Here is a 66,530-nt window from a genome sequence, read left to right as displayed (position 1 = left end):
GAAAATATTGACCTCTTTTGTGGGAGGTCTTCTTCTGAATCAGAATCTTAGAAGACATATTCAGTTTCACCATTTTTGCTTTCTTGTTCCTCAAGTACTGATTCAAGTTCTTCTTCATCTTCGACGGAAGCTGCATCCATTAAAGACTGAAGCATATTTATCTCCTTCTTTGTCTTATGAGGACATGATTTAGCAAAGTGGCCTTGCTTTCCACAAATGAAGCATTTATTTGACTTAGTATGGGGTGTTCTTCTTTTGAAATAACGTTATTTTTTCTTCTTCCTTCCCCTTCTGAATGCTTTCTGGTGGAATGTTCTAATTGGTGGTTGCCAATGTGTCTTCTTCTTTGGCTTACATTCACAGATGCTTGGCTCTTTGCATTTGACCTTCAAGTAGGATTTATTGCATGCTCCTTTGAATTTGCCTGAATTTTTGTTGAGCTATTTGAACATTTGTTGTTGTTCACACAATTTGTCTAGAGTAGCTAGAGCCAACTGGTATATTTCTCCAATGGTACTGGTAGCCACTTCTTTATGAAGAGTCATCATCATCCGCTGTAACTCTGGCTGAAGTTCATCTGGCAAGGATGCCATGAAGACTTGTTTGAGTGGCGGGTTATTATTTCCTCCAAGAGGATAATATTTAGCAGCCATCTTCTTGTAATGTCTCCCCAAGTCTTTTCTGTTGAGTGAACAACACTTCATTTCAAAATATTCTTGAGAATTTCTTTTCTGGATAATTGTAATATCTCCCAAGAATTCTTGATGTATTATTCCCAAAAACTGAGAAGGAGTACCATTAATATGCTGGAGTCTCTCATACTCAGAAAGGTTGTTAGCCCATTCTCTGAGATTGTCAGTCATTCGATTTATGAAATCTGCAAGAACTTGTCTGCTTGAAAGATTTGGATTGGCCATGGTAGTTTCAATCCAAGCACTAAATTCATTTAACCTTTCTCTGTATCTTGCAGGTGGGATATCATTAAAGGTGAACTACTTGTTGGGTGTTTTTACTTCAAAGGATCCTGCATAAGCAGGATTAGTTGAAGTTGCTGGTTCATCCCTTTCAGAGATTACTTCCTCTTCTTCTTCTTCTACAGGGTTGACCATGGCTATTGCTGAAAGGTCTGCCTCATAGTCTTCTTCGAACCAGTCAGCAGTTTCTTCACCGGATTTAACAGTGTCATCATCAGGATCAGATTCATCAGTGATTTCCTCACTATGTGATTTATCCAGAGCAAGGGTATTAATTGACCGTCCTGGGGTAGGTGACCCTTCTTTGATGTCCTTATCTTTTGTAGGGGCATTAAATGGGGTATCTTCTCTGAAAAAAATTTCTAGTTTCCAAGGAGGACGGGGTCTGGGTTGGAGAGGTGGTTCAGACTGAAGTGGCTGTGGCTGAGGCTGGGACGAGTAATGCCGTCCTTGAGGAGAGATAGACCTTTTAGCGTTTGCTTGTCTGGCTAAATGATAGGTGGATTTGAAAATAGAGTCATAATCTGGGGTTTCGGGTGGTGAATATGTTGAGAAAAATAGAACAGGTAAATATGAGGGATATGATTTAGGATACATGGATAAGGCATCTATAGCCAGTGCTTGAGGTACAGCCGCTTTGCCTTTGTCCATCTCAATTTGTCGAAGTTAGGCCTTAACTTGATCTAGTTCTCTATTTTTCTTGTGAAATTCTGGGCCAAAGTACCTATTATCAATATAGGCCTTGAGTTCCTAATCAAGTTGAAAAGCTTGCGCAGAGAGCCGGTCTCTGAGTTCAGCAACTTGTTCTGCAACTGAACCTAGTTGTGCTGAGATATCTTCGGTTTTTTCCATGAGAACATCAAGAGTGTGATCTATTCGGAGTAATACTCTGTTTTGGCTGACTGCATTATCTGTGTGCCAATTAAGTACTTCCTCTTGAGGAGTTGTTACTTGATGTCCATGTGGATTGATTCCTTGAGGTATCACGTAAGGTCTTCTAGTGATTTTCTTTTCATCAGTCTGGGTCACTAAAGGTGGGAATTCTTTCTCATAAGATCTGAGGGTGGCAATGCATGGGATCGTATTGACTGGCTGATAAAGGTAATCCATAGAGTCTTTGCGAGACAGTCTTTTCTTTCTGAGCACTGGTGCTGCATCTGTATCATCAGGGGGCTCAGGCCTCTTATAGGAGCAAGAGGCTTGTAGTGACTTCTTCTTCTTTTTCTTGTTTCTCTGTTGCCTAGCATAATCTTCATCATCAGTATCACTCCATTGGTAAGCACAGTCACCGTCAGAATCACACATAGAGGGATCAACATCCCAAATGAAGTGGCCATTTATATGAGAAACATAAACAGATTTTTCATTCTCATAGAAATGTACAGGTGGATCATTTTTATCATGAGTTGTTTGCACCTGAACAGGAGAGATCATATTAATCCTCCTGAAGGATGGTCCTCGCAGTGAAATTTGTTTGATCATTTCAGGTCTTTGGAAGACAGTAGTTACCGTTCCATCACTATTATGAGTAATAGTTGGAGGTGTTGTAGTATGAACATCAACCTATTCCTTTGAAAAAGCTTTCTCATAATCAGTAATCCATTCCAGTGGAATGATAGAAGAAAGTTCATCAGTAGTGATCATTTTTGGAATGTTTACAATTGCTGGCCCTCTAGCATTATCTGTGAACATGAATAATGCTTTTCCAGTAGTATTTGAGACTTTGAGATCAAGAGCATGGTCTTGAACTCTGTAGAGGACTTGGTGATGTAAGGTGGCATATTCAGCATTAGAGTCTTGAATCACTCCAACCAGTTGTATTTAGATTTTCAGCCTCTGACATATCGTTGGATCTGATAATCTCATGGTAAAATTGGGAGCTATAGTAAGAATGACACTTCCATTTGAGAGTGTAGTTACTAATGCTCCGATCAAAGCATGTTGGTATTCTTTGAAAGTGGTATCTAAAAGAGCAACCTTAGCTGTCACCGGAAGGGATCTTCTTCTATGAAGGGTAAGAATAAGCCTAACTGCTCCTAGATACAAATGAGTGTAGCCTTGGTTTTGGTAATTTTAAATGAGTTCTTGTGGGATTTCTAAGGTTATATACTGTTCAGTAGTAGTAGCTTTTAAACCACATTGTTGTAGATGGGAGGACTGGATGACTTCTTTGGGAGGAGAAGAAGGATTTCTATTAATGAGATGGCGGATGAAAGTAAATGTTGATTTCTTTTGTCTTTGGTAGAAAGAATATGGACTTATAAAAGGGTATTCAGTGGCTGGGGTTTGAGAGTCTTCCGGAACATGAGTGAATTCTACCAATTGATTAATTTTATTACCAAGGATTTTCTTTAAATTAGAGGGTAATCGGTCTATGCTTAAGGAGGTAGAATGATGTATGGGTTGTGAAGAACTTGAAGAATTTGAGGAGTTCATGTTTAGACTGATTACCCTCTAGTTTAAAGAAAATTCTTGGTAATAAAATTGATCAATTGGTAGTATTAACTCATGTTCCAGAAGACTCTCAAAATATATTAGAAATAGATAACACTAATTTTGAGAATATGCATCCACACTGGGACTTTGAAAAAATGGTAGATAGGAATGACTATTTTTGGTTGAAATATCCATGGAAGCGAACATAATAAGCCAAGCCAGTTTGATGATTTTTCTATAGTTTTAATTAGTTTTTATATTCTCTATAATTTTATTAAATTTATAATTAAGTTTTTATCTTTTTTAATTAAATTTGTATATTATTTTTAATTTTATAATTAGTAGGTCTTTATTAGTATAGAAATATTAGAGTTAACAGAATATTTTTTTATAAATTAAAAATATCCATAATTAAAAACTTAATTAAATATTTGATCATATATATTTGAAAATGAATATTTTATTAATTTTAATATTTTTATATAAAAAAAATTTAATTATAAATTTAGTAAAACTATAAGAAACTAACAAAATAAGAGTAAATAGCTATTTCTGATCATGAAAAATTAAAACGTTAACTGACCATGACTAATTTAAATAAACTTTATAACCATAAAAAATTATATTCATTTGATATTTCTAATCAAATATTAGTCTATGTGACAAATCAACCTCACTCTCTCTTTGTCTCTCTCTACAACAACAACAACAAAAAATAATAATTTTTTCTCTTCAACCTATTAAGTATTAACCCTCCCTCTCTCAATTGTAACATTATCCTAAAATAGAAATATTCACTCACATACTTTCACACTATTACTATTTATCATGCATAACTCTGTTAGTGTTAACCACAAACAACATTTCTTCTTCGATTTAGGAACTAAAATGTATCACTTTACCTTCAATTTCACCATTTTTAGATTAGACACATGCTCCTCTTCTTCTTTTTTCTACTTCAACGTTCGTGCGTCAAAATGTACTGTTTTAAAGGTCAGAACTTTTACTTTTGCGACCTTCGTCAACGACTTCAACAAGGCGGTTAAAATGGGATTTTGATTGGCTTTGTTTCGTTGAGGATTGATTCAATCCGAGACATGAATGGCAATTGAAGTGGTGATGGGAACGGAGGATATGTTGGGAGTGGTGTTGATGGGAATGGAAATTGAATGAGGGAAGATGATGACTTAGGGTTTTGATTTTATAAAGAAGATGATGACTTAGGGTTTTGATTTTATAAAGAAGATGCGAATAAAGAGAGTATTTGAAGAGAAAGAAGGGATTTAGATGACATTATTAACGATGTCTTTCATAGGCTAACCGTTTGGTTAAAAATGTCAAACAGATATAATATTTTATGGTTATAAAGTTTATTTAAATTAGTCATAGTCAATATTATCAACGTCTCAATCTTTTATAATCAGAAATAACTATTTACTTATAAAATAATTAAACATTTTTAGAGCTTATTTGAAATGTTAGGAATTAAATTCACTCAAGAGTTAAATTTTTCTTACTTTAGAATAAATAAAATAAATGTTTAAATTTTTTTAAAAATTTCAATTCTCATTTTTCTTTTATTTGTAAATCAAACCAAAAGAGATATGATTTTTAAATTAACTCTTACATTTTTTAAAATTAAAATTTATTCTATTAATATATTATAATCATTCTAAATAATAAAATTGAGTTTTAAATAAAAATATTTAAAAAAAATAAAAATTTTGTTTTTAAAAAAATAAAATTATTTACAAACTTTTATACACATGCTTCCAGAGGTGCCAAAAACCTACATAAAGTGGCTGAATAAATATCTTTTCTATACACATGGTTTCTTGCTTCTTGCTTCTTACTTCTTTCTCCTATGTTTAGGGGTGTTTGCGGTGCAGTTTGGATCGATTTTGAGTCAAAAAATTATCCGATCCGAACACTAATTTTGCTTGCAGTGCGGTTTAGATTGGATGACTTTAAAAAAAATCCGATCCGATCCGATCCAATTTCAAGCGGTTTGGATTGGATTGAATTTGCGGTTTTGTAAATTAAAAAAATTAAATACATATAACAAGTCTTAACATCAAATTTTAAATAATCAACAATAACATAACAAGTCTCAACAATATTTTTAAAAGCCAACGATAACATAACAATAGAAATAAAATTATAGGTTAGTTAAAATAAATAAATAAATAATATTTTGAACATAAAATATTTATTAAATAATAATAATATTGAATAATATAAAAATGTATAATAAATTGAACATGTTATAAGTATAATTGTAAATATAATAATAAAATAATAATATTATAGTATATTGTGCAGTTTGGATTGGATTGGATCGGTTATGAAAAGTAGATCCGAAATCCGATCCGATCCAGCGGTTTGTAAAAAATAAAATCCAATTAAATCCAATTAGTGTGATTTTAATCGATTTTCAATTTAAATTAAATTAGATAAACAATTTAATTTGAATCGGTTTAGATTTGAACATCCTGCCCATATGGAAGTGACAATGACTCCATGAGTGAAGGAGGGGGAGGGGGAGGGGGGAGGGGGGAGGGGGATATAAGCTCCACTCTAAATTTATTTGTCGGTTTAAAATTTGTAACATTAATTCTATTATATTCTAAATCTCTTAATTCGATTACATCTTATTCACATAAAACAAATTTTCTTTACAAATTCAATATTTAATCTTTTCATATTTCATATCAAATATTATTTTCATATTATTAGAAATTGAAAGATTGGTGATAATAAATATTTTTGTAAAACATAAATCTACTCGTCCATCGTATAATAAGAGTGCAAATTGAATGGATACAATTGGCCCAACATTCGAACTCCTAATGCAGGTCGAGTTCGGTGGGCTAAAGAAAAAAAAAAAAAAAAAGAAATTAAAAAAAGTGGTAAGAAAAAGTAAAATAAAAAAAAAAGAAAAAGAAAAAAGAAGTTAGGAGGGAAAGAAAATGGATAGTCGGCGCCAATGTCCCCGCCGACCAATGATAAGGTCCTTTTCTTTTCCTTTCCACTTCCAATCTCTTCTCTTTTTATTCACTCTTTCCTAACTTGCTTCTCTTCAAATCTTTCTCTATTCTCTAATCTAACCTCTTCTCAATCTTTTTAATTCTTCCCAACCCTATATATCCATAGATTTTTTCACTTATTAGGGTTGTTTCTCTTCCATTTATTCTTTTTTTTTTTAAATAATTGATTTTTTTCTCCCTTCTTCTTCGGGGGCAACTATGAAAGCTGCAACCGAACAATCCACTGTGGAGGGCTTTGATAATAATAATAATAATAATAATAATAATAATAATAATAATAATAATAATGTGGAAAAGGAGAAGAAGAAAAAACGACGTTCCAATCGTCGTTCCAAACAAAACCCTACTTCCTCCTCAGGTGCACTCTTTCGCCTTTCGTTTTCTGCTTCAATCTCTTTACTTTTTATCAATTTTCACATTGAAGATAACATAGTTTCTATTCAGCGAACGAGATCTGTAGCGTATCGTCGGAATTCTTTGGTGACGGCACTGCGGCGCCTACTCCGACGGCTTCCCCAATGAAGCAGCAAGGTGACAATGCTCCTTACTGTTACGATCAGCAACACGATGATACAACTTTTGTTTCGATTCCGGCAGCGGCAGCCCCAATGCATATCAACGAGCAATCGCCGCCGCAATTCGTCGATGCGCAAACACAAGATTCATGGAATGGTTGGAACGGAGATTTGGTCCCTTCTCCCCCTCAGATAGGGTTTTGCCCCCAAAGGTGTTATTTTAGTCCACACTGGCCAATGGAAGCTGTTGAGATGGCACTTGAGGTTAGTTCGTTGCACTGGACTGAAAAATTGATCAAGATGCTACTGTTACTATGGAATTGAACTGTGCTTACTCAAATAGCTTATCTTTACTTTGCTTTTTTTTTTTTTTGGCAGAAGGGTGATGTTTTTAAAGCTTCCTTTCGAGTGAATGCTCACAACAGACTTGAGGTTTTCTATCATTCTAGTTAATTCAGTTTGAGCTTCCTGGTACTGTAATTGTAGTGATTATTAAAAACATTTGCTGCACATGTAGGCATACTGCAAAGTTGACGGATTGCCAACAGATGTACTCATTAGCGGAATTCCAGCCCAGAACAGAGCTGTAAGTCTGGGATTTTATGATGCTTTATATTTTAGATGTTTATTGTTTCTTTATGAAATCTTCTTGGGTGTTCAGCAGAATGATGGAGAATAAAACTAACACATTTATTTATTTATTAAAAAAAAAAAGAAAAAAGAAGAAAGTATTCATGTGCCCATATAAAAATTCAATAATATAAGGTAATGAGTTTGATTTTAATTTATTATTATGTATAAGCAATTTATGTTATTGTCTCTTACTATTTAACATTGAAGAATCTAAACACTGAGAATCATACTAAGCTGATGGTGGGAACAAGGATTTATGAAATACATTACATAGCATAACTATATGTAGTGTTAATTACATGGTCTTGGTGGGGCATATACTCCCAGCACATACAATCTAGGTGCATCCCTTCTTATGGACTTCTCTCTGTAATTTTGCATGTATATGATTTTCTTGTTGGCATTAGGATTAGGATGGAATTCTTTCATCTCCTTTGCTACTTATTTTTAGGGTCATTTATAAGCATGACTTTTTGATGGAGCTGGCAAGCTGCAGTGCTACTTCGTTAGTTGATACAGTAACAAAATTTGACTTACTGTGGCTTTTACATTTATCTAGAAGAGGTTAACGTTGACTGTGCTATGCAGGTGGAAGGTGACATTGTTGCTATTACAATGGATTCATTCTCATCGTGGACAAAAATGAAAGGATCTAACAGAACTTGCAACAATTATGCAACACCAGAAGATTGTAGTCTCCTCAGAGAAGCTGATGATGTGGCTGGCAATATCTATAAAGGAAAAGGCGAGTTAGATAAAGATAAAGATACCAATTATGACTCTGCTGATTGCAGAAACTGCCCTAGTCAAAACCAGGAGGATACTGAGGTCTATCCCAACCCTAATAAAAGTTGTCATTTTCCTGAAAAGAAGTATGCCTATGAAGATAGTGGTTCCCTGGGTCCAGTTTCACATTTAGATCCAGTTAGACCTGCCAATGAAAGTTTTGATGGGCAGAACAATGCTGCTTTTGAATCTTTGAATATGAGTTCTTGTAGCAAACAAATTGAAGTAATCAGTGCAGTGCAAAAGATGTGCTCCTTAGTTAATGCTTTCCCTTCCAAAAGACCAACTGCCAGGGTGGTTGCTATAATTGAGAAGTCTCCACGTCGAGAGCGCATTGTAGGTCAACTCAATGTGAAGCAGTGGATTTCTGTCAAGGGTGTAAGCAGAAAAGATGCAAAGAAAAATAAGAATCTGGTTTCTGATAATGAGTACATCCAGTTGACACCAATTGATCCAAAATTTCCTAAAATGATGCTTTTTGTTAGAGATTTGCCAGAACACATTAAGAAAAGACTACAAAGTGGTGATGTGACAACTGAAATGGATCTGATAGCAGCACAACTTTATGATTGGGGAGAAGAGAGTCTTTTTCCCAGAGCTCACATCTTGCATGTGTTTGGAAAAGGTAGCAAAGTTCAGACACATTTAGATGCAATTCTGTTTCAGAATACGATTTGTGAGTCTGAATTTTCACCTGAAGCTATGACTTGCCTACCATGTTTTCCATGGGAGGTGCCAGAAAAGGAATTGCAGAGTAGACTGGATCTTAGAAATCTGTGCATATTTACTATTGATCCTTCAACTGCCACTGATCTGGATGATGCACTGTCGATTGAGAAGTTACCTAATGGAAATTGTAGAGTAGGTGTCCACATTGCCGATGTATCATACTTTGTTTTACCAGGCACTGTCTTAGATGATGAGGCTCAGTTTAGGTCAACAACTGTCTATATGTTGCAAAAAAAGATACCAATGTTACCCGCATTATTTTCAGACAATATAGGCTCACTTAATCCTGGAGTGGATCGAGTGGCGGTTTCAATGCTCCTTGACATAAATCCTGCTGGGGATGTTGTGAACCGTTGGATTGGTCGTAGTGTTATCCAGTCTTGTTGTAAGCTTTCATACGAACTTGCTCAGGATATTATTGATGGGGCAGTTGATTTTGAAAGTTCAAACATCATAGGAGAGAGCTACCCAAAGGTGCATGGTCAATTTGGATGGCCTGACATTATTACTTCTGTGAAGAGCTTATGTGAAATTTCAAATGTTTTGAAACATAAGAGGTTCAATGATGGGGCTCTAAGGCTTGAAAATCCTAAAGTTGCTTTCCTGTTTGATGAGTATGGACTTCCTTATGACCTTATACTTTCTGAACGGAAAGAATCAAATTTTCTTGTTGAGGAATTTATGCTTTTGGCCAATACAACAGCAGCTGAAGTCATTTGTAGAGTTTATCCTGATAATGCATTATTGCGAAGGCATCCTGAACCTAATATGCGAAAACTGGGAGAGTTTGTGGCATTCTGTCAGAAGCATGGTTTAAAATTGGACACATCTTCGTCTGGCCAGTTCCATCGGTCACTAGATCTGATTAAGGAAAAGCTGAAGGATGACTCTGTGCTTTTTGATATTCTTATTTCCTATGCGACAAGACCAATGCAGTTGGCATGTTACTTCTGTAGTGGTCAGTTAAAGGAAAGGAAGCATGAGTGGGGTCATTATGCATTAGCTGTTCCTTTTTACACTCACTTTACATCACCACTGCGGCGGTATCCTGATATTGTTGTTCATAGGACACTACTTGCTGCTTTGGAGGCTGAGGAATTATATCTAAAGCATCGTAAGGCATTGCTAGTTAACAAGGAAGAGGAATTGCAGCGATGTTTCACAGGCATTATCTTTGATAAGAATGCTGCAGAATCTGTGGAAGGCAGGGAAGCTCTATCAGCTGCAGCTTCGAAACATGGAGTCCCATCCACGGAAGTACTTGCAGATGTTGCTACTTATTGCAATGAGAGAAAACTAGCCAGTCGAAATGTTAAAGATGCTTGTGATAAACTTTACATGTGGCATTTCTTGAAGAAGGAGGTAAAGTTGTTGCTGAATCATCCTCCTAATTTCTGTTATTCAATTGCAATTCTAGATTTAGATTATTTGATCATTTTTATTAATATATGAAGTTTATAGTAGCTAAGAACCTGATTTATTGTGTGCTAATTTTGCAATGATTATATTCTTTTCTTTTGTGCTTTATACTGTCACTGAGTTTTTTATAGTGACATTGGATTGCTTTTATAATCCTTTTAACGCCTTCTTCTTCTCCTTTTCCCCAACAACACTATTTGTGGTCGAGAAAGGTGGCATGGTTTCAGTTTATATTTGATATTGGGATCTGACTTAATGTGGCAATGATTTCTGAATTTAGAATGCCTTGTTTTAATTATACAGATTGTCTCCTACATATTGTTAAGAAGTGCTATGGTCCTAGGCAATTTTGTTATGTCATTCATGATGTTCTAAAGATTAAAGATTTGAAGTTATATTAACTAGTAACTGATTTTTGGGGCTATAAATCTCAATTCTTTCCAAACATTTCATAAACTACTGTTATTTATGAAACTCCTGTTTGTTATATTGAGAAGCTTTTTGTTGTTTATGCTGTGTTTTATTCATAAAATTTGATTCTGAATACTTTCTTCTATATTGCAGATCTTATTGTCTGAAGCAAGGGTTCTGGGACTGGGCCCAAGATTCATGTCAATCTATATTCAGAAGCTAGCCGTAAGTAACTTGCAACTCTATTTATTTCTGCTTTGCACATAGAGAAGCATTTTGGAAGAATAATCAAATTATCACTAGAATAACTGAAGGGCTTATACTTGCTAGTTCTATTTCAATTGATTCCCGGAGTATACCCCCCACCCCACCGCACAAGAAAAAGAAAGAACTTTTATCTCTTAGCAGCCAACTGTAGCATATAATTTTCAGTTTAGTTTATATAAGTAACTTCTAATTGCATTCATCTCTAGTTTCTGTTTAGTACAGGTGCCAGTAATTTTATTTTATTTTTTTTTAACTTTTTTTTTCTTATTATTTTCCCCTAAAGTGGAATTTCTTCCATTTCATCACCAAGTAAGAGAAAGCTTAATGCATTCAGGATTTACTGCACATGATTGTTGAAGGCAGCATTTTTTTTTTTTTTTTGCATTAGTCATTGTGAACAACTGTATTGTATTACTTGAACAGTCGGGTAAATGTTCTGATGGGGAAACAATTCCCATTTCTTAGACTAGTTTATTTGAGACGATTAGAAAAAGCTGATTAATTGTTCCTATTCCGTAGGCTTATTTGGAAGCTTATAATGGGCTAGAAGAATTACATTAGCTACAAAAACATTTTGATCTAATTGCCTAACCTGAAATCTTGACATGTATGTCTCTTTTATGTTTGGACAATGAACAATAAAGGGTTAGTCTTTCGGTGACATCATGATTTCGCTTTAGATGCCAAACTTAGAATTTACATGTCTAACCTTGAGTCTTGACATGCATCTTTTGTACATGAAATGATGATGCAATGTGGTGCCTTTCTGTTGCATTTTGCTTTGATTGTCTCATATGTATTCTCATGTTCAGATTGAGCAACGCATCTATTATGATGAAGTTGAAGGGTTATCAGTGGAGTGGCTCGAAGCAACATCATCGGTGGTGCTAAGTATGTCTGCTCATAGGCGTGCATTCCGGAGGGGTAGCCATAATAAATGGAGGGCGTTTGAAGAAGTTGCTTTCGTGGTTGATCCATATGACCTGAAAGTTGCATCGGACGGTTCTGATGGATGTGAGAACAGGGATCCCAATTCGAGGACCGAAATTGACCCTGCAGTTTTCCCTCTCACGGTACATCTTCTCTCAACAATTCCGGTGGTACTCCATGCTGTTGGTGGTGATGATGGACCCCTTGAAATTGGGGTGAGGCTGTACATGAGCTCGTATTACGGGTAACTTAGTAAGGATCCTGTTTGCAAAGAACAAGAAGTTACCTGGCGTTATTACTTTGCTCCATTGTAGATAAGTAGACTTTTCCACTTCTATATGAATATGCTTAAAAGGCCTTGCACTAAAATATGGGAGAGTTTGTTGTAGCCTATGTTTCTAACAGAAGCTTGCTGGAATTGGCCATTGTTTTTGTTGGCCTCTTCCATTGTATTATTCACTTGGTTAGCGCCACAAGGTTCTATTATGCCATTATATTGAGGCTGAGGACCTAATTTATACCTTTCTCCCTTTTTTTTTTTTTTGGACTTGCTCCCTTTTATTTTTTATTTTCCTTTTTGTTCCCCTTTGGGTCAACATAATCCCATCCTAGTTTTCCTTGGTTTGACAACAGCCCAATGTTATTTTTTGGTTTGGGTTGGCAGATGTTGTAATGTTTACTTTAGTTCTAAGAATCAAGATATCTCTGCATGTTTGTTTCTGATATTGGTAACTGATGCACCTTTCAGATGGAATAGTGACATTGCATTATTTTTCAAGACTACTAGCTGGAGTGTGATTTATTTTCGTTGTTGCTGTCTTCTTTTGGTTAAATCCTCTATATGTTAGGGTTATAAATGGTTTTGTGCAAAATATATTTTACTGATTATTTTTTGTCCGAACTGTTCACTATTTATTTTCCTTTCTTTTGGGTCATGCTCTTGGTTAAAGAATTTTTTGTTTGGGGCTATGTTGAACAATTTTTAATGAAGGGATTATACTAGGGCCGGTAATATAGACACACAAAAAAAGAGGGTGGGTAACAAATTTAAGAGAAAGAGAGAAAAGAAGAAAAGGGTGGGGGAGGAAGAGACTAAAGTTTCCTGCAAAAACAAAAAAGACAAGTTTTCTTGAATTGGCTTAGTTGAGTTTTGTGACAAATGATTAATTTAGTTTATCATTTACGTAATAATTGATGCTACCTAACCCTAAATGCAGCTACCTACTACAAAATTTTGAAACGGTATGTTAATACTAGTATAGGTTAACAAAAAACTATTATTGCGTGGAGTTAATATTTATATTTTAGCATCACATTTTATATCTTCTTTTGTGGAATTAAGAATTAGTTGCAACTTGCAAGAATATATTCTTCAAATTAATTGTAGAAGTAAAATAGTACAATATAGTATTTGCTAACAAGTGTCGTTAGGTTTTAAGGCATTGCTTAAGGTGAAAATTTTTATTTGGTAGAGGCTTACATGAAGTTTCTTTTTTTGTAAAATTGATGGTTCAAAATCGTATTTTTATTTTATTTTTCTCATGATAAATGGATTATAAGTATGTTAAAATTTCAACTTTAATTTTCTTATAAAAAATTTTCCATTACGCATTTTAACTGGTGTTTTTATAACCTGATGTAAGTACCCAACATATACCAGTACCGAATAATATTTGCTCATTACTTTTATAGTATTATTACGTGCTACACAGAAAATTTGAAACGCTAACTGTGCTCTTTACATAACAACCAAGGCATGAACAATCATGATTAATTTGCAGGACCTAATTTATTTAAGAATTCACAATCAGGAATCGACAACAGAAACATCAAGCATGTGGTGATTTGTACATTAATTGTCACTGTGGGGGGCCAAGTTTCTGATTCCTCCTCTAATTTATTTGCTAGGAACCTCTTAATTAGTGAAGGCCATATATTCCCCAATAATTATGTGATTTTCTTAGCTAATTGCTATACAAATAAAATAAACAATCTTGGCTCTTTGCGAGATGCAGAGAATCTCTATAGCTTACTAGGTATATTCAGACCACATATATTAATATCAACAGAGTTGACGGAAAAAATGGGGGGAAAAAAGTTATTTGAACCTTGAAATGTGTTCACAAAAATAGGTGATTTTGAAATATACAGTTATTAAAAATTCAATGGATCTTATTATGTATTAATTACTATTTTTGCTTTATAACAATAATGTTTAGGAGACAAAAAAAATCAGCTAAAACAGTCTAAACTTACCTTATTTAATATTTATTAATGTTAAGGAACACTGAAGTAATATTTTGAGAGCTGGACGCATGCTTCACAGAGAAAGATTGAGAGAAAGAGGTGGTTGATTGGATTCTTTGGGCAATTTGACTAGAAAAGAATAATCGTGTCTTTAATAATCAAGGCTCAGGAGTGGTGGAAATCATCAACAGGTCCTTTTCGCTATCCGATGAGTGGCTTGATGGTACTCCCTTTAGTTGTTGATGGCAATGTCGAAGATGACGAGGGAGTAATAGCTTTGTATTTAAGTTGTCTTATGTTTTTTGTCTCTGTTTGCTCCACCTTGTTGTGTTGAGCACTTTTTAATTCAAAAAAAATTATCATATTTAACACTTACTAATTGTAATAATAATTAAAATTACTAAATAAGATAAAGTTTAAACAATTTTCTCTCGAATATTATAATCCTATATGCTTTCATCATCTTCAAAGTCATGCTGATGTAGATGTTCATCACTAAAGCAATAATCGCTGTCTATTCTAGTAGAGGATATGGAAACCCTAATTGTTCATTATTAGTATAAGAAAAAGTATAGATAGACAATAAAAATATTAAACAATGTGAATAATAAATATATCGGATGTTCATTTCACTAGGTGTACAGATGGTTATTCTAATATTAAATTTTAGGTGGGTAATTTGGAGGTGTGTGTTTTTATTTGATTGGTGGTTGTTCATGTTGTTCAAGAAAGTCATTGGTTACTTAGCATAAGCCTTAGTATAATACACACCTTGCTCATGTTGCATGGAATCAAACAATGTCTTGAACATGTGGCAGTTTGTCTACAATGAGGTCAAGGGAAAAATAAATGAAAACATGCATGCAATTAAAGCATATAATATTCATCACCTACGATTACTCTATTATGTGTCCATTGATTGATGGAAGAAGGGTTAGCATGTTTAGCTATAATTAGTTTATTTTTCAAGAGTGCATATTTAATTTAATACTGGACTTACCTAATTTGGCTTGACCTAACTAGCTAGGGTGACTCACTTGTTTCATGCGTGCATGATGATGGATGGAATCAAAGTTTCTAATAATATGCATTTTTGCCAGATTATTAGTTTCTAGCTAGTTGCTACCCTTTGAAATTTCAAAAGAAAATAAAATGAAGACGGAAAATGCTACCTTTTTTATAATTAAAGAAAATGGCATGTGTGTCAATCTGTTATTTTAAACTTTAACACATATTAGGTAATGTTTTATACCATTTTCCAAAAAATTATATATATTTATATTTAATTGTGTTATGTATACACTAAAATCAGCTAAGAAATGGTAAAATATCGAAAAATGTTGCACTAAGGACTTGGTTTGTAAACCCTCTCTAAAACATTAAGAGGTTTTGGAATTTTTTAGTACAAAATCAAACTCCTCACTCTTTATTAGACACACTAATTCTTCTGTTACATACTTTTTTGTATATATAGATGACATTTTGATAATTGGGGATAATGCTCAAAAACTACATCATGTTATTGTGTAATTGAATTCAAATTTTTCGCTAAAAGATTTGGGTAAGTTTAATTATTTTCTTGGATTGGAAGCTATTCATACAGATGATCATCAGATTCTGTTGACACAATAGAAATATGCTACTGATTTATTAACTAAAACTAATATGCTAACTGCTAACATAGTTCCTATTCTTATGGTTTCCTCAAACAAATTGAGTAAAGATGACTATGATCCTTTTCATGACCTTAAGTAGTACAGGTCTATTTATTGCTGGAGTACTGCAATACTTAACTTTAATATAGAGAACACACTTCACATTTAGCATTCTGTTTTCAATTTACTCTGTTGCTCTAGATTCCTTCAATATTCACCTTCTTGATCTCCAAGAATTTCAGTTCTAAGAACTTTATAATTGAGTCAGCTCGTGAACTTTCATTGAGTCAAGCTTGAACTTACGAAATAGGCTCCATTGTTAATGAGTCGAGGCGTAAGTCAAGCTTAATTTTCATGAACTGAGCTTGAGCTTGGTCTAGGTTGACTCAGCTCGACTCATTTCTAACCCTATGCGTTATCAGTGTAAAGCACTTTTATATGTACATCCAATAATTAAGTAACACCACATCATTAAAAATAACAACTATTTTTATTGACTACATGGATAGTCATATAAAAAAACAGATATGATTACACAATTGTAAAAATTTATACTGTTAATATATGAAAGTTAAACTCTTTAAAATTATTAAGAATAAATACTACTTTTATGTTAAATAGACATTGAAAATAAAAAAATACTTAATTCAACAAAAGCTGATGAATTAAGATGGATTACCCAAACGGTTTCCCCAACCCGACAGGTTAAGGACTAATCCGTCGCGGATTTGAGCTCAATTTAAGGGTCTGCCGCTGGCCAATGAGTTGTTGCATGCACAAGGCGGGGTTCGATGAATTAAGATGGATGGTAGTAGTAGTAGAAAAGCACCTTTTTCCCCTTTAGCTGGGAGAATTTAAGAATTTTTCGAGATTTGATAAAACGATGAAGGAAAGTAACAGATTTTAATGTTTACTCACATTGTTAAGAAAATATCTTATGATGAGAAAATTTGAACTTCAACTTTAACTTCAATTCGACAGCATCATCTCTTAAAATCTTAACAATGTTAATGAAAATCTTCAAAGGATTTGGATTCCTTATTTTCGTTTATCTTATTTTGTGATGTGACATTTAAGATCTATAGGTCACTTGACAATTTAAGAAATAAAATCTTGTGACTTACTATTTTATTCTTCTTTATTCATGCATTACATATATATTCACTCCTGTTTTATTATAATAGATCAATAGTAACCTAACATTTCCACAAAGAAACTCTAAATTCAAATGCTAGGTAGACAAAAAAAAAAGGATCCCGCTAGGGAGACAATAGATTATTTGTACAATGTGTACAATGGACTATTAAGTTATAAAATGAACATCCCCATACTATCTAGAATAACCATCCGAGTACTAGCGATAATAAACATCTTTCCAAAAATTTAAACTGATTTTGGAGTTCACCAAGGTTCGAACTCTTAACTTTTCAAATCTAACACTCTAATACCATGCATGATACCACTCATCCCAAAAGTTTCAGCTGATGGAAAAAGGTAACATTAATGATTATATCTCTAATACTCTCTAAATCTCCATTGTACACATTGTATAAATATTCTATTGGCTCCTCATACTTTCCCAAAAAAAAAAACAGTCAGAACTTGTCTTATTTAGCATTTATTAATTATCGTAATAATTAATGAATGCTAAATAAGACAAGTTATGATTGTTTTTGGCTGATTTTCTTTGGTTACCAAACATTTCCGTTAAATTAACTATCTCTATATTCTCAAAATCTCAAATAACTGTTAATATATATTTGAATAGATCTATAAATAAAATAAATAATTAAGAGGTTAATAATTTTTTAATATATTAAATTTGATTTTCTTTTTCTTTCAACCTCTTAATCTTAAACAATTTTCATAAAATATTACAAAAATATTTGGGAATTAAAGTCTAAAAGCCAAAGATGGCTATATCTTTTTTTTTTTACTTTTGTTAGCATTCATTAATTATTGTTAGAATAAGTACATAATATTATATTTAATAAGTGTATAATTACAGATTATTATATATAACAAATTATAAATATTAAATTAAATAGGATAATTTTAGATTATTGTATTTCTAATATTATTTAAATATTATTGGTAAAACTCTACTTTTAATTTATTTAATTTTTTTCGTGAGCAAAATTCATCTCATATTATGGTTGGAAAAAATTGATATGACATTTTAACAAACCCTAATTAGTGACACAAGTAATTTTAGTTGCCGCCCTAATTAACAATGGGATTAAGTGTTATGACTCTCAAATGGGGAACTTGCCTCAAAAAGAAGGGACTGCCTCGCTGTCTTGCCTTTGAGGAACATGTCGGCCATTTCACTAAGTAATTAATAATTAATTACTACTATTTTTTTTTTCATTTCAATTAAAATTATGTCTAACATCTTATTATATCGGTAAAATTAGAAAGATAAAAGCTATTTTGTTTAAATAATCTAATATTTATTTTATTTTATATTTATTATAGAATATATCAAATAAAATAAAAAGTAATAAATTTTAATAATTTTTAACTATTTTTTTTTGTTATTAAATATATCCGTAAAATAATATAAACTTTACTGTATGATATATAATTCGAACATATCAAGTCTACCGTTGACTTTTTAGTTCTAGTCCACTAGGTACTAGTACATTAGGAGCTATATTTATATATATATTGATTTAATTATATATAGCACTCTCTTATTATGGGTTGTGCTCAATTATTTAATGGCGTGCGCATGGCAATCTACGACAAATGGTTTTATAAACTTCTTATTCGAATAAACCAAAGAAATCAGTGTCATTTTCTGACATGATTTTGTTTTAGTATTATAGGAGTAACATATAATTTATGACTTTTCTTTGGTTCACATGTTTGCCGCCCTGAAACATGATATCTATCTTGGGAAGTTTACTGCTCATAAATTGTAATAATAATTGTTACATATATAATTATTTTATTACTTGGTGCTTGAAATTAAATGTCTTAAATATTTTTGACATTTTGCTTTGTGTAACTAAGTTTAGGGCTGCAATTCATACCGCGAGTATCTAATTCGGTTCAATCTGTTCGGATAGGGTAGACTATTCGACCCGCTGCGGGTAGAGTAGAATAGGTATGCCTGCATACCCTATCCTACCCCACCCACACTTCATATATAACACATATTTTATAAAAATTAAGTATATAGTAAAAAAAGTGAGAGTTGAACCTATAACTTTCTTTATGTAATGACTTACAATAAGTGAACAACTACTAAATTAGTTAGTTAATTTAATAATTTAAAATATTAGTTTTTTATTTTTTATGTTATTAATAGGTATAAAATTTGAAATGATTGAATTTTATATTTACTTTGAAAAAAATTGATATTTCTGCGGGTAGGGTAGGATAGGGTAGGATTTAGAACTTTAGGGTGCGGGTAAGGTTAGGGTTGAGAGATTTTCAACCCGCAGGTAGAATAGGGTAGAATTTTAATAAAATTTTCAACCCGCAAATAAAATTAGAGTAGAATTCAAATCCTACCCTACCCTACCCATTACCAGCCTAACTAAGATGTGAAATTAGATGTCTAACAAAGGCTTGGCATCATATTTTATATCAAAATTAAATGCTGGAAAACAGACTTAAAACTTTAGAAGAACTAATTAACTATATCTTAACATGTGTAAACCTTTAGAAAAATTTCAGAAGCCTCAGATATCTTCTATACTTTAGAAGAACCAATATCATATTATTTTATATTAATGTTTGGCTAAGAATTTCACTTAATTGGTAATTAATATGAGAAGTATGACAACTCCTTAGGTACGTAGAAAGGCAATGTATACCATACGAAGCCTCATTAGTGTTTAAATTAACATACATAATTCACGGGTGCTTTTTCATTGTATTTCAAGACGATGATTAGGTATATATTGCTTTTTTTTTTTAATATACAAATTTGTAGAGTTGGGTATATGGGTTGTAATCCATGGGACAAATTATTTAGACAGCAATCAGAACTATTTAAAAGAAAAGTCTAGGTGGCAACAACTTTATTAAATTCTGACCAGCATATAACCAGCAAAAGAAAAGTGAGAAATTCCACACTATTGAATGAAATTTCACACCATCAAAAATATCATTAATAGTTAGTTGATGACTACAAATTACAAAAGTTGATGACCCCTTAACACTCCTCCTATTTAAATTTGCCACTCTTTTATCTGCATTTTTAGCAATTTTTTTAATTCACACATTTAACGACTTACCGGCTAATCCATTCAAAATTAACTGTCAAATTTAACCAGATTACTAGTATAAAATGAATGTTAAAATACAAAATATATATTGAAAATGAGTTAAATAATACATGTATTTATATACAAATATATGATAGCTGACTTTGATAAAAACTTAATTACAAAATTTAATATATATAATATAAAGATCTAATTTTAAAAAATATAAAAATTTAATTAAAAAAATTCAATAAAATTATAAACACCAACAAAATAATTAAATTTTAATTAAACTCTAAATTAAGTCGAAGTAATTATTGTATCTAAGTATCTAACTAGTGGTGGCGTTATTATTAATTAATTATTGTTGGTGTGATTCACGCCATGCTCTCCCTGGCGTGGCTGATCATTATTTAAAACCGAAAATGAGAGTTTATGATAATGAAAACGCTATCAAAACTATATGTGCCCTTAGAGGTAGACACACTTAATTTATGTTTTTTCATGGGAACAACTAAAACCTATGATCATGAATTCATCATCATCCAGTGGCTATTATATTGTGAACGCGAATCTTTAAGCAGATAAATTTATTAGCGAAGGGTCATTCTAATTGAATTACACTTCTCCATTTAAAAATTAGAGCTGTAACAATCAGTATAAGATTCTTCATCTAACACATACACCTCTTCGTTCAATTAAAAACTCATGGTTTGAAGAAAAATCCCAACCATAACGGTACGGTCATCATGGGATACCCACAAAGGAAACAATGCAAAGTAATCACTCGACTTTTTTCAACCTTTTTTAATTAAGTATGGTTAGAGAATGAAATTGGTATATGCAAGGAATTCTAATATTTAAATTAGCAAGAATTTAAAATAGATTTATAAGTTAAGGTGAAAATTCAGGTGCAGTCAATTTCATATGAAGTTAATAGTTGAGAGTCGTTAGATGAAAATTTAGCTAATCAAATCATCTCACGAAATCAAACATCTATAACTAAAGAATTTTGAGTTGGATCCTTGTTGTTTTTTCAAAAAAAATTAAAAATAACATAGACAAGTAAAAAGAAGAAGAAAAGTCTATACAAAAAATTTAAATAAATCTAAAATAAATTCTTATTTAAAAAGGTATGTTAAAGATAAAATTATTTATGTATATTTTTTTTAGTTGCTTCACAGTATTTCTTAATTTGACAGACTAAAGACTAATCTGTTGCGGATCTGAGCTCCATTTAAGGATTTGTCGCTAGTTAATGAGTTGCATGCACAAAGCGAGATACAAACTCCCGACACTTGTTTAAGCAGACGAGTGAGCTGACCACTCAATTAACTCAAATTAATTCATAGATCAAAATTTAAATTTTTATGTATATCATTTTATCAAATTAAATTAAAAAAAAAATTTGATGACAAGTATAATCATCTTTGAATCCAAAGAAATTAAGCTTACAATTACAATCAATTAAAATTAAAACTAAACGCATAGCATTAGAATGGCATCCATGTTGCGTCACATTATATTAAAACAAAATTGTAAGTATATATAAGTGAGCTCGCCATATTATTTATGATATTTGTTCTAGTGGTAACTTTAGATTTAGACTATAAAAAGAAGTTGAGTATCATCGGATTTATTATCAAAAAATTAAATGAAATTTGATAATATATTTGTTATTGTTAAATTGTATGTCGGTATTTATCTGACAAAATAAATTATATCGATAACATATTATTGTCGGATTTTTTTCATCCGACAATAATTTCTGTCAGATTTAACGATAGAATATAGTTAAAAAGTAGATGAAATATGTTGAATGTTACTGTCGAAAAGTTTCCAACGGTAACATTAAGGTTATTTGATATGTCTTTGCGCCATTTTACCGTCGGATTAATTCAACGGAAATATTTTTTATTTTATTTTTTTAAATTGACTGAGCTACTACCATCGGTGTATTCCAACGATAATTCTGTCGGAAGTCTTTTTTATTTTTTACAAATTTTTTCATCCATCTGTAACGTACCCTGATAATTAATCATTGAAACAATGTTTTAAACCTGTAATGAAATATCAAACATATAAATTAAGAATACGGAATGATGGTAATTGAAATATCTAAAACGATGCTAATTATATTACGTTCTTCTCAAAGGTTGGTAAAAAAATACATATCATAGACTATATTTACATTAGCCCTATTCATATTCATCATCATCGTCCTCTCGTTCACCATCCTCCTCTTCCGATGTAGTTTTCTGATTATCGAACTCGACTTCCTCATTTTCGTTGCCATCGACCCCCCTTCTTCACGAACATCGTCGTCCTATAGTTGTAGTGTGTCGGCATGTAGAACAAGGTTAATGATGTCATCATCCATTACGACTGACCTAAGGGTGATTGGCTTACCGGTATTAACCACCGCTTTCGAAGGAGTTGGGTCATCAATCTGATAAAGTTCCTAATTCTCTGTCCTACCATCAGATTCGATGCGGTCTTATGGCTTAGTCTTAACCACAACCACCTAACTAGACTTGCATGATCCTGAATAAGGCAAATAGTACACCTGTCGTGTATTTTGAGGTAGAATAAAAGGATTGTAGTGCCTATATTTTCTAGTTACATTAACTTCAGTGATATCGTAGTCCTTGTACTTTTGTGTTCCTTGTTGAGAACTTGAGTCATACCATTCACATTTAAACACGCACACCTTGTACGTAGTGCGACAGAAATACTTTATTTCAATTATGTTGTGCAACACACCAAATCAATCAGAATGACCCTGCCTGAATCCCACGAACCCAAACTCCAGTGTTATCTATTTTCTTTCCAATTAACCACCGTAAAGAATAGAACAGATATCCGTTAACATTGTATATCAGGTAGCTAGTGCCCTTGTTCATTGGGTCTAAACTAAGTGCAACTAGTTCCGAATCTATTGTGTCAGTTAGATGCATGCTGACGTATTCTATGAACCAACGTGAAAAATTGTTCAATGAAGTATCAGGATTTACCTCTTGGAATAACTTATGTGATAGAATAGGAGTTGGAAGTTTTGATTATATTAAGAAGTTAGTATCTTACAGATTGCAGTATTTACAAAGACTTAAAAAACTCAAATGAGGTATGGTAAAATTTGGTCACAGTTAAGCAACACATGCAGGTGACCAGGTGTACGACATCGATTTCCTTCAAGGTAGACTAGTTAATTCCTTACTCATCCACTTCTTCGTGTTCCGTCCACATCCAATACCCATCCTTAAACCCGTTACGGTAGAGGTGAAGCGTTATATCCGCAAGTCCTAACCACTTAGTCAACCGCCACTTTTCACACGGACACCTAAAAATCCCTTCAGACATAAACAGTTCTATGCTAAAGACATGCGCAACAAACGCGTCAACCCCTTCAAAGAATTCAGGTTTTAAACCCTCCATCCACCGTTATTCCTATCATACATCCATAGAAGATGGTTTAGAATCATATTGACACACCCCCTAGAATTCAACGAACAACACAAATTATTATATTTTTAGAATTTTTGACAGAATATACCCTATAATTAGAATCTTTCGCCAAATACAATGATCATTTTCTGACAAACTAAACATATTCTAAAACAAATTAAACAAAATTTCAGCAGAACTTTTCCTTGATTCAGAGTAAACAACTACAGGCATAAATTAAAACAAACACGAACTCAATAACATATTAAATCCTAACCATTCTAGTGCGCAATCCCTTATAACTCCAAAATTTTCCAGCAAACAAGGGTTTTGAGAAGGCGCCTCTACGCGACCTTCTCCCACTTTTGTCCAAAAAATGCTATCCTAGAAAAAATAAGTCCAACATTAAACTTAAACAATCGATTATAGTTAGAGATAGAAAGCCTACCTAAAACATGGATGCACGGAATACGGAAGAAGCGAAATCCAATTGATCTCAGAAAAATAACACCCTCCTAATAAAAAAAAAAGCTTATTAAACTCACAAAGTGAAACTAATTAATTCAACAAACTACACAGAGTCTCGAACAATATCGATCACTCTTAATCTCACTCTATTTAACCTATTTTATCTTAATTTAATTCTTATTTATATTAAATTAATATAAAAAATTCTAATAATAGACTTTATTATCCTAATTTAATCAATAATTTCATAATAAAATACATAACAAAATCCTAATCTCACAGAAAAAATCTAAAAAAAACTAAAAATCCTAAACCAAATCCTAACCACAAACTTCATTACCCTAATTTAATCAATAATTTAGTAAAATACCTAACACAACCCTAAACTCACAAAAAATATGAAAAATCCTAAAAAAACTATACCAAATCCTAATCACAAACTTCGTTACACTAATTTAATCAATAATTTCATAAAATACTTAACAAAAAATCCTAAACCCACGTAAAAATCTTAAAAGAAATAAAAACTATACCAAATGGTGGCTGCAGGATGCTGGAGGCGTGGTGGTAATAAGAAGCGACAGTGACAAACGTCACTATCACTGATGGCAGTGACTAGAAAAATAGCGGCGACATTCCCGATGGCTCCAGCGGTGACCGATAGCTCTAACAGCGAGAACGTCTAGCGACAGCGGCAGCAAAGGCTCCAGTGGGTGGCGGTGACGCCGTCAGCTTCTCCACCGACAAGAGACCACGAGAGAAGAGAGAGAAAAGGGGAAAGAGAGAGTGAACTTACAGAAGTGAGGGAGATGGTGTTCACGTTTGAATTTTACCCCAATATTAGTATTGGATTTACCGGCAGAATGTTTTGCCGGTATATTGCAGAAATGCAGTATTTCACTAAAGCGAGTTACCATCGGTAAAATCTGACAGTAAATCCGCTGGTAAAGTTGGCGCCATTAAAATAATATTTCGCGCCACTTATCACTGACGGGTTTAGAGTCGAAACATAAAATCCGACTGTAAACAATTCCTAGAAACAAATCTACCTTGTATTCGACGTAAAAAATTACGCTAAATTCAACGGTAATTAATGCTGTTAAATTTGACGATAAATCTGACGATACTCAATATTTTTGTTATAATGTTAAAACAAGACATCGACCCATATGAGCATCTTTTCAAACCTTTCAAGCTCAGACTAATTACCCAGTTTTTATATTATACACATCAATTTGATTTATATCTTTTATATTATTAAATTTTGGTAAAATCCTAAAAGTAAAAATATTATTATCATATTTAGAATCAATTTTTTTATTCAATAATCAGTTAATTAATTTGTTTTTAATTTTTTCTTTCCCTTCTTCTTGATTAACTTTTATCCATCTACTATTTTATTAACTTATTACCGATTATAAAAATGTTAATTTTATAATAAAAATTTAGTTAACATATACTCTTAAATTTTGTTTAGTTAATTTTTTTAAATTTTAAGATTCAGACATAAATATACAAATAGACATGGATATAAAAAAAATAGTTTAATAATAGACTTGTTTAGTTATCAAGGGCTTTTTTATATAAATAAATATTTAAAAAACATTAATTCCGAAAATACGCACCGCATCAATTTATTCCACAAATACGCAGGGCCAACTCAAGGCTGGCGCCTGCGAAATGGAGTTTCAAGTCAAGACAGATGTGGTGCCCGCGAAATGGGCCTGACAGCACCAGGTTCACCTCTGGAGCGGCGCCCACGAAATAGTAGCGTAGCTATTTAGTGGCTGGCGTCCACGAAATGAGGATACAGGGGACGGTCACATGGCACTTAACATTATTTTCAATCCCATGAGTTTTTTTCTTGTGTTTTTACTAGTGTTTCTCTTTTATTCTCTTAATGAAATTTTTGTAAGATCATGGGATAGTATTCCAAAATCTTATATTGATATGATTGAATTGGCTCTGAATTTGGAGTACTTGGAAGCTGAATTTCTTTTGTATAGAACCGAGAGTTATTTTTTAACTATCAGTCAGCCAACTAGATAAGTAAAAATTAAAGGTTTGCATTTTGAATTTTTATAATAGGGAAGGAAAGAGAAAATTAAAAAAAAAATCTAATTTTAATTTAGATATATAAAATTAATTTGTTCTCAATCTTTTCTTATTAATATATCAGAAAAATTTAATTCATTATTTTGTATATATTGTGATTATTGTGTCTTTATTATTGTGAGTATTGCAATCATTCTAAGAGAAAAACATATTTAAATTTATAAATTAAAAAATTTTGCAAAACAAAAAAAAACTATCGTAAACATATGGTTAAAATTTGTTCATACAGTAAAGAGGAAAACATTCTTGACTCAATTATCAATTATTATAAAATACTACTTGAGAGTAATTAAAGTAAAAAAAATCTTAGGATAGAACTAGTATTTTTATTAAAATTTAGTCAATATTTAATTATAAAAAAATGTATAATCTCATATTATTAAATATAATTTTATATTATTAAAAATATTAATGATAATTAATTAATAATTACAAATTACAAAATATGTTTGACGTCTTAGTTAATATGAAAGTACTTAATTTAAGTTTGGTTGCAGGGCCGTAAAGAGCACGGTGAGAGGATTTCCAAGGCCATTGCTAAATATAAGTTCAGAAATATTTGAACAAATAATAAATAATGCCTTTGGTAAAAGACTGAAGCCACCATTTGATCCCTATGCTAATGACTTAAACTATTTAATTGCATCTTATGTGATTCCTTATGTTGGTCTCAATGGCTATGTTGGTGCCAACCCACTTGAGGTGCTCCACTTCGTGCGCGCCAGGCTTGGAACGAGGTATTTTGCGGACGCCAGCCACTAAATGGCTGTGCTACCATTTCGTAGGCGCCGCTTCAGAGGTAAACCTGGTGTTGTCAGGCCCATTTTACGGGCACCACACCTGTCTTTACTTGGAATTCTATTTCGCAGGCACTAGCCTTAAGTTGGTCCTGCGTATTTGTGGAATAAATTGATGCGGTGCGTATTTTCGGAATTAATGTTTTTTGAATATTTATTTATATAAAAAAGCCGTTATTAAGATACCAACTAAAAAGTACAATGCAAATACTATTTGTACAAAAAATTAGTTTTGCCCATTTTTCTTTTTTTATTTTTCTTTTTCGGCAATAGAAAATTAAGTGAAACAAACCAATTTTATCTTCCTTCTTTTTATTCAACATAAAGCAATCAATCCAAAATATAAAAGAATCAATCATCAAATCTAATTGAAGATTCAATAATATTTTTCATCAATGCAAGTATTCATATTTTTCTCTTTTGAAAATCAAATTATAATAATCAATAGTTTAGAATTCTAATTTTTTTTCCTTTTCATAAAATCAGAAACCCGAATTTCATAAATCCAATAGCTTAGAAATATATCTTTTTATACGGAGAGAGAGAAAAAGAAAGAGAAAAGATACATGAAGAGAAAAACTGGGCTTCATGAATTTCATCATGATGGAGTTCTAATCGTTCTAACTGAAGCCATGGAAAGAGTAGCTTACGTGCTTGCAATGTCAAAGAAAAATGAGGAATAGAATAGGCACTAGAAAGAGTAAGACTAAAGAGGAAAAGTGAGAGAAATTAAGTTAAAATTAAGAAGGTTAAAATTAGAAATGTGAAAAAAAAAATATAGACAAAATTCGATCCGATTTTAATTCAATTTATTTTAGGTCGAGCCAAGATAGGGTTGATTTTTTTGGTTATGGAAGAGGTGAAGGTGTTGTGCTGGATTATGGATGATGGAGGTGCTACACCAATTTGTGGGGCAGTTTTTTGCTCAGATTTGGTGTTAAGAAATCGGACCATTCGAATTCTTTGTTTTTAAGTTTTTGGAAGCGAATCGGAGGGTCCGTTTTGCATGGAAGGAGGATCTAAAATTCACATAAAATAAATCGGACCCTGCGATTTCTCCATAATCAAAATTTTTTTTGACGATTTACATGAAATCGGATGGTCCGTTTTTTCTGTTAATTTGCTTTTTGAATTAAGTTCAAGAAATCGTTAGGTCCTAGTTGTGCCTGACACCACACCAATGTTAAGCACCACTCCTCCCCATATTCAAGTCCAACACCAGCTTTACCTCCATAATCAAATTAAAAAGCGTCAAGATAGATTCGGTGTCCTTTTAGAGCAAAGTTTGAGTCTAACTAAATTCGTCTTCGACCTGTTCTATAAATATTTCTAGACAAAATTGTTATAAAAGTTCGTTAGTATTTATGTTCAGCTTTTCGGGTCTAAAATTTTTTAAAAAACATTAAATACATGTTTTTTGTGTCAGGTTGTCTAAAAAATTTTGTATCTCAATAACTAAATAATGAATATATATGTGTCACCATATTTATATTTCTAATAGATATAGACATAAAATAAATACTATTTTAAGACATATGATAAAGTTATCAATTAAAATAGTTTTTATTTAAATTTTCAATGGTTTATTGTGTATATATTAAAATAAATTATTTAAAAAATTTATTACTAACAATTTTAATTTATATTTTAAAGCACATATTAACTAAATTTTTATAATAATTTAATTTTATATATATAATGTTGTTTAAATTAATCAACAAAATAGTCAGTATTTGTAAAGAAAATTCAAACAAATCATTAATTTTGACAGAGGTCTATACTATTTTAAATTTTATTTAGAGAGAAAACACACATCCCTAAAATGAAACAGTATCTCCACATGGACCAATAAATTACGAGCAGACATTCCAAGCATGACGACAAAGGACCAAAGAGAATCTTCATCCAATCATATGTTGCCAGGTATTGCAGTGACGATTGAAATGAGGTGGCATGCAACCCAGTGGCCGGTGTTACGATCCCATTAACCAATGAGATTTATTAAGATACATATTAAAATCATTAATCTTATAAAATTATATAAAATTAAAATTTTAATATATTTTAAGATATATATTAACTAAATCCATCCACAAAATCAATCCTATAGCCATAGCACAGTGACCAGTGGCATCGGATTAGCCTAACCTGTTTTTTAAACATTTCATTTTGAGAATATCTAGAATTTTAGAAATAATGTGTGTATAAATTTTACAAATATATATGATTATATTTTATAATTTTATTATCTTTATCATTTATGCATGTCTTTTTCGTAATGCATTATCGTATGTGGTTAAAGCTAATTAAGGTAATTAAACTTTTGAACAAAACGGAGCTTTCATTTTGATGATTTCTATGCGATATTTTAGAAGAATGCATATTTATCAATGAAATTCACCAGACTATAACATTTTTCCTTTTTTTTTTCTCCTGGATTTTGCATTCAATTGCTCCTTGATTTTCAAAATTATGCTTGTTCTCACCCACTTTTGAAATAGTTTATCATGCCCTAGTCTAAAAACACTGTATATATAGATTATAGATATACACATTGAGAACAGTTTCCTTGTTAATGATCGGCACATGCAAGAACAGTAGAGCCATTAAGGGTTTCTTTTCTTTGTTTAAAATATGAATTTGAAGTCTATATCTTCAAATATTTCATCTAAAATTACTCTTTGCATGCATCTTTGTATATATTTGTTGCCACGATATTATTTGATAAATCAAAGTCTAATTTATCTTCAAAGTCTAATTAAATACACTATAAGATAGGAGTGCTTAACCACACAACCACTTGATATTTGTATCATACCGCCACCCTAAATAGGGATGCCAATTGAGTATAAGACTAGTATAAAATATGTAACTTAGTTATTAGTAAGAAAAAAAAAAAAAAAAAAAACTACTATGTTATTTTTTTATTCTGTTAGATTCTGTTACTAGTTGAGTTGGCTATCCTACTATGGTCTTGCATAAACAATTTAATTAAATTCTTTTTGAAAAAATAGTTTAAACAAAAAATGACTATATTAAAAGTAGTTTATAAATAAATTATTTTGTATTTGAATTTTTAGTTCTAAAAGTACTTATTTTATAAAAATATAGTAAAAAGTAGTAGTATTATGAGATAAGTCTTTTTTTAACTTCTCTATAAGCTCTTAAATACTAGGGCTGGCAAACCCTACCCGCGGATTGAAAATTTTATTAAAACTCTACCCTATCCTACCCACGGGTTGAGAATCTCTTAACCATAACCCTACCCGCACCCTAAAATTCTAAACCCTACCCTACCCTACCCTACCTGCAGAAATATCAAATTTTTTCGAAGTAAATATAAAATTCAATCATTTAGAATTTTATACATATTAATAACATAAAAAATAAAAAATTAATGCTCTAAATTACTAAATTAACTAACTAGTTTAGTGGTTGTTCACTTATTGTAAGTCATTATATAAGGGAAGTTGTGGGTTTAACTCTCACTTCCTTCACTATATACCTAATTTTTAAAAAATATGTCTTATATATAAGGTCCGGGTAGGGTAGGGTAGGGTACACCCTAAATCCGTACCCTACCCTACCCGCAGAAATATCCGGACCGTATTCTACCCTACCCAAACGGGTTGGACCGAGTTGGGTACCCGCGAGTAGGGTATGAATTGCCAGCCCTATAAATAGCTTCTTAAAAAGTCGTAATTTAGTTTTAAAAATTGCACTAGACATTAATACTACTACTTTTCATAAGTTAAAAGCTAAAAAAAAAAGTTACTTTTTGAAACTTCCCAAACCACCCTATATATAGTTATCAATTCATATCAACCAATTTAATGATTCAATTACTCAATAATACAAAGTGTACTTTCATTTGTTATTTTAACTTTGCTTTCTGCTATAGTAAACTTACTTCTGCTTGTTCTTGTTTGCAAGAATTTTCGTCATCAATTCTTGATTTCTGGTACCTAACAAGATAAATAAGGCAGAGCATAAAAGAGTGAGAAAAAATAAAGACAAGAATGGCCGATAATGAGGCTAAGAAAAAAAGCAAAGTGAAATTGTTATCCCTAACCCTAATAAATTTCTTTTGAGTTCACATAGCACATGATTGCTACAAAAGACTGAAGAGATGTTTGCATGTGTTACGGTTTATTTTAATTGAGTATAAATTCAATTTGTATTTGATTTTCCCAAAATCAAATAATTATATAAAATTTATCTTTCTCCTTATAAAAGTTTCTTTGTATAGTGATTTTTTCAATAATTTTTTTTAAAATAATTATTAATGTATCTGATAGGATAGCCTGGCTTGTAATTCTATTAGTTTGTTAAAGTTTAAACTTTTGTGCCTTCATCATGGCTTCCTCAACCATTATTGTTGTATATCGCTAGTCAGCTTAAGCACAAGCCTTGAACATAAATATAGTTAATAACTATTATTTTTACCCGTGATGGGAATATAAATCTTTAAAATTATGTTGATTTTATCGTAACATTATAGATTATGACACAAAAGATTTATAATATTAAATTATTTTTATAAAAAGGTTGTAGGGACAAAAATTTTCATTACCTAAGAAGATCAGAGTTTTCGTAGATTAAAAAAATTAAATAATAATATTTTTAGTTATTATTTTCATGTGAAAATTTAATTTTTTACTAATAATTAATTTTAACTAACATTCATTATCTAAAATTTAAAAGAATTTAATGTGTATACTTTTACATTTGATTATGTGTTAATTCTATTTCACAAATAAAAATAAATAATTTTTATATTTTCTATTTAAAAATAAAAATAATATTATGTGTTAATTTTATTTCACAAATAAAAATAAATAATTTATTTATACTAATATCTAATTATATATAATTAGATATTAGTATAAATAAATTATATTAATAGTTATAAATTAACTCAAAATTAATTTTTTTTAAACAATTGAATCTTGATTCACTACAAGAAAATAGAGTTATTTTAACACTTTATTTTTTAACACTATAATTAAATGTCAAAATTAATATATATTTTTGACAAATATCATAAATGTCAAATTTTCTATGTTTTCTTGACGAATAATTTGACCGTAGAAAATTACTCATCAATTTTGACACTCGTTTGTTTTCAATTTACTCCACTATTTTTCTTCTTCTTTGGCTCTGTTAATTTTGACATCACACTGCTCTCAGTTTAGGATTATACTACTCATTCTTTATCTTCAAAATCTCAAGTTATTCTTTAATTTCAAGATCTCATCTCATTCTTTGTTAAAATTTTTTGTTGAGAATATTTTATAGTCAATAAGTGTCAAAATAAATAGTATTTTTGACAATTAATATGTATCACAGAAAATATGTTCTCAAAATTTTCTAACAAATTATTTTTGACAGTCAATATTTATCAAAATAAGATTTAATTTTTTTTCACAATCACTTATATGTTAAAAATACTATTTTTGACAAAACTTTTATTAACATATTTTCATAGTTAAAATAGTGTCAAAATTTATTTTTTTGACAAATTTTAAATTTTTTTTACACATTATAACCCTCAAAAATAATCTATATTGTTGTAGTGATTCTAACTTTTAATAACAACATTAGTATTTTCTCCAAATTATATGTAATAAATATTTGAAAAAAGAGAAATAAAAATATAGATTAGAAAGATAAATAGTAAAAATTTAAAACTAAACAAAAAATTCATATAATAATAATATTTTAATTTGAATGATATTATTTTGTTAATTTTATTTTTTATAGAACAAAAAGGTAGAGAAAAATAGAAAATGAGAGAAAAGAGAGAAAGATAAATAAGAAGAATGAGAGATGGAGCTTGTTAATTTTGAAAAGAAAAAATTTATTTAAATTGTAATAAAAAAATATCTAATGACACATTTTGGTTTGTTAAATTACTAATATAAAATATAAATTATAAATTATATATAGAGTGGAAAGGGTAGAGAAAAATAAAAAAAAAAAAGGAGAAAGGTAGATAAGAGAAGGTAAGAAGGGAGTTTATTAATTTTAGAGGAAAATATTTCCTCTCAATTTTAATAAAAGAATGTCATGTAACACATTTTGATTATTAAATTAACTAGTAATATATAATATATCATATAGTTATATTTTTATTTTAATTTTAATTTTAATATTTTAATTTTAATTTTAATTTTATTTAAATGCAATTAGAGAATGTCATGATACATATTTTGATGGTCAAATTTATAATTAGTCATTGATCGATAATGATATATAATAAAGATATAGTGGGTAAAATGAAAGAGATAGAGAAAGAGAGAAAGGAGAAAAAAATTCTTTAATTTTGAAAAAAAAAATTGATTTGTAATATATATATATATATATATATATATATATATATATATATATATGTTCATACCCTGACCCAACGAATAAGGCCCAGGATCCAAGTAAAAAGGCCCAACCCAAAGGGTTGAGCCTCACCCAACATCAAATCAGCCACTACAAAGTCGGTTCGCGCCACGACTTGCTCTAAGGAAGTCGGGAACGAGGGTTAGCTGGTAGATAAGCACTCATTTGAATGAGTAACTGCCCCTAGAATCTCTCTAACCACTTCCACGAGCCATATCTTAACTTTCCTAAGATAAAGGGACAGTTAACACCCTAGAAAAGTGGCACTACTCCAACGGTGGTTATGGGTTCACCACTATAAATACACTGACACTTCTCAGGTATCTCTAAGTCCCAATACTCTCTAGATCTGCTAACACTCTTGCTGACTTAGGCATCGGAGTGTCTTTGCAGGTACCACCCCCCATTCATTCATACTCACAAGTCGGACGGAGGCTCCCAAGGCGCGGACTCTCTCAAAGGCTTCCTCCCTCAGACGATTGGGCCAACCGACGCCATCCAGCCCATTAATCTCCGGTTACCTACCGTAACATTGGCGCCGTTGCCGGGGACCCGAGAGATCAACCAGTGATGGTGGACAGATCCCCTGAAGAAGGACATGTGGAAACAGATTCTGAACAAGAGAATCTGGACATTGGAAAAAACAACGCAGACATGGCCTTCCATCAGGGCACCAGCGACCACCATAGAGAGGGTACCTCCGGAGTAAAAACCCCGAAGGTAAATTCCTCAGAAGGGCGTGAATCAGAGAAAGATGGACAATCCCATGCAACTGAACTCATGGGATTAGTTCACGTCCACCAAAACCGCCTGGAACAGTTAGAGCAGGAACGGGAGCGACAAAGGGAGATCGAAAAGAACCTAAAAGAGGAGATGGAACGACGAAAAGAGTTAGAAAGAAAACTCTTGAAGTTGGAATCCTCCCTCAAAGCTCGAAACTCCCGTGACGAGCGAGAAGAAACACCCCTAGGAGGAGAAGATCCCTTTAGCGAGGACATAATGAGGGCAAAAGTTCCAAGGAACTTCAAAAGCCCCGATATGGACCCCTATGATGGAACCACAGATCCGAAACATCACCTAAGCAATTTCAAAAGTCGGATGTATCTGGCTGATGCTTCTGATGCAACACGCTGCAAAGCCTTCCCGACTACTCTGTCGAAAGCAGCGATGAAGTGGTTCGAGGGCCTCCCCCCAAGGTCAATCACCAGTTTTGAAGACCTCTCAAGGAAGTTCTTAATGAAGTTCTCTATCCAGAAAGACAAAGTGAAACATGCGCCAAGCCTCCTGGGAATAAAACAGGAGGTCGGAGAATCCCTACGAGCCTATATGGAAAGGTTCAACAAAGCATGTTTGGAGATTCAAGACCTGCCCACCGAAGCAGTAATAATGGGATTAGTCAATGGGCTTAGAGAATGTCCCTTCTCACAGTCCATATCCAAAAGACACCCTATCTCCTTGAGTGATGTATAAGAAATAGCTGAAAAGTACATCAACATGGAAGAAAATGCTAAGCTGAGAGACCTGAGTTGGTGAACAGGACACCCTCCCTCAACAAAGGAGAGGGAGAGGGAAGCCAAGAAGAAGGAAGAACTCGGTCTCGATAGACCAAGGAAATATCACTCTTATACTCCTCTAAAAGTCTCTATAGTAGACGTATACAGAGAGATTTGCAATACTGAGAGGCTGCCACCCCCCAGACCCATTAAAAATAAAAAAGGGGGGAACCGCAGCGACTACTGTGAGTACCATAAAGTATATGGTCACTCCACAAGCGACTGTTACGACCTTAAAAATGTGATAGAAAAGCTGGCTAGAGAGGGTCGGCTTGACAAATATCTCATAGAGAGGTCGGATGGTCATGGAAAAAGGAAGCGAGATGACGCGGAAAGAAGAGACCCGCCACCACAAACCCCCGAGAGACATATACATATGATCTCAGGAGGATTTGCAGGAGGGGGCCTCACCAAATCCTCTCGCAAGAGGCATCTCAAGAGAGTCTACCAGGTAGGAGGAGAGTCATCCGATCTCCCTACCATCTCATTCACAAAAGAAGATGGGCAAGGAATAATCCCTGGACATGATGATCCAGTGGTCATAACTATGATCCTAGCAAATGCCCATCTCCACAGAACCCTAATAGACCAAGGAAGCTCGGCGGACATCCTTTTTAAGCCCGCTTTCGACAAACTAGGGTTGGATGAGAAAGAACTAAGAGCCTACCCCGACACTTTATATGGACTAGGCGACATGCCAATAAAGCCACTGGGATTCTTGCATAGACTCTGAGTATAGACTTCATAGTCATCGATGTAGGGTCAGCATATAATGCTCTAATCGGCAGGGCTACCCTTAATCGACTCGGAGCAGTGGTATCCACTCCTCACCTTTGCATGAAGTTTCCGACCTCCGCGGGAATAGCGACGGTAAGGGGAGATCAGAAGTTGGCAAGGAAATGCTACAATGAAAGCCTAAACTTAAAAGGAAAAGGCAAAGAAGTACATACAATCGAGCTCGGTGGTGCAAGGGCTAGAGAAGAGTTGCGACCACAGTCGGGAGGAAAAACCGAGGAAATACAGGTCGGCGAAGAGGAGGGAAAAAATATTCACATAGGGGCCAACCTAGGGAAAACTCTAAAACAAGGGTTGATTAAGCTCCTAAGAGATAACTCCGATCTCTTCGCCTGGAAAGCCTCCGACATGCCTGGGATAGACCCCAGGATCATGTCTCATAAGCTCTCGGTTTACCCGGGGTCCCGACCTGTACAACAAAGAAGACGCAAGCTCGGCCCCGAACGAGCCCTGATAGTAGAAGAGCAAGTACGAGCGCTCCTAGAAGCCGGCTTCATCAGAGAAGTCAAGTACCCAACATGGCTAGCCAATGTAGTGCTAGTCAAAAAGCAAAATGGTAAATGGAGAATGTGTGTCGACTATACCGACTTAAATAAGGCTTGTCCCAAGGATCCTTATCCACTGCCAAGTATTAACACCCTGGTAGACTCCAGCTCGGGGTATCAATACTTGTCATTCATGAATGCATACTCGGGGTACAACCAAATCCCGATGTATGAGCCAGACCAGGAGAAAATATCATTCATCACACCTAGAGCTAATTTCTGCTACGTGGTCATGCCATTTGGATTGAAAAATGCAGGGGCCACATACCAGAGGTTGATGAATAAGGTGTTCGCTTCTCACCTTTGGAGCCTTATGGAAGTATACGTCGACGACATGCTGGTAAAGACCAAGAAAGAAGTCGACCTCTTGGCCGACCTCTCGCAAGTCTTCGACACCATAAGGTTACACGGGATGAGACTAAATCCCGCAAAGTGTGCCTTCGCAGTAGAAGCAGGAAAATTCCTAGGATTTATGCTAACACAAAGAGGGATCGAAGCTAATCCCGACAAGTGTAGAGCTATCCTAGAAATGAAAAGCCCGACCTGTTTAAGAGAGGTCCAGCAGCTGAATGGCCGACTTGCAGCCCTCTCCAGATTCTTGGCAGGATCAGCACTAAAATCCCTTCCACTGTTCTCCTTATTGAAGAAGGGATGTCAATTCGAATAGACTCCGGAATGCGAGGAGGCGTTCCAGGAGTTCAAGAGATTTTTGAGCCAACCTCCTATTCTGATCCGACCTATAGCTGGGGAAGACCTCGTTCTATACTTATCTGTAGCAGACAAGGCCATCTCGTCGGCCCTGATAAGAGAAGACGAGGTCGGACAGCACCCAGTATATTTCATCAGTAAAGTTCTACAAGGCCCTGAGCTAAGGTACCACAAACTAGAGAAGTTTGCCTACTCCTTAGTAGTAGCCTCACGAAGGCTACGGCCTTACTTCCAAGCTCACACAATAAGAGTTCGCACGAACCAACCCATGAAGCAAATCCTCCAAAAGACGGATGTTGCAGGGAGAATGGTTCAATGGGCAATAGAGCTCTCCGAGTTCGACTTGAAATATGAAACTCGGACAGCAATCAAAGCCCAATGCCTCACCGACTTCATAGCAGAATACGCGGGAGATCAAGAGGAAAATCCAACTACATGGGAACTTTATGTAGATGGATCCTCAAACAAAACAGGAAGCGGTGCAGGTATAATACTGGCCGACGAAAGGGGAACTCAAATAGAGATATCCCTCAAATTTGAATTCTCAGCTTCAAATAATCAGGTAGAATATGAAGCCCTGATTGCAGGATTGAAGCTGGCGGAAGAAGTCGGTGCTACAAAAGTGATGATATACAACGACTCACAAGTGGTGACCTCCCAGATAAGTGGAGAGTATCAGGCAAAGGACCCAAATATGAAAAGGTAATTAGAAAAAACTCTGGAACATCTTGGACGCTTTGCAGAAACCGAGGTCAAACACATAACTCGGGATCTAAATATCAGAGCAGACGCCCTATCCAAGTTAGCAAGTACCAAGCCAGGAGGGAATAACAGAAGCCTGATCCAGGAAACTCTCCAGAAGCCCTCCGTAGTAAAAGAAAGGGACAAACAAGAGGTCCTTGAGGTAGTCGGATTAAACCTCGGATGGATGAACCCCTTGGTCGAATACATGAAATTCGACATCCTCCCCAAAGAGGAAAAAGAGGCTAAGAAAATCCGTAGGGAAGCACAATACTACACTTTGGTGAGAAATATCCTCTACAGAAGGGGAATATCAACACCATTATTAAAGTGTGTACCGACCTCAAAAACCACCGAAGTGTTGGAAGAAGTCCACAGTGGGATCTGCGGAAATCATCTCGGAGCAAAATCATTAGCCAGGAAAGTGATCCGAGCTGGATTCTACTGGCCGACCTTGCAGAAAGATGCCACGGAATTTGTGAAAAAGTGTCAACCATGCCAGATGCATGCAAATTTCCACGTAGCTCCCCTGGAGGAGCTCATCAGCATCACTTCTCCATGGCCCTTTGCAAAATGGGGAATGGATTTGCTAGGTCCTTTTCCCCAGGCGCCAGGACAAGTCAAATACCTGATCGTGGGAATAGACTATTTCACAAAGTGGATAGAAGCAGAACCATTGGCCACCATCACCGCACAAAGAAGTTGGAGGTTCCTCTACAAAAATATCATCACAAGGTATGTGATACCTCATTCCATTACTACAGATAATGGAACCCAATTCACCGACTCTACCTTTAGAAGCCTAGTAGCCAGTATGAAGATCAAACACCAGTTCACTTCGGTGGAACACCCGCAAGCCAATGGGCAAGCCGAGGCGGCCAATAAAGTCATACTGGCAGGGCTAAAGAAAAGATTACAAGATGCAAAAGGAGCCTGGGCTGAAGAGCTCCCACAAGTGCTATGGGCCTACAGGACGACCCCCCCAATCCGCCACTGGAGAAACACCCTTCCGACTAGTTTATGGGGTAGAAGCCATGATCCCAATAGAAGTCAACGAGCAAAGCCCAAGAGTGATTCTCCATGACGAGATCGGAAATATACAGGGACACAAAGAGGAGCTCGACTTGCTCCCCGAAGTCCGAGAAGAAGCCCAGATAAGAGAAGCCGCGTTGAAGCAAAGGATGGCTACAAGATACAACAAAAAAGTCATCCGAAGAACATTCACCCTAAGCGACTTGGTCTTGATCAGAAATGACATTGGAGTCAACAAATCAGGAGAAGGAAAGCTCACTGCAAATTGGAAGGGACCATACAAAATCAGTGAGGTCTTAGGAAAAGGCTGTTATAAAGTGACCGACCTGGACGGCACCGAGTTACCAAGGTCGTGGCATGCTTATAATATGAAAAGGTACTATAGCTAAAAGCGAACTCTACTCCCTGATGTACTCTTTTCCCAACTTCACGATTTTTTTCCAAAACCAAAGGGTTTTTTCTGGAGAAGGGTTTTTAACGAGGCATCATAGTAGGGGCTTAGGGAAATAGATTGCCAAAAACCCTTAGTAGCAATGAAGTACCTCCCCAATTAATAAAGATCTTTTTTCCATCTTACAAATATCTCTTATAAATTCCTTTTTGTTGTTTTCTCTTCCTTTCGACGAAACGCACCGACTTAAGCTCGACAAAACGTGAAAATCCCATGAACCGACCTAGATGGTCGTCAGGATAAAACGACGAGGTACAAGTCGGTGTAAAGAGGTTATATAAGTTGATCATGATAAACTCGGAAACATCCCGACTCATAAGTCGGAATGGGAAACCGAGTAAAACAAAAATGAATCACGAAAGTAGCCTAAGTCATAAAAGCTCAATGAAACGAAATTGAGTACTAGGAATAACCAAATAGAGATAGAAAAAAACCCAAGAAAAGGATTAAAAGGCTATCCTAGAGACCCTTAAAACAAAAAGGGTCAGAAAAGCAGACAAGCCAAAGAAAAGTTTTTTTTCAGAAAAGATCAAGGGGAATTCGAAAAAATCGCAAAAGCATGCACGCATCAGGTAACTTAAACCCTTATCCAAAAAAGGGGTACTTATTTCTTAACTTAAACCCTCATTAAAAAAGGGCATTATAAAGTGTTTTGTTTACGGCCTTAAAAGGCCAAAAAATTGTTCAAACACTAATAAAAACAAATAAAGAGTTTAAAAAAGAGGGGACCCACAGGCCGGGCCCCCAAAATAGCCAACAAATTACTTTTCAGGAAGAAGAGTAGACGAATCACCACCACCAGAGTCAGGAAGAACGCCGCCAGGACCAGGAAGAGAGACGTCCATAGGAGACGAAGAGAAAGTCGGAGGAACTGTAGAAGAACTCGGAGCATCCTTAGGGCGAGGAGGGGACTCTATAATTCTCTGCCCCCGAGTCTTCAATTCTGACTCGGAAATAATCTCGGGGACAGGGGGATCCACAATAGCTCCATCAATGACAACTTTGTCAGGATCTAAAGGGAAAAGGTCCAGGCCAGGAGCAATGACTCCGACCTGCTCCCTAAAGATCCTCCAAGCCTCCTCAGCCCCATCAGCAATAGAGTCCTCCAACTCGGTATAGGCCCTCTGAGAATTCAACAGCTCGTTTTTCACAGACACAAGATCGTTGAATAAACTTTGGTAGCTGTCCTGTGCTGTCTTCCTCAAGCCCACCTCCATGTTGCACTGGGCTTGCAATTTCCTCTCCTTCTCCCGGAGGCTATCCCTCTCCTCCTTCAACTTGGCGACTTCCTCCTTCAACTCCCTCTCCTGCTCTTGATACAAAAGAAGCCTTCCTTCCAGCTCCTCGACCCTCGAGGTCATCCCTAAAGAGCTGAGAGGAGCCTTCTCAAAAATATCTAAGAGTTTGCCACAAATCCCCGCCGCCTTGAGGCTCTCCTCAACCAGAGTGGTAAGGTGGCGCCGAACAGAAACATCATCCATGCTTATACGAGCATGGAGATAAATGTTCTTTCGGACGAATGCAAGAGCATCCGCCTTAACCTCACCAGAAGAGCCAGACTCTAAAGTCTTGCGCTTCCTCTTCTCTGGCTCAGGAGAAGATCGGGCGGAGGGGGGCGGCTGAGAGAAAGCTGAAGAAGAAATCATAATGGGCTGAGAGGGAGTCCCAACGTTTCGAGGAGGAGGAGGAGGAGAAATAACCGCCCTGGCGCCACCAGTCCTGGCGCGAGACCTTGCTTTAGCCTCCTGGACTCTCTGGTAAGATTCCTGAGCATTCTTCTTCGCCATCTCTACAAAATAAAAGAAGTAACTAAAAATCAAATCGGCATAAGAAATTAACAAGTCGGAAGAAAATTAAAAGAAAACAAAAGCTACCTAGTTGTGCTTGGATAAAAGTTGGAGACCCCTGGAGGAATTTCTTAGTATCCAGGTATGGGGCCCTCCCCCACACTTCTCGGAGGAACCCCACAACGGCCGCCTCCACCTCGTCTAGGTCATCCAGACCATATTTCTCATAGGGGGAGGCCTCCAACCAGTACAGGGGAAAGCGGGGATAAGAAGTATCATCCAGGAAAAAGGGGTGGTGACCCTCTACAGCTTGCACTTTGAAAAAATAATTTTTAAAGTCATGGAAGGATTCGTCAAAAAGGGTGAAAACCCTCCGGCCCTGTATGGCGCGGAAAGACACCCATTGTTGCTTATTGTTTAACCTACTAAAGGGTTTGGTCATATGAAAAAGATAGAAAAATATCTTCAGAGAAGTCGGGAACTCCAAAACTTGGTTAATAAATTGATAAATTTTCAAAAAACCCCAAGAGTTGGGGTGAAGCTGGGTAGGGGCAACTCGGCAGTGGTGCAAAACAGATATCTCAAAGTTTGAAAAAGGAAGAAAAACACCCAAGCGGGTGATCATACACTCATACATAAAGAAAAAATGAGGGGCCGCTTCATTAACCCTCCCAAAGCAAACCCGGTCTTCAGGACCCGGGACTACCAATTCATACTTCGGCTCGTCCTCCTTAGAAGTACAAATTCTGTGGTGAGTACGAAGGTTGGTGATAAACTCAGTATCGACCGAGGGTTCCTCCCCTAGGACCGTGACATCAACCCACTGAGAAAAGATATCTACGGAAGCCATTTCTTTTTCTTAAAAAGGAAACAAAAAACCTACAAGAGAAAAAGAAAAGAAAAATAAAAAACACGGTCTCTAAAGGAGGAAATACGGAACTGAAGTCTACAAACCAACCTATCTACAAAGTAAAGGCATGCGAATAGAAAAGCATGTTACAAAAAAGAACTAACCTTTATCCGAAAATGCGGGTGGAGAAAACGAAAGCCTTCGAAGATACAGAAACGCAGCACGAACAAATGAAAGGAAAATTTGAAAAATCGCAGAAACGAAACAATGAAAGAGAGGGAAAGTATTTATAAGTGCGTTAGGGGCACAATGGTAAAAACGGGGCAGTCATTAATGAAAATGCATCGTTACCAAGACCATCAATCCCTACGCACATCCCTAACGGACACGACGCTTGATTAGACGTAACTGTCAGAACCAAAAGGTCATAAAAAGTCACGTCGGTTTCGGAACATCACATCGGTCCCCCAATAAGTCGGTCGCAATCCCGAGTAGTATACTCGAACCCAAATCTTAAAGGGAAATTGGGCTCGAGTAGGGGCACTGTTCATACCCTGGCCCAACAAATAAGGCCCAGGATCCAAGTAAAAAGGCCCAACCCAAAAGGTTGAGCCTCACCCAGCATCAAATCAGCCGCTACAAAGTCGGTTCGCGCCACGACTTGCTCTAAGGAAGTCGGAAACGAGGGTTAGCTGGTAGATAAGCACTCATTTGAATGAGTAACTGCCCCTAGAATCTCTCTAACCACTTCCACGAGCCATATCTTAACTTCCCTAAGATAAAGGGACGGTTAACACCCTAGAAAAGTAGCACTACTCCAACGGTGGTTATGGGTTCACCACTATAAATACACTGACACTTCTCAGGTATCTCTAAGTCCCAATACTCTCTAGATCTGCTAACACTCTTGCTGACTTAGGCATCGGAGTGTCTTTGCAGGTACCACCCCCATTCATTCATACTCACAAGTCGGATGGAGGCTCCCAAGGCGCGGACCCTCTCAAAGGCTTCCTCCCTCAGACGATTGGGCCAATCGACGCTATCCAGCCCATTAATCTCCGGTTACCTACCGTAACAATATATATATATATATATATATATATATATATATATATATATATATATATATATATATATATGACACATTTTTATTGTAAAATTAGTAATATAATAGATTTAAAGTTAAACACATGAAATTAAACTCTATATTAGTATAACATAGATTATTATAAATGTATTAAGACCTTCAAATCTATTATATATCTCTAATTTTATAATCAAAATGTGCCACATGTCACTTTCTTATTACAGTTGGAATCAAATTTTTTCCTCCAAAATTAAGAAATTTTCCTCTTTTCCTTACTAGTTTTACAACCAAAATGTGTCATATATCACTCTTTCATTGTAATTAAAATTAATTTTTTTCCTCCAAAATTAAAAAATTCTTCCCTCCTCCTTATTAAATTTACAATCAAAATGTGTCACATGTCACTCCCTCATTGCAATTTAAATCAAATATTTTCCTCCAAAATTAAAGAGTTCTCCACTTCTCCCTCTTCCTTTCTCTATTTCTTTCATTCCTTCGACCACTCTATTTATTTTATATATCATTATCAATATCAATAACTAATTACTAATTTGATAATCAAAATGTGCAACATAACATTCTTTAATTGTATTAAAATTAAAATTAAAATATTAAAATTGAAATTGAAATATACCTATATTAATTATCATATATTACTATCTAATTTAATAATCAAATGTGTCACATGACACTCTCTTATTAAAATTGAGAGAAAATATTTTTTTTTCAAAAGGAAAAATCTAGGGGACCAGCAATTTTATTGAATTTTGGCCAGCATGTAACCGGCAGAGAAAGGTAAGCCATTGGATGAAATCTCACACTAATCTCACACTATTAAATCATCATTGATGGCTATTTGATGGCTATTAATCACAAAAGTTGCTGGCCCCTAACATTGCTCTTTTCAAAATTAATAAACTCTCTCCCTAAATTCTCTCATCTACATCTCTGCATTGTTCTATTTCTCTCTACTATTTTTACTCTATATATAATTTATATTTTATATTAGTAATTTGACAAATCAAAATATGTCATCCGATTTTTTTTACAATTAAAAGAAAATTTTTTCTTCCAAAATTAATAAACTGTCACTCTCATTCTTCATCTTTATCTTTCTGTCTCTTTTCTCTCATTCTCCGTTTTTTCTATCTTTCTCTTCTATAGAAAATAAAATAATATAATTTAAATAAAAAATATTATTATTGTTGTTATTATATACATAATTTTTTAGTTATTTATTTAGTTTTAAATTTTTACTGCTTATCTTTCTAATTTATATTTTCATTTCTCTTCTTTTAAATATTTATTATATATAATCGGAGAGAATACTAATGTTATAATTAAAAGTTAGAATCAAGATTCAATTGCTTTAAAAAAAATTAATTTTGAGTTAATTTTATAACTATCAGTAAACTTTTTTTATACTAATATCTAATTATATTTTTATATACAAAGAGAAAATAATATTATTTTTAAATAGCAGGTATAAAAATTAATTATTTCTATTTGTGCAACAAACTTAACAGTTAACACCTAGTTAAACGTAAAAATATACACGTTAAATTGTTTTAAATTTTAGATAACGAATATTAAAATTAATTATTAATAAAAAATTAAATTTTTTCATATAAAAATAATAACTAAAAATCTTATTATTTGATTTTTTATCTATAGAATCCTTAGTTTTCTTAGCTATAGATTTTTGTCAATCTACGGCCTTTTTTTAAAAGTAATTTGATTTTATATTTCTGTAATATTATTACGGATAAAAATACTAGTTAATCAATAATACTAAAAAGACAAAAAAAATCATTAGAATTTATCTTATTTAATATTTATTAATTATTATTATAATATTTATTAATTATTATAATAATTAATAAATATTAAATAAGGTCAATTTTGTTTATTTTTATTTTTTTTTTATCAAATATTTTTGCAAAATAAATATATGTGAATCTATGTACCTTTAACCTCAAGTAGACCAAGATACCACACATATTTACAAAGAAAAAATATTAGAAAATGATCATAATTTATTAATTTGGTCATTATTTAATTATTAATTCAAATTTTTATCAACGAATTATAATTTAGATGACATAATTTTTTTATATTCATTTAGAGGTTATAAGTTCAAAAAATTAACTCAAATTCTTTAGTTTAATAATTAAATAATAACAAAAAATAATAAATTTTAATAGTCCTACTATTTTTAGTTACAAATAAACCTAGTTAATATATTTGATCTATCTAGACTATAAATATTTTTGTCAAGTGGTAATGTGTGCTCCATCACCAATATTAGACTGCAAATATGATTTGTATTATACATACTACTCATTCGAGTTTTTCTTTTTCAATACTAAATTATTCTCCTTTCTATTATTAGAAAGAAAATAAAATTTAAGTAGCCTACTTCATTCAATAATTAAAAAGAGTGAAAAAATAAAGTGTTATTTAAATTATTTTTTATTAATTTAATATTGATAATAATTAATTTTAATAAGAATACATAAAGAGTACATAAAATATTTTATTTTTTTTTGTATTCTCTTTTTATGTATTTTACTGTAATTAATTACTATCAACATTAAATTAATAAAAAAAATTGAAGTAACAACTAGCGCATACAAAAATTATAGAAAAAATATAAATAGACAACAATATTGTTGAATAATATGAACAATGAGGTTAAAAAAAATTAATCTTAAATTTAATTAATGACATGATATATTTTAATTAAATTGGACCAATTTTAAAATTTATTATTCATATTATTCGAAAAAATCATTAATTACCTATCATAACCCAAAACAATATTATAATAAAGTAAGTAGTGATCTGAATAATAAGAAGAGAATTTCATTACCAATAAGTGTCTGTGTCTCTTGCTTCAACTCTTTGCTAGTTTCCTCTTTATAAGCCAAGTCTCTGAGACTCTCTCCGTCTTAACTCACTCTAGGATACATACATAAATACTCTTTCATCTTATTACTCGCCTCTTCAACCATGGAAATAGACATGATTGACATCCATAACCTTGAATTCTCCGGCTACAGTACCACCACCACAACCACCACTCCCTCTTCCGACGAAGACCCTGCCTACACCAACTGGACCCACTGGTCCCCCCTCGTCAATTGGGAAGCCATTGCCGCCCCTCATGATGACTTCCACCACCTCATCGACTCAATCATCGACCATCACCATGCCACCACCCCCCTCCACCTCACGCCCGACGACGATGACGAAGACGACACAACCACCGCCAACACAGTCGAAGATGAATCGCCACCACTTCCAACAACACCAACCCCTACCATCGCCGGCGAAAATGAAACAAAAGGCCTGAGGCTAGTGCACCTCCTCATGGCCGCAGCAGAAGCCCTCACTGGCACCACCAAGAGCCGTGACCTGGCTCGAGTGATATTGCTTCGACTCAAAGAGTTGGTTCCTTTCAGCAACACCAGCAGCAGCACAGGGGCCACCAACATGGAAAGACTCGCGGCGCATTTTACCCAGGCACTCCAAGGTTTGCTAGATGGCGCAGGGGGTGGTGGCGCACACAATAATCACAGTAACAATAACAAACAATATAGTTACGGGTCCCACCAAACGGAAACTCTAACAGCATTCCAACTGCTTCAAGACATGTCTCCTTACGTCAAGTTCGCCCACTTCACCGCCAATCAGGCCATTCTTGAAGCCATCGCACACCACAGACGGGCCCACATCGTCGATTTCGACATCATGGAAGGTATCCAGTGGGCCTCACTCTTGCAGGCCCTGGCCTCTCATAACAAAACAGCCTCACCTGGCCCACACCTCCGCATCACTGCATTGTCCAGAACCGGCTCAGGCCGGAGATCCATTGCCACCGTACAGGAAACAGGCCGGAGGCTCACCGCCTTCGCCGCTTCCCTAGGGCAGCCCTTTTCCTTTCACCACTGCAGGATGGACCCCGACGAAACGTTTCGGCCCAACGGGCTGAAACTCGTTCGCGGAGAGGCTTTGGTGTTCAATTGCATGCTCAACCTCCCGCATTTGCCTTACAGAGCGCGCGATTCGGTTGCGTCATTCTTGAACGGCGCGAAGGATTTGAGTCCTGTGCTGGTGACGATGGCAGAAGAGGACGTTGGGCCGGTAGGAGTGGATGCTGGATTTGTGGGCCGATTCATGGACTCACTGCACCACTACTCGGCGTTTTATGATTCGCTTGAAGCCGGGTTCCCAATGGAGGGTCGGGCCCGGGCTTTGGTTGAACGGGTATTTCTTGGACCGAGAATAGCAGCGTCGTTGGGGAGGATATACCGAACAAGTGAGGGGAAGGAAGAAAGAGGGTCGTGGAGGGAATGGTTGTGTGGTATGGGGTTTAAGGGAGTACCTTTAAGCTCAGCCAATCAGAGCCAAGCGAAACTTCTAATAAATTTGTTCAAGGACGGTTACAAATTGGAACAGTTAGGTCCCAATCAGTTAGTGTTGAGTTGGGAATCACGCCGTTTGTTTTCTGCATCTGTTTGGTCTTCTTCTTCCTCCCACTCTCAGATTGAACAATTGTAGTCTTTAATTATCAGACTCACATTTTCATTTGGCTTCCCACTCACATTTTTTCTGTTTTGTGCAAATATCTATCATCATTTTTCATGTCATATTGCATGCTTGTTTATTATTTTTCATTAGTAGTAATTTTCTTTGTTTAGGGTTAGGTACTCCATCAGTAACCCTAATTATTGTTTATTTTGTTTCTCACACACGTCTATGATTACTTTCATGGATCATGGACTTGAGAGCAAATTATTTTCATGAACATTGTTACTTTGCCTATTATGGTGTATTATTGAAGTAGGGTTCCTTTTCCTTTTTTCCGCCCCTAATTGAAGAATTAATTATTGAAAATAAAACGCATGTTTCTAAAAAGAATGTGCTGGCTATTAGGGTTAGGAAAATTGATTAAAGTTGTTCAATGTGATTTATTTATATGGTTTTTTGGTATTCATGCCTAGGTGAAAACCTAGCTATATATGATTCACGTTGGAATTTGAATAAGCTTATCTGTCAGCATAGAGTAATAGGTTGATGTCAAAGAGGGTTATTATAAAGAAGACGTATACTAAAGAAGGCGTATACTATCGGAATTCTAATTGTGCCTTCTCTGGACTTCAATAGGACTCTAGTTTTTGTAGTAGCTAGGAGGAGTAGTACAGTAGTACTTAACCATTAGTATCATTTATTTTTTCGACTTTTTTTCGTTGACCTTATCACTCTTAAAACGGAAACATGCATGTATTACTTATTTAGTAGTTTTCTTTTTATGGCATTCATGAGTCATTTCTCCTTCTCACATATCTCCTTCTACTTTGCCTTCTTTTATCATCATCCTTTATTTCTTTTTTTTTCTCCACTCTTCTAATTTGTTTCACTCTGTATATGTATTAATTAATTTTAGGTAAATGTCAATATGGTAATTGACACCTTAAAAGATATGAATGTTAAATAAATAAGATTTAAAGTACGATGATAAAAATAATTATATACTAAATATATATTTAAAAAAAATTCAAAAAGATGAGATGATTGAAATGATTTTTTAAAGATTATTTTGATTAGTAATATAAACTTTTAAGTATCACTTTAGTATTTTATTCATAATTTATCAAATAAAGTAAAAATAAGTACTCATAACTTTTTAATACTAATTAAACAATAATGGATACTTTGCTAAGATATTTTGACAAACAATGCATTTTTTTTCACTATTTCACCTATTTTAGGTGTTGAGACACTTTGTCATTTGAAGTAAAAAAAAAAAAAACAAAGTGTTATAAAGATTAATTTCACCAAACTGAAGTGATTTAGTTAACATACTCAGTATTAGTTATTGGTTAGAAATTAACTTACTGTTTATTGTTTTACTTAATAATATTGCTATAAAACTAATTTATCTAAAAATTTGTCACCAAAAAAAAAATTTATCTAAAAATTTAAGTTAATAAAAAAATAGATAAATAATTATATTTTAACACACTCTCTCATATAAAAATTCTTTTTTAATTTATATAAATTTTTGTATAAATTTTTTTTTATTTATCTTGTGTTATTTTTTTTTAGAAATAATAAAAATTTAGATATTATGTCATGAAATTACTTCTCCAAAACACTTAACTGATAGAGAAAAAAAATACTATATATCTAACAATTACTATGTTGTCATTTGTCAAGCTATTAGTGTAGCTATATGCATATAAACATATTTATCTGTTCTCTATTTTGTTTTATCTTGTTTCTTATTTAAGAAATACAGGTGAAATACTATCTTATTTTATTTTAGATTAATGTGGTAACCCTTCTTGGTTCTTATAAAATATGTTGATAATTTTTTTCTCATATAACATTACTCTAAATTTGTTGCGGTATAATAAGTGTCCTTAATCATAAGTATAATTTGTTTATTAGTTAGAGAAAATCAAAAAATAAAATATAATAAAATTACTTGCGTAATTTTTTATTTAAAAGAAAAGTACTTATGAACTATGGAAGCAAGAAAGAATAATGAAATATACACGGTATATACCACCAATGTATAAAACAAAAAAGAATTCAGTGACCTCATCAAATGCCAAGCAAACTATTAAAAATAATCGAATAGTAATTGTTCTAGATAATCCAGACACGTCACTAATTACTATAGTTGATCATTTAAATATTATGTCAACTGTTAGTTATGCAGTAATATATACCATTCTAAATTATATAGTACAAGTACATACACACATTATTAGGGGAAAAAATGTTTCTTTCTTTTAATTTAAGAGTGATAAAGTAGTCATGATTGCTTGCTTCTGTTTTGTTATATTTGAAGCTTTTGGCTTTTTCACGTTCTTTGGAGTGGATCTTGGAATATATGAAATCAACACACTCTTATACGATTGAGGAACATTTTAATATTTTTCATCGTAATATACAAAGTGATTTATGTTCCCACATTATTGTCTTTATGGAAACCTGGCTAACCCTGTTAAATTGCAATTTGAATCATTTGAAGGTTTTTGTGTTGATAGGATATGTTACGATGGGTAACTGGAGATTAATGAACTGGACTCGTTAGATTGGCCCAATCATCTAGTGGGGGAAGCCTTCGAGCATGTTCATGTCTGGGAGTCTCCTTTCGACTTGTGTGTGAGAGAGAATAGGGGTGGTATCTATAAAGACACTCCGATGCTTAAGTTAGCAAGAGTCTAAACAAGTTTAGAGAATATTGAAACTTGGAGATATTTAAGGGGTGTCAGTATATTTATAGTGGTGAACCAATAACCATCGTTGGAGTATAACCGTCCCTTTATCTTAAAGAAGTTGAGATATGACTCCTAGAAGTGTGTTGAGAGATTTTAGGGTAGTTACTTATTTGAATAAGTGTTATCTGCTAGCTAACTCTCGTTCCCGACTTCCTTATGGTGGAGCCTGTGTCGAATCCGGCCTCTTGTAATGAGGTCGATTGCGTGGTGAGGCCAATCTATAAATTGGACTTTTTTATCTTATTTGGTCCTGCGCCTTAATGTTGGATCAGGGTATAAACAGGATCCATATTAATCACTTGAAGATATATATGTAAAGTAATAGGACAACCCTCTTCTACATGCTAATTTTTGAAATTTAGATATGTATAATAAATTGAATTATAGTATATATCTAGCTACCTATCAACTTGTCTTCAACTTAATATACTAGAAGTGAGATTTGTTCCTCTCTTATAAGTGTGACGAACAATTCTCTCAAGCTTTTTTTTCTCCAAAACTAATTACATATTATTAATTTATATTAAATAATTCATATATTCTCTATTTATTTACTTATTCTTTTATTTATAATTATATTCTCTATATCTATCACATCTCTTCATATTCTTTTCTCAAATAAATCAATTCATTAATTTGACAAACCTTTTCATGGTATGAACTATTCCATATTATTTTATTTTTACACACTTAAGAATTGACAAGTGAGATTATTACATTAGTGCAAAAATAATGTTGGCAGTAAAATGATATACAAATTTTAGAATAATAACCCTGTACATGACATACGAGTTATATTACACATAATATTTTCTTTTTAAAATTGATTAGTGTCACTTTTAAATCCATAATATAATTATTTTGAAATAGTACTTTAAATAATGAATTATTAAAAGTAAACAATAAATATTTTATTCCATCAATTATATTCCAACAATTAATAATTATATATATCATGTTATATTTTTATCGGTCAATTAATTATATATATTATTATCTTTTATATTTAAAAATATATAATTATATAATTAACCTATGAATTTTAATTTAAGAAATTATAAATTCTAATTTTATCTAGGTATGTCACGGGTTATTATATTTGTATTGTTGAGATAAAAAAATAGTACCAAATTAGCCGTTATTATAAAATATATGTTTAAATAAAAAATATTTAATTATTCTCTTAATCTTTATAATTTCATCGAATTTTCAATTAGTTTTTTATATTTTTTTAATTAGGTCCCTATATTCTATCAGATTTTGTAACTAAGTTTTTACCATGACAAAAATATTAAAATTAACGGAATATTATAAAAAATTCAATCAATTGTTAGGCATATTTATTTTGTTTAACGGAATATTCTGTTAATTCCTGTATTTTTGTTACGACAGAGACTTAATTATAAAATTTGATATAGTATAGGAATTCAATCAAAAAGGAAAAAAGTATAGGGACCTAATTGAAAATTTAGTGAAACTATAAGGATCGACAGAATAATTAAACTAATAAAAAATTTATATTAAAAATAAATTTAAAAATATATATTTATATATAAATACATAATAAATAATTTAATAATTAATTTTTAGTACCCAGATAGCATTATGTTTTCCAGCCCCATAGGAAGAATAGTGAGATTATTAAGCATCCGATCGTTTGGAAACTCACATATAATACATTGTACATGGACTTGATAACAGATTACTAGGGTTTAATTAAATAATTCAAACTAAAAGACAAGTTTATTATATATAATTAAGGATATGATTTATTATACATATGTTTGTCACTTTGACTTGTTCTATTAAAGATTTAGACATGTTATTAGCTATATATCGAACTACTCCAATATACGATGAATACTAACTATTGAACAAATATTTGATTGGGGAATAATTCTTTTATACTCATTTGAGTTTATTCTCTAATTTCCTAATTTTACTTTCTTTGGTTAAAAAAAGTGTTTGAACTAAAGATCACTCATTTTGAACTATTATTTCAAGAGATAAAGGAAAAATTAAAGATTAATAATTAATGAGTTTTGCTATCATGTGCCTTAGGAACGTTGGTTAAGTATACCATAACGTTTTTAATGCATTGAATATTAGCAAAACCTCTAGGTTATGTTTGTTTTCAGAGAATAGAACATGACAAGACACTGAAAATAAGATAGGACAAGATATTGATAAATAAAGACATAAAATTTTGTGTTTTTATATTTTGTTTGGTGATAAATTAGAATAAATTTTTATTTTTTTTATTAAAAAAATTTGAGATGAAAAATATAATAATAAAAAATATAATTATAAAAAATTAACAAAAATAATAAAAGAAAAAATAAAAAATAAATTATGTCTTTTGTTAATGTTTCTGTATCTTTTTTGTCAGGATAAATACAAAATACATTAATTCAATGTCTCTAAATACATTATCTCTATTCATGTCTCATTTGTTAAACATAATTTTGTATTTCTGTGTTTTTGTTTTAGTATCTTATATATCTTTGTAAACAAACGCAACCCTATAGATGATAAGTAAAGGCATGAAGGGCTAACCATTCCTAAGATTAATAATAAACCCAGGCTTAACGAATTTGATATATTTCTTTTGTTCATGAAATGGAAAGATATTTGTGTATTATGTCGTATGGGGTGGTGGACTTATGCTAATGACAAAATAGATATTTTTTAATATTTTTTTTGGTTCAGTATATCGAAGATAATTGTGTATGAAGTTGTATGCTTCTGAGTGGTGACAACGATATCTATTTTAGCAAAAATAATAAAAACTAATAATGTAAAAATATCTGCTAGAGAGACAAGAGTATGATGTATTGATGTTTGAGGAGTTTAATACTCAAAACAAAAGTGAGTAGTCATCAAAGGTTACGGCGCCAACCTCAAGCATTAACCTCACATATGATTGTAAACTAGTGTATTAACAGACAATAAAGTATTAATAACTGATTTATTTTTTATTTATTATATATGTATAAAAATAATAAAAATAAAACTAATTGTAATAGGAAAAATATATGGAACAAGACTTTGAACCAGCCAACTTAAACAACATTATTTAATAATTAATTTTTAAATTTTTAAAAAATTAAAATTTGAATAATTAGCATTAATTAAGTTTTGGGTAATTAGGGTTAAAAAAATTAATCTCTTTAAAGGTTTAAACACATTTTCAGTAACCACCCCTCTCTTTGCCTGAACCTTCCGTCACCCAGAACGCTGCTTCGCCACTACCAGATTGCGCCATGCACGTCACCGCTGGAGGGAGCTCTCGCGCGAACGCCGTATCCCCTCCACTCCACGATTCGCAGCAGCAAAGACGACCACCGCAACCCTTCTCTCCCGCGTTGGCAGCAGCGCCGCCGACCATCGCATCGACCTCTCCCTCGAGAGTTGCAGCAGTGCCGCCCGACCACCGCAGTTGATGAACCGGATGAGTGAAAAAGACGTGATCCAAGTGTAGCAGATAGAAAGTGTTCTTTGCTTAGCTAGTTGTATATAACAATTTTCTAAACGATGTAGCCTCACCCCTCTAACAAAATATAGGGTTCTTGTATTATTTATTGTCATTATGAATTCTTGATTCTACAGTGTTGCAAACTGTATGAATAAGTTGAATGAATATTATGATTCCTTTCATTGCATCTTAGCATGATGACAAATTTATCGTTACTTATGTGGGATAAACTTTTTTGATTTGTCATTCACATGGCTTCTGTTAAAGTAACATCCATTTAGTATGGAAAAAATATCCGAATACTTAACAGAAATAACATCTGTTTAGATCTTTGCAAAAACAATCAGGTATCTACACGGAGAAACATGTCGAGTAGGATTTAAAAAAAAAGGCCATGCAATTCTTAAACAAATACAGTCATCCACAACTGTAACACAAGAAAACTAGGGTAATATATGAAGAAACCTCCATTTAGTCTAAAGACGAAAGATGCTTAACAGAATAAAAAACTACTTATATCTTGGCTAAAAAAAATAAGGTACAAACACCAAGAAACCTGGTGAGAAATATTGGAGAACAGAAAAAACATTCACTTTCTAAAGAGAATAAAGGCATCCTTACTATTTAACCCAGATAAACTAAGCACATATATATAGAAACATCCATTTAGTAAGGTAAATGAACATCCTGATTCCTAACAAAAGCAACATCCATATAGATATTGGCATTAACAAACTGGTATCTATACAAAGAAATCTATCGAGTAGGTTGATTACATAAAAAGGCCATACAATGCTTAAAGAACTAGATACATCTACAAATGCAATACAAAAAAACTAGTAAAATATATAAAAAAAACTTCCATTTAGTCTGAAGATAAAAGATGCTCTTAATTAATAGAACAAAAATTCACTTATATTGGCAAAAAAAAAATAATGTATAAACACCAAGAAACCTGCTGAGAAATATTGGAAAACGGAAAAGACATTCACTACCTAAAGAAATATAGGCATCCTTTACTAATTAACACATATAAACTCGAACATATATTCAGAAACATCCATTTAGAAGGGTAAAGGAACATTCTGCTGCATAACAGGAGCAACATCCACGTGGATGTTGCCTAAAACAAGCAGCTATCTACACAAAAACACGTTGTGTATGGCCTAAAAAAGTAAATACTTTAAAAGCAGTATCACAAGTGTCTCAAACAGATACAGAATCATGATTTTTCTAGGTATCTTTCTTCTTCTGTTGTTTTTTTCCCTTGCTTAATTTTTTCGTAAGTAACCCCGCACGCTGCAACATGGTCTTTGTGCTCGGTGCTGTGCAGGGGTTCTCACTTCCTTAAGTTTGTTTTTGGGCTGGTCACGGCATACAGGATGGTTGTCTAACGCCGAAAGTAAAGCATCTTTCAATTCCTACCAATTGCAAATAGCAACATTGAAATTCTAACAATTGCAACTTCCTTTTCCCTAATTTCAGAAACATCCAAGTTCCAATTGCATCAACTTACCAAAATAAAGCAATTTAGAGAACAACATCCAGCGATTCAACAAAATTTAATCCTTCGTATAACACACCCTACTTGAAGATGTACATTTACAAAATCAATCAAGAACCATCCACATACGCATTAGAACGAACATCTGTTTAATATGATCAGCAATATATAAACAAAAAATTTGTGGATAAAATGGCGCTGTTTCACCATGTGTAGATAATTGAATCCTTTGTATTTTTCTATTTAAATTGCAAACCACGCGTATCGAATACAACACATTTGAGCATATACATGTAGAGTAAACTAAGTAGTAATTAATCGCCTAAATTTGAATACTATCAAAGACACCAACGCTTAAAATAAACAGCATCCAATCTTTTTAATGGGAAACAAACGAAATTTTGTAGCAAAAAAAGTCCAATTTAAAAAAAAAAACTGCACGATCGAATCTCCACACATGCAACTCAGCAAAATCCAACTCCTAAAGATAAAGCAACTTTCAATCTCTAACAATTGCAAACAAGAACTTCGAAACTCTAACAATTGCAACTTCCAATCCCTATTTTCAGCATCATCCAAGTTCCAATTGCATCAACTCACCAAAATTAAGCAATTTAGAGAACAACATCCAGCAATTCATCAAAATTTAATCTGCCGTAGAACACACCCTAATTAAACATGTGCATTCACAAAATCAATTAAGAACCATCCACTTACCTGTTACAGCCGTTTGAGAATGCTTGTAGAACTGAAGTCGGCGACTGAACTAAAGGAAACCTGTCCACGCCTCCAGCAAGCAGAGATGGTCTTCACGTAGCGGCGTTGAGTGTATCGGACAATGGACAACTGGTTGACGCAGATGGTTGTTGTTGCATGCGTGGCGGAGATGTGACTGAAACCTCTAGAAGAGAGCCGCTGAGGATGCACCGTCGTCGTTGGGAGGGTGCATCGTCGCTGGGGATGGTGCTCGCCGTGGTTCTGCGCCGCCGTGGGGGATGGTGTTTGTGCTTGCTGATGCGCCGCTGTGGGACAAGGTGTACGATGGCTTTGAGTTGGAGGGTGAGAACCGATGGGAGTAGAAGGTGTTGGGGTGAAACAGTAAAATTTAAACAATTAGGGTTATAGCTGAGTAATTCGGGAGATGATTTTGGTAAATTGGGCTTTGGGATCCAACCCAAAAGTTGTTGTTAGAAGTTGGCTGATCCCACTCTTGGTTCCTAGTGGAATTGATTGTAATAACAAGTGGTTTATAATTGCCAACGAGCTACAGCTCAAATGACATAGTCTCTCTATGCTCACCTCGAAGTCGTGGGTTCGAGTCTCATTCCTAACTTAAAAAAAAAAAAAAAAAACAAGTGGTTCATAGTTTGATTACGAGATCTTGTCAAGAGGATGGGTTGAAACCAGTAGACAATCCAAAGACCAAATCTAATATGTCAACGAGGTATAGCTCAAATAGCATAATTTTTAGATACTTACCTAGAAGTCGTAGATTTGAGTCTCACTCATAGCCTTAGGAAAAAAAAACCAAAATATAATATTCATCTATTTTCACTCATTAAACATTTTTCGCAAGTTTTTTTTTTTTTTTTTTTTGGTCATGAACATTTTTCAGTCTTAAATTCGATGAATGTTAGTTTTTTTTTTTTTTTTTTGGCTACAATGATGTTTGTTTAGGTATACTCCCGAGGGGACTTGGGCCTAAGTATATTTATGTCAAAAGTCCAAAATGTCATTTCCATTGTACTCCAAAAAAAAAGTGCATTAGTTTGATGAAAGGAAAAGAAGTTGACCCCCAAAGCTATCATCATCATTCATCATCCAGTGTCCACTGAAATGATGTAGGAAACCAATGAACAAAATTTGGAATCAAATTCCATTAAAATCAGTAATTTAGTATGCAGGTTCATTGTACCTGCACTCACCCACCCATGAGATTTGCGCCTTCTTCTTCTTTTCCCAAATTCATTGGCTTTTCAAAGCATTTCCACACTCTTATTGCTCCTTCTTCCCCAAAGTTATCGCCTTTCGTTCTTGCTGCCACCATGTCCACCGACACTCTTCCCACTCAGAATCACACCACCGCCACCACCACCCAACGTCCTTTGCAGGTTACACCTATCACTTCTTTTTTTTTTCTTTTTCTTTTTCAGATCGTTTTATTATATCTGCTCCAATTGTTCAGCTAGTTTGATTTCCTTGATGCAATTGTATTTCACATCATGATGCAGTGTTTCTTTGCATTGGTCTTTTGTGTGTCTTTCTGAATTGCTTAATTTTATGGTAAAAAGTTTGTAATTTGGTACAACTTAGTTTGTTGGAAGATGCTATTATGATTAGCTTGTTAAACCTTCCTAATCAAGATGCAATGTCCTAGTAGATTGAGTAGAGCTTGTAATGGGGGAAGAGTTTGGCTTTGTTTTCTTGTTTGTAAACTACCTAGTCATGGTTTATGTGGAACAGGAAAAGAAGAATGCTGATGACTTAGCTCTTAAAAGATATTATATTTTTCTTAAGATATCTCAATTATGATAAAAAAAAAAGTTTGGTTTGCGGATCTGAGTTCCATTTAAGTGTTTGTCGCTAGTCAATGGGTTGCTGCAAACACAAGGCGGGATTCAAACCTCCAACACTTACTTATGTGGACTAGTGAGTTAACCACTAGTCCAACCCAACTTGGTTCTCAATTATGATAAATTAGTTTGTGAAAGATCAACATTCTTACAAACTAGTTCCTAAACAACAAATTGCTAATAAATTAGTTATTAGTCCCTAAAAAAGGTCGTTTGATAACACTAAAAAGCTCAGTATTGAGTACCATATTAGGGACTAATTTATCAGTGTTTTGATAGCTGAGGGGTCAAATTGGTGATTGTCCTGCAAAAATATGAAAGATACAAAAAGTAAATAAATAAAAATGATAGCACTGCCAGCTGTTGTATCTGATGCTTGCTAATTATGTATTTGTTTGTTAGGTTGCAAAGCGCTTAGAGAAGTTCAAAACAACAATCTTCACCCAAATGAGTAGTCTTGCAATCAAACATGGAGCCATAAATCTTGGTCAAGGATTTCCCAACTTTGATGGTCCAGATTTTGTGAAGGAAGCAGCGATTCAGGCAATCAGGGATGGCAAAAATCAGTATGCCCGTGGCTATGGAATTCCGGACCTGAACCTTGCCATTGCTGAGAGATTTAAGAAAGATAGCGGACTTGTGGTGGACCCTGAAAAGGAAGTTACAGTTACATGTGGGTGCACTGAAGCAATTGCTGCAACTATATTAGGATTGATAAACCCTGGCGATGAGGTTATTGTGTTTGCTCCCTTTTATGATTCTTATGAAGCTACTTTATCCATGGCTGGTGCAAATATAAAATGCATCACTTTGCGCCCTCCGGAATTTGCTGTCCCAATCGAAGAATTGAAGTCAGCCATGTCGAAGAATACTCGTGCCATTATGATAAATACTCCTCACAATCCTACCGGAAAGATGTTCACCCGAGAGGAACTCGATTCCATTGCATCTCTTTGCATTGAGAATGATGTTCTTGTTTTTAGTGATGAAGTCTATGATAAGTTGGCATTCGATATGGAGCATATTTCACCCGCTTCATTACCTGGCATGTTTGAGAGGACAGTGACTATGAACTCCTTGGGAAAGACATTCTCCTTAACAGGATGGAAGATCGGGTGGGCCATAGCACCCCCGCACTTAACATGGGGAGTGCGACAGGCACACTCTTTCCTCACTTTCGCAAACTCCACTCCTATGCAGTGGGCAACAGCAGAAGCTCTTAGAGCACCAGAGTCTTACTATGTGGAGCTAAAGAGAGATTACATGGAAAAGAGAGCTATTTTGGTGGAAGGATTGGAATCTGTTGGCTTTAAGGTATTTCCATCAAGAGGAACCTATTTTGTGGTTGTAGATCACACGCCTTTCGGACTGGAAAACGATGTAGCATTTTGTGAGTATCTAATTAAGGAGGTTGGGGTGGTGGCGATTCCTGTCAGCGCATTTTGCTTGGATCCAGAAGACGGAAAGAATCTTGTCAGGTTTACTTTCTGCAAGGATGAGGGAACACTGAAGGCTGCAGTTAAGAGGATGAAGGAGAAGCTTAGAAAATGATCCTATTGCATGATCAAGTAATGTGATGTGAAATCATTACAAAAGTGTTGAGTTGTAGTAACTTCTGTCTTCTGGTTTATTGAATTATATGCTTGGCTATCTAGTCACAGGTCCTCATAAGCTGGTAATTCATGTTGTTCAGAGTTCATCTAACATTTTTGGTTAGGGGTAGTTTATTCTTTTTCATGTTTTCATGGATCTTATCCCCTGCCCCCAAGCCTTTTCCCCCCTTGTTTTGGATGTAATGTAGGGAATAAATAATAATATGGATGATGATATTTTGATATTGGGGTATTGGCAAATTTATTTTGAACTATGGCATACTAATTAATATTAAGATCTGAACATATTATTCAAATGGCAGGTAGATCTGAGGGAATTAGTTCAAGTTATTATGAGTTGAATATTGATTCAAAGAAATGATTGCCAAACCCTAATTGAGGAAAGCAAATGATGAATTGTAGTAATGGGGCCTAGAAGAAAAAGAACAAACTAATGGATAAGGATGAATTGTTTTTGTCTGTAGTTTGTGCATGCTAGAAGAAAACAATAGCCCTAAATATAGGTAAATCATACAATTTAGTAATGTATATAAAATGTATTATACAAGGAAGAAAAAAAAAGGAAGAAAAAACTAAATTGTCAATTATTAGGATGCAATAATTAGACATATACTGACCTAGTGATGAATCATAGTTAGGAAGAATGAAAATGAAAGGACAATGAAATAGAGATTATTTACATATAAATTGCTTGAGAAGACTTAAATTTGAGTGCAGTCTGAATCATATATAGTGTTTTATACAGGGATTAATGCCTGCAACCAATGTATCTGCAATGATTTGACAATACCTTAACTCTTCCATTTACTTATTCTTTTTGGGTCATCACTTAATTAGGGTAGTAGAATCATTATCAGTTAAGGGATTGCACTAAATCTTTGTGAATCGATCTGAAAAAAGAGAATGAGGATCAAGGTAAACTATAAAACTATAGCCTTGTCAGGCCCACCTTTTGGGCCCATTTAAGAGACAAAGTGGTTATACATGTGCTATGCTCTATACCTTAGGCCCATTTCGATTTAAATTATCTTGGTTTCTTGTTTGTACTTGGTATGGGAAGACACGATGAGGATCAGCAATGTTTGATTATCACAAGCTTCTACTCTATTATTATAACCACTGAATTTTATATTTGCTTATTTATTATCTTTTTCCTTGTGGCATTCATGCCATACAAAAATTGCTGATCATGCTCTAATTTTCTTTTCTCCCGTGTAGATAACAATTAAATTTCATGATTTTTTTTATGTAAGTTTAGGCCCACAAGTATCAATCTCATAATGAGGTATACTCAATTTGCGGCTTAGGTCTGGCCCACTGTAATTGCAAGATAAGGAGTAGGAGAAAAAAAGATTAAAATAATAATATCAAACATGACTTTGAGATCCACTTGTATTAGGCTATTTGCACAGCAAATTGAATATGACTAAAATTTTGATCTGATCCATATTAAAATTACCAGATTTAATATTTATATTTTTTAAATTTAGATCAGTTATATTTATGGATTAGATTAAATATCAAATATAAGATATAGGGTAAAAAATCATAATAAGCCAAGTCAAGAATCATGTAACGTAAATACGCCAAAACGAAAATCGTTTCAGTAATAAGCCAAATCATATTTTTATATAATTCGAACCATGCTGGTTCGAATTCTATTTCTACATAATTCGAACCAGCTTGGTTCGAATTATACACAAACACACGCACACACATAATTCGAACCAGCTTGGTTCGAATTACACACAAACACACGCACACACTAATTCGAACCAGCTTGGTTCGAATTACACACAGTAATTCATGGTATAATTCGAATTATGCTGTTAAAAAATTAATAATTTATTTAAAAAAATTTATTAAAAAAATTAATAATTTAAAAATTAAAAAAATATATATTTTTATTTCATACGTTAAAAAAAGCTAACAAAATATTTAATTACGAGACTTCTTTAAAATATTAATGAGCTATCAATTCGAATTCCATACAATACTTTTCTGTCCATTTTTAATAGTTCATGAATATTTTTTAATAAATTTTTTTAATAAATTTTTTTAAATTATAGTACAAAAAATATTTTATCCTATGCAAAACAATTTAAAAAAAATGGCTTAAAAAATGTTAGGAGTACTATAAAAATTTGTAATGTTATAATAACTTAGGTAAATACATGCATGTACTCAAATTTTAAATAAAATACTCTACATAGTCAATAATAATTTAGAAATGAAAGAAAATATTTTATTTCATACAAAATAATTAAAAAATATATTTTATTCTATACAAAATAAAATTAAAAAATGGCTTAAAAGATGTTATGAGTACTATAAAAGTTTATAATATTCTAGTGATTTAGGTAAATACATGATAAAAATATTTTTTCTTTAATTTCTAAATTATTAGTGACTATGTGGAGTATTTCTTTAATGTCTTAAGTCATTAGGACATTACAAATTTTTATAGTACTTCTAACATCTTTTAAGCCATTTTTTAAATTATTTTGCATAGAATAAAATGATTTTTTATGATATAATTTAAATAAATTTATTAAAAAATATTCATGATAATTTTTTAATAAAATTATTTAAATTATATGGTGAGATATTACATGATTCGAATTACGCATAGGGAAGTTCGAATTACTCTGATTCAAATGATATGGTGAGCAATTCGAATTCTATACAATACTCTTCTGCCCATTCTTGATAGCTCATGAATATTTTTTAATAAATTTATTTAAATTATACCACAAAAAAATATTTTATTCTATGCAAAATAATTTAAAAAATGGCTTAAAAGATGTTAGAAGTACTATAAAAATTTGTAATGTCCTAATGACTTAGGACATTAAAGAAATACTCCACATAGTCACTAATAATTTAGAAATTAAAGAAAAAATATTTTTATCATGTATTTACCTAAATCACTAGAATATTACAAACTTTTATAGTACTCCTAACATTTTTTAAGCCATTTTTTAAAATTATTTTGTATAGAATAAAATATTTTTTGTACTATAATTTAAAAAAATTTATTAAAAAAATTTATTAAAAAATATTCATGAACTATTAAAAATGGACAGAAAAGTATTGTATGGAATTCGAATTGATAGCTCATTAATATTTTAAAGAAGTTTCGTAATTAAATATTTTGTTAGCTTTTTTTAACGTATGAAATAAAAATATATATTTTTTAATTTTTAAATTATTAATTTTTTTAATAAATTTTTTTAAATAAATTATTAATTTTTTAACATCATAATTCGAATTATACAATGAATTACTGTGTGTAATTCGAATCAAGCTAGTTCGAATTAGTGTGTGCGTGTGTTTGTGTGTAATTCGAACCAAGCTGGTTCGAATTACGTGTATGCATGTGTTTGTGTATAATTCGAACCAAGCTGGTTCGAATTATGTAGAAATGGAATTCGAACCAGCCTGGTTCGAATTATATAAAAATATGATTTGGCTTATTGCTGAAACGATTTTCGTTTTGGCGTATTTACGTTACATGATTCTTGACTTGGCTTATTAAGGTTTTTTACCCTAAGATATATTTGTAAAACATAAAAATATTTACAAATTTTATTTTTATAAAAATATTAATAAATTTTTTTTTATTCTTTTAAATAAGTTTGTTCTTAAAATATTATTAACCATATTTTTCCTAAATAATACAACATATAAAAAAAATTGTGTTTGTACTTTTACATTGAAAAGTTATAAATATTTTTTGAAAATATCTATAAGGAGATAGTTTTAATTTAATTTGTAGATTCTAAAATTAAAAAAATTAATATAATCTTATATATTAGTGAGTATCTATATTTATTTTTATTGTTTATTATATTATATTTATGTTTTTAAAATTATTTTTATTTTAATTTACTAAATATAACTGTTATGATTTTTGAAAAAATATCTTTAAAAAAATTAGTTTTAATAAACAAATTTTGAAAAGCAAAATATTTACTAAATTATATCTACCGAATTTAATAAGAGTTAAGCTTAATTAGTTACTGAGATTTTCTTTTTTTTTTCCGTAAGATAATGAAATTTTGACAATATATAATTGAAAGAAAGGGATATATTCTATTTGATTTCGAATAAACAACTTTTAAAAAAAAATCTAAACCTAAATTAATTCGTGAAAAGCGTGAGAATAAAAATATAACTATACTTTTTTTTCTTCTGACTAATAATAAAATGATTTTGCAATATTTAAGTAAAGTTATTTAAATTAAAATATTTTTAATCATTTCTTTTCATTCAAGTCCTATATTTAAAGCGCCAATGAGTTATAGTTCAAATGATATAGTCTCTCGGCTAAGGATTCGATGGTCCCAGAACGTTTAGACCATTAAATGGTCTCAGAACAAAACATGTTTTTTAAGTTTTTTAACAACTGCTAAATAGTCCTTTTCTAATTTTAATTACAAATTAACCCCATATATTTTATTTAATTATAAAAATTATTTTTTATTTTATAAATTATTGTTTTATCATTCATCTATTATGTTTATTAACAATAAAAAACAAAAATAATAACGAATTAAATCTTCCATTGATCGTAATAAACTTTTTGGCGATCCCAATCGGTTAAAAGTTTATCTTTGATCCATGACATTCGTCCAGGGCTGTGAAATCGTGTTTCTTAGAAAATCAATCGATTGGATTAACAAAACAATCGATTGAATTTCAGGTTTCTCATAACTCAATCGATTGGACTACAGGTTATCACAAAACAATCGATTGAAAATTGTAAGGCACTATGGTTTTCGCAAAAATCAATCGATTGTTTATATTACCCAATCGATTGAACGATGACTAGAAGGTGGGTTTTTTATAATTCAATCGATTGTTTATATTACTCAATCGATTGAAAGCTTCAAAGCAACTTGAGGTCTCACAATTCAATCAATTGGGTCAATTCAATCGATTGGTTGTATTACCCAATCGATTGAAGTCATTAAAGCAATATGGATTTGCCCAATTCAATCGATTGGTTTTGTTACCCAATCGATTGAATTGTGTACTACGCCGTTTTCAATTTTCTTATCGTTTTTATAAATTATTATCTTATTATTCATCTATCTTATCTTTAAAATTCTATCTTCAATTCTATCTTACGATTGGATTCATTAGTAAATTAAGATTATTAGCTGTATTTTTTTAGTAGTAGCAATAACTACAGAATGTATATCGTATGACTTGGGGCTAAATTAACTTGTACTAACCTCATTTATTGCCATTCACTTTCTCCTGATTCTTGGTATATTTATATATATAGTGTATTTCCTAGTTAAGTTAAGATCCTCCTCATGCTACCAATCATAGTAGATTGTTGTTAGTTTTTAAATTTACCTCACTTTCATATTATGCATTTGTAATATGGATCAACTTCCTTAAATATTTTAGCACTAAAAACGTATAAAAGCTACTTGTAATTTTAACATAAATGCTAGTGGTAATTGATAAAAAACAGAAGAAATATTTAAATACATCTCAATGAAAACATAAATCTAGTCATCTAGAAGCACGACAATTTTATTCCTCTGCATCATTTTCTTCAATATGACAACTACATTATAGATCCTGTCAGCAACCTTCTCCACATATCCAAAGCAAGCATACCTCCAATTGTTTTTGAAATACAAAAACTCAATAATTACCCCAGAAACCAGTTACAAAGCCAATGGATACAATTGAGTAAAAAAATGCTTTTTCTAGCTGGTCATTTTTCCTATCTTCATCTTCATAGCCTTCAAAGGTAGGAACATGATGAGGACCATCACCGGGATAATATTTTGGGAGTGGAGCTCCACTGAGATATTGGTTACTAGTGTAGCTGAGTGGATCGTTCAAGGTTTGAAATTGATTTTCAATTGGAATTGATCCTGAAAGGTTGTTGTATGATAAATTCAAGTGACTTAACAAATTTAAGTCAATCATGTTTCTTGGAATAGCACCACTAAGATGGTTATGAGACAAGTCAATAGACTCTAATGACCTCATGTCTCCAATCCTTTCAGGAATCTTGCCTGACAAATTATTTTAAAAGAAATTGAGTCCAACCAATTTTGAAAGGAAAGATATTCCAGTAGGAATTGATCCAGATAAGAAGTTATTTGACAAGTCCAAGTTGACTACACAAAACAAAGTCATATCAATGTAATCAAGTTCTCTTTCTTTGATGACTTGCTTCATACCCTCTTGGTTCTACCAATCCAAATTCCCCTTATATGAAGAAATATATGAAGTTATTCCTGTAATATTGGCAATGCAATGAGGAATTGGGCCTATTAATTTATTTTCAGCAAGGTCCAAGATATGCAATGCATTAAATTGACAGAGGATTGAAGGAATGCCACTATATAACCAATTTCTTCTCATCTTAAGAAATTGGAGGTATGAAAATTCACTGCCATTCCAAGAAGGTATGAAATCTGACCGTTGATTCTCCCCAACATCTAATAATATCAAGTTTTTCATGTTTGACAAGAACGAAGGAAGTTTTCCTTGAAACTTGTTATTATTCAGATGCAGCCACTCCAATGATGAAAGATTTCAAATTGTGCTTGGAATTTTGTCAGATAACTTATTGTTGGAAATATCAAATCTGAACAAGAATTTGAGATTCCCCAATGAACTTGGCAACGAACCATTCATAAAGTTATCATTAAGAAGCAAGAACCTCAAGTTGGGTGTTCTGGGTTGAAGGATTTCAGGAATGGATCCAGTTATTCGATTACAAGACAGATCTAAGTACACGAGGCTCATAACCTGAGGCCACGAATTTATTAATCCATTCATTGTGCCTTGCAAGGAGTTTGAAGAAAGATGAAACAACTTCAAATTTTTTAGTTGACCTAGGTTTTGAGGAATAATACCACTCAAATTATTATAAAAAAGAAACATAAGACGTAGATCCACAAGTTTTACAAAACTGAGCGGTATTGATCAATTTAAAAAGTTAACTGCAAGACTTAACTTTCTCAATTTTGTCAAATTTTTCATAGAAAAAGGAATGGG

General features: G+C 33.0%; 3 protein-coding genes across 3 annotated transcripts; all 3 read left to right on the top strand.

Annotated features, from left to right (window-relative positions):
* Window positions 1–6,238: 6,238 nt before the first annotated feature.
* On the top strand, window positions 6,239–12,930 carry LOC112764290 (DIS3-like exonuclease 2). The gene is made up of 7 exons (XM_025809852.2): window positions 6,239–6,815; window positions 6,902–7,236; window positions 7,351–7,404; window positions 7,490–7,558; window positions 8,194–10,482; window positions 11,104–11,175; window positions 12,030–12,930. The coding sequence occupies exons 1-7, from the start codon at window positions 6,656–6,658 to the stop codon at window positions 12,393–12,395; spliced, it is 3,345 nt and encodes a 1,114-aa protein (XP_025665637.1). The 5' UTR covers window positions 6,239–6,655; the 3' UTR covers window positions 12,396–12,930.
* Window positions 12,931–45,985: 33,055 nt separating this feature from the next.
* Window positions 45,986–47,687, top strand: LOC112762470 (protein NODULATION SIGNALING PATHWAY 2-like). Its single transcript, XM_025808308.3, has one exon. The coding sequence runs from the start codon at window positions 46,048–46,050 to the stop codon at window positions 47,596–47,598; it is 1,551 nt and encodes a 516-aa protein (XP_025664093.1). The 5' UTR covers window positions 45,986–46,047; the 3' UTR covers window positions 47,599–47,687.
* Window positions 47,688–57,040: 9,353 nt separating this feature from the next.
* Window positions 57,041–59,719, top strand: LOC112764218 (uncharacterized). Its single transcript, XM_025809769.3, has 2 exons — window positions 57,041–57,420; window positions 58,285–59,719. Exons 1-2 carry the CDS (start codon window positions 57,208–57,210, stop codon window positions 59,431–59,433), a joined length of 1,362 nt encoding a protein of 453 aa, XP_025665554.1. The 5' UTR covers window positions 57,041–57,207; the 3' UTR covers window positions 59,434–59,719.
* Window positions 59,720–66,530: the final 6,811 nt, after the last annotated feature.

Source organism: Arachis hypogaea, chromosome 17 (genome assembly GCF_003086295.3).
Source record: "Arachis hypogaea cultivar Tifrunner chromosome 17, arahy.Tifrunner.gnm2.J5K5, whole genome shotgun sequence".
NCBI classification, from domain to species: domain Eukaryota; kingdom Viridiplantae; phylum Streptophyta; class Magnoliopsida; order Fabales; family Fabaceae; genus Arachis; species Arachis hypogaea.
The sequence above is the reverse complement of the archived record's forward strand: the minus strand, read 5'-3'. Positions and strand labels throughout refer to the sequence as shown.

What these genes read in the sequence shown, in the direction of transcription:
- LOC112764290 (XM_025809852.2), top strand. Translation starts at nt 6,656, where the DNA reads ATGAAAGCTGCAACCGAACAATCCACTGTGGAGGGCTTTGATAATAAT. An exon ending in TTCCAGCCCAGAACAGAGCT is followed by an intron (nt 7,559 to 8,193) that starts GTAAGTCTGGGA and finishes TGTGCTATGCAG; the next exon opens with GTGGAAGGTGACATTGTTGC. An exon ending in TCTATATTCAGAAGCTAGCC is followed by an intron (nt 11,176 to 12,029) that starts GTAAGTAACTTG and finishes TCTCATGTTCAG; the next exon opens with ATTGAGCAACGCATCTATTA.
- LOC112762470 (XM_025808308.3), top strand. Translation starts at nt 46,048, where the DNA reads ATGGAAATAGACATGATTGACATCCATAACCTTGAATTCTCCGGCTAC.
- LOC112764218 (XM_025809769.3), top strand. Translation starts at nt 57,208, where the DNA reads ATGCAGGTTCATTGTACCTGCACTCACCCACCCATGAGATTTGCGCCT. An exon ending in CCACCCAACGTCCTTTGCAG is followed by an intron (nt 57,421 to 58,284) that starts GTTACACCTATC and finishes TTTGTTTGTTAG; the next exon opens with GTTGCAAAGCGCTTAGAGAA.